Consider the following 72,089-nt stretch of genomic DNA (forward strand, 5'->3'; position numbering starts at 1 on the left):
ATAAAAAAAGTAAAAAAAAAAAATCAATAATTTTACCCCTATTATGTATGTTCAAACTTCGAATGATATATATACCATTCAATAAGAAATTGTCACATCAACATTTTACTTAAAATTCAATATATCATACTACACTTAATAATATCTCAATAAACTCTCAATTGTTTGAATTTATATATGGGTATTAGAATTAATGGGTGTGGTTGTACATATTCTTAAATATATGATAAGATGAAATGACATGTTAGGATTGAATGAGTAAAACATGGGGTTTACACCACATCCTTACAAAATTTAATCTCATATATGAATGCTTATTAACTTCAAATTATCTCAATGGCTCAAGGGTGTTCTAAGGATGAGTAATTGTCCATTGTAGTTATGTACTCTGAAGTGTGAATAGAATCCCAACTAATTTGGCATCTTTAGGATTAAAAAGAAAATAACCTTAGAGCATTCACATCAAGAATACTAATGCTAAAAATGCTAATTTTACAACCAAAACACCAAAATACCTACTACATCAAGCATGCTAAATGTTAAAATTTTTGACACCTAGCAACAGTGAGTTGCCATCTCTAGCAGCTCATTGTAGCTAAGTGCTATAATAAAATAATAGCATTTTAAACCCACTACTCACATGTGCCTCTTTCTTTTCTATTAGGTTTGCGTCTCTCTCTTTCTCATCTTCTCCCTCTCTCCCTCTCATCTTTTCTCTCTTTTCTCTGTATCATGCTTTCCATCGTCCTTCCCTTTCTTCTATCTTCTTCTTCTTCTTTTTTTTTTTTTTAATTTTATTTTTGCTATGGCCAAAAGGTTTGAAAAGTTGGATTTTGGATTTTGAGTTTGGGTTTGAAAGGTTGGATTTTGTAGTGGTTATTGGTTTGATTTAGGCTTATGGGCTATGGTGGTTCGCAAGTATGGGTTTGGGCTATAGTAGTTCCGGTTGTGATTGTGGGTCTTGGTGGTTTCAATTATGGCTAATGGGTCTCTGGTTGTGATGTGGGTTTGGGTTTGGCTAATGGGTTTCCAGTTGATAAATTGCATGATGAGCAGCATGTTTGTTTGCAAAATGAGCAGGTGAATTCGTCTTCAAAACCACTGTATACATATAGTTAGATTGTTGAAGATGAATTGGAAAAATTTAGAATGTATAAAGAGTTTTTTTTGGCAATATTAGTGTACATAACACCACTAAGGCATGAGAGAATGTGTAAGTGGTTGAATCTTGACTCTACACGTGAAGTAGCTTTGAGGAAAGGGAGAGAAGGTGTTGGCTAAGAGTTTTTGTCTTGGTTTGTGCTAAAGGTGTGACTGCATTGGGAAGGAAGTGAAATTTACACTTGACACGGTACTCAATCACTCACCAAAAAGGGACATAACTTTTCAAGGTTTGAGGCTATGAGGACACCCTTTATTGGTTGAATGCACAATGAGTCACCCTAGAGACACATGTACCAATAACAGTATTCCTCATCTCCCTCTTGATGACCAAGACTTGTCTCCCAAGCAATGGCAAAGCTACCTACCTACGGGTCCCAATGCCACATTGGCGCATATCTTATCTTTTAGTGAGCAAATAATATCACAACTGTGAAAAGATCTAAAAAAGAATATGATGACTTGACACCTGTCCTTTGTACTTAGAGATATTCCTCAGAGTATAAGAGGAACATGTAGTTGTGTTATTAGGGCAAGAACCCAAGTAGATACTTTGAGATGAAAGTGGAGAGTTGGTAGGAAAGAAAGACAACTTCATTGTAAACTAATCTCTTTTTCATACATAATACAAGCTAAGCCGAGCAAGAATGTTATGTTCTTGCTCAAATCGTGTACATCCTGTGTTGTTTTGATAATCAACTTCTTCTTCTTGTTTAAATGTGTGTCTTTTTCATGTCTTATCATCACTTTCTTTATTTCTTGTTTGAGTGTCATGTCAAAACTTGCATCTTTTCGAGTTTTCTCATGTAGATGTACTGTTAGATAACTTATTTCACTCCCATAAATAAGCTCAAATCTAACTTGCATGTACAATTAGTAACATAAATTCCAATATTTCTAGGGACGCACTTAAGTCAAATTTACAGAGATCTGAGTTGAGACATGTAATTTATTTTGTGGATGATCATGGATTGGCCTGGGTAAAACAAAACTACAAAGACACCTCTATAAAGGATATAGATGTAGCAGGTTCAAACAATCTAACAGCAAGTCAAGGAACTTTTGGCAAGCACATGGAAGAGTTTGTTGAAAGGTGGGCGGGGTTTAAATGGAGTGAGATGGCTAGCAATAACAATATGGCACATGAGTGGTGGGTTGGTTGGCTTTGTTTGGGAGAGCCGGAGAAGAGAGATGCACAGGCAGAGAGAGGAAGAGATGAGAATAAAAAATAATAAAAAATATAAAGAATGATATTTTATTGAAGTGGTAAAAAATAAAAATAAAACCTTTGATGTTGAGTGTATTATAAAGTGGGGTATTAAAATAGATAAAGTAGTGCTTTGAGATTGTGAGAGACTGCAAAATTCAAGTGTTCTCAAAAAAGAGATTTGGGTGCTTGTAAGGGCACCTCTCTTTTGGAATAGTGGTGTGGAGTCGCCACTTATTTTTTATACAAAAAATAAGAAAAAAATATACAAAAATTACATGATCAAAATACTTCATTGTCATTGATTGAATAAAAATAAATACAATCTTGGTAAATTGAACCTTACAAGGCTTTAAGTCCTAGTTACAATCTATGCAAAAAAAAAAAAAAAAAAAAATACAAAGCTTTTGTCCTAGTTACAATCTACCAAAATTAAAAAAGAAAACAAAACACTAGTATACCTATCCACAAAATCTAAGTTCAGGGGCTACGTTACGGAATGGGAAGGTGTTAGGCACCCCATTCCACCTAGACAGAGTCTGGTCTTTTAAACTCTAATGACCAATATACCTTTTTTGCATGATATGAATGATATTTTGAACATACATGACACACTTGACCAAAACTAACTCACATAAATCTATTTATAAATGCATCCGCTTTTTTAGGGGGAAAAAAATCAGATCTGTTTTGTAAATAAAAAATTGATTTGATTCATTAAAAAAGAAACCAGATCTATTTTTATGTAGATAAAAAAAATAGTTTTGTAAAGAAAATCAGATCTTTTTTATTATAAAGAAAGAAAAAAGTTTTTGTTAAAAAAAATATCAGATTTGTTTTTGAGCAAAGTTAAAAATGGTGATTTTAATTAAGAAAATCAAATATGTTTTTATTATAAAGAAAATCTAGATTTGTAGAGAAAAGAAATTAGATATGTTTTTTATGAATAAAATAAGAAAAAGACTTTTTTAGAAGAGGAACTACACTCATGAAAATAGATCTATATTACATGCATCAAACAAAAACCATCTTAACTTTTTACATCCTCTTTTAAATTCCAAAAATTTGCTATTTTGTGACAAAGAAAATTTCTTTTTTTTTTTTTTTTTTTTTTTTTTTTTTGTATTTAATGAAAATACATACTAGTTTTTGAGAGTTAAAAAAATTTAGACCTGTATCTAATGAAAATCCAGATCAGTTTTGATGTATAAAAAAATTCAGATTTGTATTTAATGAAAATACAGATAAGTTTTTATGTGTTAAAAAAATCAGATCTGTATTTAATGAAAATACAGATCAGTTTTTGATGTGTAAAAAAAATCAGATATGTTTTTAAGGAAAATACAGATATGTTTTTGTGTGTTTAAAAATCAGATCAGTTTTAGTTTTAAAAAAAAAATCTTTGTTAATTAGCAGATTTTTGAGACTCAAAAGAGAAATCATAACAACAAAAATATACTAAGAACATGTTTTAAAGAAAATTTTAACTATACATGGCAACAACATCAGAAATCGAAAATAATAAAAACATCCTAACCTACTCATGCATCAACAAGTAGAATTAATAAAAAGGAACAGAAAAAGAAAAGAAAGAAAACTACCTCTTGCATGAGTGTAATCTTCTTAGTGTAGGAATATTTTAGGGTTCAAAGAAATTGATTCAATTCTCTTTGAAACCTAAAATATTTTGCTTACAAAAAAGAAATACCTAAGGTCAAAACCTCCAGAACATCTTTAACGTAATAGAGAAAATAAAAGAAGAGAAGGGTTAGAAAGAGGGGAGTTAGAAAGCGTGAAAAAGTGTGCTGAATTTTGAGACGCAACCTCTATTTATAGAGGCTGGGATGTTCGAAAAATTAGCTAAATGATCATAATACGAACTAGGACGTGTCCTTATCTCTAAAAAATATAAAATGATGTATTTTATCTCAATCCAAGTGCCTTTGGGCCGGGGCCCGCATTTGTGCCAATCGACACTTGGAAAGTGCCGATTGGCACTCCAAAAGTGCCATGGCACTTTTGACCTGTGTTTAAGTTCTAGTCCATTTTGGACTCCTTTTTCGAGGTTTTTTTAGTCGGGAATTGTACTTTGATGCATTTTTAATCCATATTCTAAAATTTAAACCCCTTTTTTGATGATTCAAGTCTTTACAGGAACGATTATCTTGTAGATAAACACTTCAAAAAGTATTGATTATCCACAATTTTATTGTTATTTGATTATCCTCTTTATTCCCATGCAAGTAAGCCTAATTTTGACACTAATTAACCACCAATCAAAAAATTATTTAATTAATTTTAATTGTCTAGCCAATCAGAATTGATTTAAACTAATCATGTGTGGTTAGTTCCACCTAAACAAAATGTATGTAGACCGTGAAAACTTGATCAAGCGATATCTTTCAATCCAACGGTCCAATTTGAAAATCAAGCATTTCGTCGTGACTATTAGAACCCCAAGATAATTTTTATGATATTCAATGAATTAATACATGTAATGCAATCATGAAATTTTGGTATATAAATAGTCATTCTAGCCATCTTCCTTGATTAAATCATGGGTGCAAAATCGAGTATCTACAGAATGCCCTTCGTTGACAAAGCTTGTAAAGCGAATGTCAATGTAAAATAAAGACATTGATTTTGGCAACTATGATTTAATTGAGGTTGATTTTTCAAAGATTACCTAGCCCTAGAACCTAAAATCTTGGAACATAGAACTAGTGCCTTGCTATTTGACAAAAATGAAAACTGTGAATACTTGACCTACTTGATAATTGATAAATTTTGAATCTTGATAATTGGAGTGACTGAGAGGCTTTTCTATCTCTACCTGAATGTCGAAGGTCGACAAAGGAAAAGGGGCTTCTCTACCTCGATGTTACTGAAAGGTTTATCAAAGAGCTTCTCTACCTCGATCTTGTTGAAAGGTCGATCAAAAGGCTTATCTACCTCGATCTTACTGTAAGGTCGATCAAGGGGCTTCTCTACCTTGATCTTCCTGAAAGGTCGATCAAAGGACTTCTCTACCTACATCTTGCTGTAAGGTCAATCAAAGGGCTTCTCTACCTCGATCTTGCTGAAAGGTCGATCAAAGGGGCATCTCTACCTCGATCTTGCTGGATGGTCGATCAAAGGGCTTCTTTACCTCGATTTTACTGGATGGTCAATCAAAGGGCTTCTCTATCTCGATCTTGTTGAAATGTCGATCAAAGAGCTTCTCTACCTCGACCTTGCTAAAAGGTCGATCAAAGGGCTTCTCTGCCTCGATCTTTCGGAAATGTTGATCAAAGGGTTTTTCTACCTTGACCTTACTGTAAGGTCGATCAAAGGGCTTCTCTACCTCGATTTTGGACTATTGCCTACAAAAAGTCAAAATTTAGGATTAGACTTTAAATGATGAGTGCTTTGTTGTCCCATTGTTTTTGAGATTTGTGATTTTCATTTGTTCCTTCTTGATTTTTCCTTTTCCTTAAAAGAAAACAATTTTTTTTGAGAGTTGACTAAGTCAACTTAGTCAAACATGAGTTGACTCAGCAACTCAAGTCATTTAAACAAAGGGGGGCCGAATTTTGGTCCCCATTTCCCTTTGTCTCTTTTCTTTTTTTCTTTCTTCCTCACTTTTCTCTCTTCCTCCATTGTCACTGTTTACTCTTCCCTTCCAATTGCATTTTCTCCTTCACTATACCATTTCTTCTCTAAAAAAATAATTTTCCTAGGCTTCTCAACCTTCCTTCACTCATCTTCCTCAATATCTTTTCAGATCCTTGTGTTCTTGGCCATTTTTGCTTCATAGCCATTTGTGAAACCCATTTTCAAACTTCCTTTTTCTTTGCATTAACAATGGCATCATCTTTCACTAGGCCATCTTTTCTCACTTTTCATGGAAAAAAATATCATCCATCTCTTGAATGGAATGATGAAGAGGGACTCCTTCAAAACCCCAAGACCCATGCTCCACACTCTAAGATGGACTTCAAGGTGAGTTTTTTTTTTTTTGGGAAATTTGTTGATTTCATGCTTTATTGCAAGTTTGGTGTTGAGACATTGTCATTTTGTTATGGTTTGCTTTTGTTGAAATTTTGGACATTGCATGGTTGATCATGTTGTAATCTTGGCTTTGGGGACATTTTGAATTGTGGTTTTTTTTGGCATGGTGTGACTTGGAGAATGTTGATGACTCATGGAATTTTGGCAATGTATGTAATATGTGATGTTGTTGAATGAATTTTGGCTTGAATTTAGGGGGCATAGTTATGAAAACTTTGTTGTATAGGCTTGGTTGAACAAATTCATGATGAGTGTGGAAAATTTATTGATGTGTGTAAGTTTTAATTAATGGTCATGAAATTTTTTTTTGCATATGAGTTTGTATTTTTGTGTTGGACATGAAATTTTGGACATGGAAAATTTTGTTGGGCATGTAATTTTGGTCACGGGTATTTTTGAACATGTGATTTTGGTCATGAGAATTTTTTGAACATGTTATTTTGGTCATGGGAATTTTTTATTAGACATGTGATGACAGGTTATGCTGATGTTAGGTCAAACTTTGTTTTGTAGAACCTTTAGAGCTGAGGTAGCCTTCAAATGTTGAAAGGAATATGGAAAATATTTGTCTCTAGATATTAAGAACATCATCAATGAAGTTGGTTTTCAAAATTTTTTTCCGAGCTTTATTGAATCAGGAAACTCATGAGTACAAGAATATCCAGCTACTTCTTGCTTTCTTAGAACGGTTTTGGGATACCACGTGCATATTCCATTTTCTAGGCATTGGTGAAGTGATGCTAACGCCTTACAACTTCTTCGTCATTACAGGCTTGAGATTGGGCGGTGAAAGAATTAAGATCAATGATTCCTTCACCTCAAAAGAGATTAAGAGTCTTTTAGGCGTAGTGCCTTCAAAATTGAACATAAAAATTGTCTCTTTGATGTGGTTGTATGAAAACATTGAGAACTATAAAACCATAGCAACCGGCACATGCATGTTCATGCTTCTCTTGATTGGGACTTTCTTATGCCCGGACTTAGGTAGTACTGTGAGTTTACGCTACCTGTGGAGTCTGAAGGATATTGACCAAATCAAAAATTATGTTTGGGGTGGCATGGCTTATGCTACCCTATGTCTCACGACCCAAACCTGTACTTCAGAATTTAGAGCATGACTGACATGTTAATATCAAGTTTACCTCAATACTAGCACAAACCAAATTAAGTTGAAGGTGCTTCTCAAAAATCGTTTCTTGAATTCCTTTTTGTTTCCTTGCATAAAAGTCATAATTTACAAAATTCGTAAAACTTTGAAACTTCATTTCATTTCGAACTTTGCAAGATTACAACTTGGTTGAACTTAAGGTATTCGTATAAATATTACATAGCTAAAAGTTTAGCAAAACTTTTATTTATAAACCTAACCCCAAAGACATAAAACTGGGGTTCAGAACAAACTAAGGTTCTGAATTACATCAGTGCTCAAAAGGATCAAGTATATCTTGATTCCTCCTATACAACAAAAGAGCTAAACTACTATACAACAAAAAATATACATTCTAACAAACAAGAATCATAGATTCCTTTCCACCTCTAATACTCTCGTTGCTTCCAAGAAAGAACCTGTGCACTGAAATATAATAATGCATGTAAATCAAATATTTTATGGATACACTCGCTTTGATAAATAGTCTTCATACTATTCTTAAAATATCTTATGAACATAACCTTGTCTTTAAATAGACTATAAAATACTTTATCATAAACTTTCCATAGAACTTATAACACATTCAACATACTTTTCTTATAATTTACAAATAGATTAATTGCTCATTTATAATACCTATTAGTCAGTCCAATTGTAAGTCTGTCATACTTTGGGAGGCTTCCAGCACATAGTACTAGGCATCCAGCATTCCTTACAATGCTTGGAAATCCCAAGATCATATTAGAAGTATCACCCCTTTCGATGTGATCATATCATCAACCATGGGGGTTGGTTGGCATCCTCCACAAGTTGGTCGTTCCCAACGAGGGTGGGTATAGTAGAGTCCTCACCCTTTATAATGGCCAATCAAAATCTCCATGGAAATACCAGTACTATAACCTTTACTGGCTGAGTTCAAATCATAACAATAGAATAACCGAGAACTATATGTTTCAGATAACTATGCTTTTACATAAATATTTCATAACAATAGTATATCCATTTCATTCTTTAAATATTATGTTCGTGATAGAATTAATATCATCAAATGCTAAAAGTATCATATATATAGGATTCATTAAGTCACAAACATAAATCTTTACTTAAATCATGCTTATATGTAATATATCTAATTAAAAAGTTTTGATGCATAATAATTTTCTAAATAGTCCTTATACTTATCAAACGCACTTGTCACATATCCCTTACTTGAAAACAGAAGATGCAAGAGATTTGTATAAGAGGAGCTCAAGTGTTCACGTTCTCATTCTCGTCACCAAAATGAGAGACCAAAACTTATTACTAACAACTCTTCTTAAATATATAAACTTATACATCAATCACAACCTAACTCTCAAACTCAATAAAATCTTAATTCCCATCTTTAAAGGTTCCCCAAATACAAAATACATTCATAAAAACACATTATGTATCAAACCATAGAGAAACCAAGGCATACAAAATTTATCTACGGTTTGGACATATCAAAAGATGAGTACACTAATTTATAGCTCAAAAATTCACCCTAACTTTAGAATTAAATCTGCAAAGTTAGGTGCATTGTTTACTTTTTATTGCTCATTTCAGTAGCATATGCCTCATTTGTAAAATACAAATGGGCTATCCAAACACATCCAATCTTCATACAATTTTACAAAGCCACTCTTTTGGATGTCTAGTAAAAACCATATCAATTTTAAAATCAAAGCATAAAACCATGATTTATTAAAAATCATACAACAACATGCTCAAATCTGTCCTGACAGAATTTCTTGCAATTTAGAAATTAAACCATTATTTTTATATCAATCAAAATGCTGTGAGACCACTTCCATTACAATCATGTGTGTGTTAGCATTCATAAGTACTCCTAGAATCCTAATTCATAGAATATGATTTAATCTAGATTTTTCTTGTTGTAAACACCAAATCTATCACAGTGATAGCTTTAACATATTTTTTTCACAAAATCATCAAATAAATGCAATTGGCCTTCATTTCATTTGGGTATTTTTATACCTATACTATACATATTAAAATACATTAATAAGCATCCAATTGACCATAATATCATCAATCTTTTAAATTACTAACACAGAATCGCAATTTTAGCTTCTACAATCAGATTAGAGAATAAAGAAGGGAAAATAAACAAAAAAATTATACTATCAAAATACCCAAAATAAGATAAGGTTTTATTTATTTTCCCACAAACTTTGAAACTGCAACTTTAGTGTTAATCTTTTAGTTTCTTCTTTAGAGAGAGATATATGGTTTCAGTGTGAGAGGGATGGTTGTTGGTGTGTGAGATGGTGCTGCTGTGTAAGAGCAAAGGAAAATGAACAGAAAAGAGCAAAGAAAGATGAACCAAGAAACTGTTCTGGAGCAGCAAGGAAGACAAGAGAAATTAACTTAGGTGGGGCACGTGTTTGCTAAGGGAAGAGTGAGCTGATGACTCACATTTGCACTTTTTAAAATTTATTTACCAACCCCCTCACAAGCTTATATTCTATAAATGCCCAAACTATAAAATAACTTTGCATATACCCTTACCTTTATAAACTTCTTTCCATAATATTAAAAGAGCATATATGTTTTATAACATCAAAATATTAGAGCCTTATGCACTTAAATTAATTAAGATAATACCAAACCCTTAAAATTAGTAATGCAATTGGATTGGGATGTTACATCATGAATCAACTTTCTTGGCGTAGTCTCTCAAGCTTAAGTGGTGCATTACTTGTTTGGTAGGTGAGGTTTGGAAATTTTATTTTATTTTATTTTTTTTAAGGTTTGGATGTATGAATATTTTAGGGTTGGTTCTCAAGTTCAGGAAGATGTTGATGGCATATATCCAAGGTTTCTCTGTTGGTTGCCCAAATACTGCTTGTCAATGCCTTCCAAGCGTTCTTTGGAAGTTTGGTGTACGGTGATTGACAATTTAATTGTGGCTAATGTGAGTTTCCTTTTTTTGTGTGGATTTTTTGTGTTTGATTGTGGTTTGGCCTTCTTTTCATCCTGGGTTCATTGTGATTTTTAGATGTCTTTGGATCCTTGGAGTGGATGTGAGGAATATGCTGAGTGTGAATGGGCTCTAGAGTTGAATAGTCATCAGGTATTGTTTGAATGTGGCCATGGGAGGTACTGGTATCTTGGTGATCGGGTGTTGCCTCAAGTTCAACATGTGTACCCTCCTACAATAATTCTGGTTCCTTCTTGTCCCTTTATTTGGTTGGCTGACCTTCTAACTAATGAAGAGATTTCTCGTGCTTGAATTGGCCATGTTGTTTCAGGGATACCAGGAAATTATTTTGAGTTTATTCAAACTCAATTACAGGGTAGTCTAGCTAGTAATCATGTGGCATCGGTATTTCCCTTCCCTTTTGAAGTCAAATTGTATTTCTTCTTATATTCTCATCCTCCATATTTTGGCATTTATAAACAAATCTTTGCATTAAGGTTAGCAAGACACAATAATCACAAGCAATAGTTATCCATGGCTAGCAATCAAAATTTTTCTCATTCAACAATTTATGATATCAACACATGGGTTCATAGCTTTGATTTTAGCACCAAGACCAATTTTACAACCTACAAACTAGAGGGAATCAGGGCTTTGAGGAATGTCAAGATCAAGTGGGATTTCCTTCGTGCTGCTGTGAAGTTCTGGGATATTGAAGACCATGTGTTTTGGTTTCAAACTGCTGAACTTTGTCACACCATTGAAGAATTTTCAGCTATCTTGGGTTATGATCCTAGCAAGAAATTTGTAGCGGTTTCTTGTGATCCCAGGCATAGGGAAAATTTATCTGATGCTCTAGGACTTCCTACTTCAATCACTAGTAGCATGATCGAAGGGCACATGGTGAGCCTTCGTGTGGTTCTTTCAAGATTGATCACTAAACATACTCACAAAGTGATTGACAACATGTAGAAGAATTTTGGCTTAGCCTTTTGCTTTGTGGGAAAATTCTTACTTTGCTCAAGAAGGCCTGGTTTTGTGGATGCTCGAGCCATAAGTGTTATGAATCAGATTAAAGATGGTGATAATCCTATTTCTCTGATCTTAGCAAAACTCTTCTGGGATTGGACTCTGTATTCCATGGTGGAGAATCACAGAACTTTCTTAGGAGTCCCTTGGTTTTGCAAACATGGTTAATGGAAAGATTGGACATGATTGCCATGCCTATTGTTGCTGATTATGGTCATGGCAATTTTCATCCAGTCACTCTTAGTAGGATTGTTCTCAAATCCAAGTGTCAAACTGAGAGTGATTGGATGAAACTTCTAAACAAGAAATCCAGTGCCTCTATTTGGTGGAATTGTTATTGGTGGAAGTGTCCACCTCTTCTACTATGGTCTCTAGGTTCATATCACATCTTCATAGTTGGATTAAGGAGGGCCACTTTCTATAAGGTGGATAGACTCTTGAGGCAGTTCCAATATGAGCAAGGAATGCCTCGTGGAAAAGGAAGAAAGCCTTTCACTCCTGTGGACACAAATCCTACTTATATAGGGAACATGTTGTTGGGTTTGGAGATGGCTAATTGAGTGGATCAGTCTTTTGTCAATGTTCGCTTTCACAGGATGACTAAAGAATACTATAACTAGTTGGTGGACAAGATTGCTGGCAAGGAAGCTGATATGGTTGCTATGAGGAAACAATTTCTTAGAGACAATCGAGAAAGACATGATGATGACAACTATGAATTCAAAAGGAGGGACAAAGGTGACAAAGTACCTAGCACAGAGGAAATCAATGATCAACCAAAAGAGAAAAGACTGAAGACAAAGTGACCTTCTTATTTTTGGCTTAGAACATGTTTATTTTAAAAGTTGATGTGAAACTCTTATATTTAGGAATTATTTAGGACTTGCAGGTTAAGGATTCTGTTTAAGGTTTAGGTTTTTAGGGTTTGGTTTTTTATGGTTTGGTTTAGGGTAGGGATTTTTATTTTTATTTTTATTTTTTTGGGTAATGGTTTAGGGTTTGGTTTTTATGTAATGGCATGATTTAATGGAATGGTTGAGTTTTGGGAAAACAAATTTTTTTTAATAGGTAAATGATGGGTTTCGGGATGTGATCGGACCAATGCATGATTGTCGACATACCTCCTTGGTAGAAGGATTAGGTCTAGACATAATTCAAAAAAAAAAAAATTTGAAAAATGAAGTTTTGAAAAATCTTTTTTGAAATGAAGTTTCTTTTTGGGTGATTGTGACCGGGCCTTTGAAAAAACTGCCTACATATCTCTCTCATAAAGGATCAGGTTTAGACATAGTTTGGAAAAAAAAAAGTTTTGAAAAATGAAGTTTTGAAAAATCTTCTTTTGAAATGAAGTTTCTTTTTGGGTGATTATGACCAGACCTTTGAAAAGGATACCTATGTACCTCTCTCATAAAGGATCAAGTCTAGACGTAGTTCGAAATTTTTTTTTTGAAATTTCTTTTGAAAAATGAATTTTTTGAAATGAGTCTCTTTTTTAAAAAAAAAAAAAAAAATCATTTCACTTAGAATGAAATTTTTGAAATTTTATCTTTTTTCAGATGAACAAAAGGTAATCCTTTGAACAACCTCTTTGGCCAATCATAATGCTCAATTGTTAACTTGATCTCATTGGCTAGAAAGGACTTGAAATCATCAAAAACATGTAATCAAATTTGCTTCTACTTTTTGAAAATTTTTTAGATTAAGTCTTCAAAGACAATCAAAGAGATGAAATGCTTGGGAATCACACATGTTGGGAATAAGCAAGAAAGGGAAAAGTCCTAAGTTTGAAGATTTAAAATTTTTTGAGAATTTGGAAATTTGTTTTCTTGAGTGTTATTTTCTGTTGGAAGCAAACAAAGTGAGTGTTTGGAGCTTAGAATTTTTTTTTTTTCTCAATCACTTGAGAATTTGTGAAATTTGTCTTTTAAAGATATCAGCCAGTGGGGCTCGATAATCTTGAGCAGTTTTCCTTCTTAATCCAAGATAAAATATCATCAGAGCTAAATATGTACTTTCAATCAACAGGACTTTAAGGAGAGCTTTATTCAAAGGTTGTAATGTAGGCTGAGTTCAGGTTATTGAAAGGAAGGATATAAAAGGCTTAAAACCCTATGATATTTCCCCAAGTATGCAATACTTTAAATTCAAGTATTGGAAGATTTTTCCACATCTTCATCATTGACTCTTATGCTAAAATCCTTGTCATGTTCATCATCTTCTCATTTGTCTTCGTTGATTCCTTTCATTTGGTTTTGATTTTTTTAGCTTGACGACTTCCTCTTTTTGGTCTTCTTAGCATCCTATCTTTTGGTCAAATCACTCACTCTCATTTTTTTTGTGAAAGATGTTAGGACATATGTGATTCAAAGTTAGGAACATATGTCATTATTTTGTTTAGTTGGTTAATCCTTTGACAAAATGCACTTTACTTGTAATTTGGTAGATCTAGTATGTGTTTAATACTTCAAGAAACAAGGTTTTAAGTTCAAGTGGTAAAACCATGCAAGCCTATCCAAGAATGAAGTGAAGAAGTACTGTTCATTAAATCTCGACAGCTAGTATCTATTGAGATTTAAAATAGCTGTTTCAGCCCGAGGCTCAACAGCCAGGGTATCTGTCGAGATTTATGAAGTTCAGATTTTCAGTTTAAGTTTTCATCCAATCTGTGAATGTATGTTAGGGATTTCTTTTCTCACAACCTTAAACATATATAAAGATTATTTTAAGAGCTATAAAAGGTGACACAGTTGCACAAGAGCAAAATTCCACAAGTGTGAATAATAGTGTAACTGGAAAACTAGTTTGCCCTAATTCTTCAAGAAGTTGTTGTGTTTGTACACCATAGAGTTTTGTAACCAAGCAACTTCATGATCTTCATCGTGTGACGAACTGAAGAACTTTGTAGCTAACATCTTTCTCAAGTTGGTGATCAAGTTGCTTATTGGGATTCACGCAATTGGTTAGTCACGTACTAGGAGCTGTGCATTGAAAAGGAGAGATTGGGGTAAGAGTTTAATTATAGGTTGGTATAAGGTACTGTGATTCCTTTATTTGTAACTGTTTGTTTTGATAATAGTGAATTCTCGGAAGTGGTGACTTTAAAATCACCTGATGAGGTTTTTGCCGTGTAGATTTCTCCATTTGTAAACAAATCATCATGTCAATTTATTTTCTGCTGCATACTTTAGTTAATTGGTGATTTGTTTGTGTTGCCACATACAATTGCATGTTAATTTGATTAATTAATAAACTTGACTAATTAATCAATTAATTCATCACAAGGGGTCAATACGTTTTTGGCTTGTCAAAAGAATTTGTTTTTTTTGCCATAATTTTGCCTAGATCGTCCTTTCAGGTTTTCAACCTAGCAGGCTTTTTTTTTTTTTAGCTCTAATTTTTGGTTAGACCACCCTTTTAGGTTTTCAGCCTAGCGAGCATTTTTTTTTTTTTTTGGGAATTTTATTGACTTTCAGTCAACTGCACTTTTTTTTTTTCTTTCAATTTGATAGACTTCCATCTAACCTGGATGAATTTGTATTTCTCCTTGATACCTTTTTATCCTTTCTAATGCACTTAATGAGTCTTCATTTTTTCTTATTCTTCTCAACTTGAATGATCTTTTATGGAATTTCATGTCTCTCATGTCTTTTGATGAATTAGTATTCTCTCACAACTTGATAAAATTCTTGCATTCACCTCTCTCTCTCTCTCTCTCTCTGAATTATTTTCTAGCTTGATGGCCTACTCTTTTTTCTCACAGTTTGGATCTTTATCTGTACATTTTAGAATTTTTGTTACTAGTCATTCTATTAAGATTGTGTTAATGCTTTGCTCGTTTTGTCTTTCTCTGTTGTTTTGCCTCTTTTCGATATTCCAATAGAAATAAGTTAAGAGTTGTATTATTAAGACAAATTTGTGGGCAGTCAGAAGTTTTTCTTGTTAGAGATACAACTGTTTAACTAATTTCATGCAACAAATTTTGATAACACTACTAGCCGTAGTCAATTTGTGATTAATCATTAATCATAACAGTTCACAGCAGTTGGCAAATCACCTAGTGCTTGCCAGTAGACATTTACATATGGATAGGATCATTTTAAGCAAATTTTAAAGTATTCTTCGTAGAATGTTCCATAATGTAGACGAATGCATTTTACAAGTAGATGAAACATTATATCTCAATGGTAGAACTAATTAATTTCCCTGTGTGAGGCAATTTTTTGTAGGATAATGATGGATAGCCACCCACAGTTATTGACCAGCTTCATTAATGCAGTTGTAATCTGTGGCAAAATTTGACAAGGTATTAATAGGATTAGTAATAATAGGATGCATCAATACTCATGAAGTAGTTTATAGTATGCCATAAGATTGAAGAGATACCCCAATTTCATTGCTTTTGTTTGTGCTTCATTGTTTTGAGCCTGAGTTGTGCTTAGCTGGAGATGGATAGGTGCTTGAAAGCCATATCCATTGTGGACGGTGTCTGGAGCATTTGTAGTTGTGTTTGCTTCATTTACATCTTTTTCTCCGTAAACCTGGGAGCCAAAGCTTCTGTTTAACCTTTGTTGGAGAAGAATCTATCTACTTTCAAGATGATTACCACTACTTTATTGCATATAAAAGGAGGGAGAGACAGAGAGAGATTACAATTTAATATATTCACGGGTTTCTTTCAAATACCTTCTTTTTCAACTCCTCATTTTCTTTACGGAACAGGTCTAACTCATTATGCAGTTCTGTGTTTTGTTGATGAACAAGATGTCCCTGCAATGAAACCTATGACTGTCAGCTGATGAATATGGAATTAGACCTAAATGAAAATTGAGGTAATTGAGTCAATCCTCTTTTTAAACCTTCCGATTTACTTCTTTTATTTCTTCAGTGTAAATTTGCTCCTGCAAGGAAAAAAAAAATGTAAGGATTCATGTGAATGCTGTACATAGGTAGGATCATGAATGTTACTGGATGAAATTTCAACTAGGGATAAATTAAGGACTTCATACCTTTTTTATGCGGATACCCTTCAAACTCATTTCCAGTGTGTTTTCCAAATTTTGTAGATCTTTGATGTTCAAATTAGCAAGTTCATGTCCCAGTAATTGCCTGCACCATCCATCACGCATTGAATTAATTGCATCTTTCAAGTGGACTGACATAATTTGGCAGTAATGACCTCTGCAAATATGCCTTATGAGAACTAAAAAGGATATTGGTTTTAGCTGGACTGAAGTATCAGAAGCCACTTTTAGCCTTATTGTAAGCTACAAAAGTTTTACATGAGTTGACCTCTTTTCACAATTCAAAATTTCAAATTACTCAAGTTCTCATTCTAACTGTAACTTTTATTATGTCAAGTTTTTGGTGATTCAAGGTTTAGATATTAGGCCTTGTAATATAAGTTTGCAGGCACATAAAAGCCTGCACATGACAGATACAGTAGTTAACTAATCTTCATGATAATATTTAACCATAATCAACAAGAAGTTAGGAGCTATCACATACTTAGAATGAGTTATGAGTGAAGTTGCAGGAAGGCCAAAGTGAGTGTCGGGTTGAGATTGTAAAAGGCAAGGCATGATGTCGACTGTCCATATTTTTCGGATATGGTCCCAAATAGAATAGAATACATAAAAGGTTCAGTGAAAATGGTGTGAAATCGATGTCAAGCTTTCAAAAGTTGAGTTGAATGAACCATAGTCATCATGGCAGGATATGTATATGATAAACCTGACTAATTAGCAACATGGTAGAGTCTTTGGCTTTTGAGTAATGCGTTTCTGAACTTTCAATTCCAAGCATCTATATATATGGTATTATTTAACTCATTATCAAATGATTCTACCTGTTGCATTCTTGCACGTACAGCAGTTGTTGCCTCAAACTCGCTGCTTCCCTTTGCCAAAACTGGAAAGTTAAAGACAAAGGATTATTATTATTATTATTATTAGTTATTATCTTTAACAAATGGACTATGATGTAAGTTATGAAGGAATAAAATGACTAATTTGAATTTGATGGCACACAATACTGCGCACTTTTAGCAGTGTGACATCAAGGTTGCAAAACAAATTTCAAAGTATTAAAAATGATTCATTGCAATTAGCAGTGAAATCTATAAATATCTAAATTAAGGATTAACATTGGGAAATTTCATTGCAGATTAAGTTACGAGCTACAGTTTTGTATTATCTTTTGACTCATAAACCTCTGTATTTTAGCGAATCAAAGATCTGATATAGCAACTTTTGTATGTTCATTTTGCATGTATCCTGAATCTGGATGCAATTTGATATTACTAAGCAAGAATGCTCCTAATTCTGACATAAAATAAAAGTAACGTGAAGAGATTCAGTAAATGAAATGAATTGTTGGAGAAAATGGGCCATTTTACATTGATACAATTACAAGAATATATGTGGTAATGAACATTGATATATTTGTCACTGAGACAATGACATTGCGGTTACTAATTAATGCATATTGGCGAAAATAGTCACAAACTGATACATGTTTTAATGATCACTAGACTTTTGGTATTAGATATGGTGTAGGAAGAAAGATGGCTGCAGGTTTACTATGGGATGGATGTGTATATATTGCCTAGAGAATTTGACATGCTAAAAACGAATTTTCCCAACAGAAATTTCGATACCTCTATACATCTTGATATTTTCTTTCAACTTTATTTTCGTATCAGAGTTGCTAATCAATGCTCCTACTTAATGACATTTCCACAAGTTTCTAAGCAACTTCTATGGTTGAGGTCCTATCTTGCATGGATTCAGGTATTCTAGTACATGAACGTGTCAAGTACTGTAAGGAATGTTCGAAACTGATGTAGCTATATTCTTTCCGATGTGCTATAGGGTGAAACCTAGGGTCAAGGTAACATAGGTAATGGGAATACCTCTATACATCTTGATATTTTCTTTCAACTTTATTTTCGTATCAGAGTTGCTAATCAATGCTCCTACTTAATGACATTTCCACAAGTTTCTAAGCAACTTCTATGGTTGAGGTCCTATCTTGCATGGATTCAGGTATTCTAGTACATGAACGTGTCAAGTACTGTAAGGAATGTTCGAAACTGATGTAGCTATATTCTTTCCGATGTGCTATAGGGTGAAACCTAGGGTCAAGGTAACATAGGTAATGGGTAAGAGTAATTAATATTTACATCTATATTATTTTCTCAACAATTTCATAACAGTATTATTGTATATACTTCATATTATATATTTCATTTATTATATAATAAAATTTGTGTGTTACAGTTATATATAGTTTTGTTAAGTAGATGTCCTCACTTTTTATTCTTATATTTCTTTTTCATTTTTTCACTTGTTTTTTCATAGAGTACAATCTTAGTACATTAAATTTATGAACATGATTTACCAAAATATATGTTTTCTATTATCAAAATGTTTTAAAAATTTTAAAAAATATTAGTTTGATTAAGATTCTATTAATAAAATTTAAAGGAAATTTCATTGTTTATTTTAAATTATTTAATCAACACCTTTTTTTTAATAAATAAATGTTAGGTCTCATATGTCATGCTTGTGCTATGTGGTTCAACAGAAGTACTCCATGTCATTTAACATGCTTTCTTTATGTGGTGAACTATAACTATATTAAAAATTATAAATTTAAAGGTTCAAGGGACTTAAAATGTTTCATTATTTATTTTAAAATATTTTAATAAATTTATTATCATTTTTTTTTGGGTTAAAAACTTGATCTTACATGATCTACTTTGGCTGCACAATTTAAATAAATATTGGTTCTTTTAATTTTCCTATCAAAGACAAAATTTATTTACAAAATTAGTTGTAACTTGAGGCTACAACCTTACTCAATAAAATAAATATTACTACATATTTTGAAAATCTAACCGTTGAATTGTATATTCTTTATGCCTTTAATACACATGTAAAATTTTGTGTCAATCATATTATTTACTGTATGATCCATAAGTTTATATTTTATGCATAATTGAAAATTACAAAAACTTACAGTTTAAATAATTTATTGATGATATAACTATTGATCTTTAATTTTCTATAAATTTTGTAAACATGAAAGATATAAGAAGAAGATATAATCCAATAGTAGATTTGTCAAAATTCACATCGATTAAAAAAATATTGAATAACATTATAGCCTTAGGTTACAATAAATTTTATAGTTAAACTTTGTCATTTTAGTTTTCAATATTAATTATATTGTCGAAATATTTTCTTTAGTTTGTGCATATATATTTTATTAGGTCTCGACTATGTTTAGAGTACTATAAGCCAAGAATAGAAGAATAGCCTACTCAATTACAGTTAGGCTATAAATTTGGAGTCATGAAAATCAAAATACCAATACAGATCTTAAAATTTTACAGTTTTTTGGTCTCAAGAAGCCAAAGCTTTTATGATCCTACTTAAATCTTGAATTATGAAGATACCTAGCTATAAACGTCCAATTTAGGTTTGGAATCTAATAAAAGCTAATCTAATTTCTTATGATCTTAACAGTCCAAAGATTGAATGGTTTGTCATTTGAGAGAGAGAGAAGATTTGAAGGTATAATGGTTATTTAAATGGTTTATAACTTTTGGGTGAGCCAAAATTAGTTGGAAGAGTTAGAGAGTAACTATCTTCAGCAATATTGGGGGGAGAGTACAAGCCCCAATATTAATTGGAAGAGTTATAGTTGATGCATAATGTTGTAAAACTTAATAAGTAGTTTTAAGTATTCTATAGAGTTAGCTACATTGCAATAGTTTATAAATTTATACGAACCATATGATTGTCTTATGATATAAATTTAAAGAACCTCACATGCACCTGATCTCAGATAGGATCTCATTTTGACACTTTGATTTAAGTGAGGAAAAAAAAGTAAGCATAAGAATCAGTACTGTGCAACCAAGATAAATAAAAAAATAAAATAAAATAAAAATTTGCAAAATGAGCAAGTTGAGGAGACTTTGGCGAATAAAGATTTTAATTTTCAAGTCTTACTTTTCTAAGTATTTGGCTATTGGAGAAATCATTGGCACATAATTAATATAAATAGACGAACAGTCAGATGAGAAAGACTTTAAACACCGGAAGCAGTTGGTAGCTAGTGACAATTTTAATAATTTAATATATATTTATTATAACAATTTCATAGGTGTTTTGAGAATAAGAGGAATTCCAGAAAAAGTTTACTTCAAATAGTTATGAACTTGCATGGTTGCTACGTTGTCAAGCCATGCATATCACACTGATTAATCTAGTACGTAACTTTGGCACATAGAGCATGCAATCGATGGATAGGCATGTTGATGCCACAATATAGTAATTTATACCTCAGTCGTTACGCTTGATACCATCACAAAGAGTAATGCTATATATACAAAAAAAAAAAAATTACAATATTCTTCACAATATTTTTAAGTTGGCAAGTTTTTGTTAGTTTTCATTTAAGTTCATTATCAACATCACATTTTTACTTACTATTAATGATCTACCACATTAGTAGTTGTGAAAAATTCTATCAAAAATTTTGAGTCTATAGCCTCCAATCACAAACAACCGTATCAATTTAAAATTGGATGATAGTAGAATTTATAGTACCTCCTAGTATCAATCAGTGAAATAAATTATCAAATATCGATTGCATATGCCTCTATTGATACAGGAAAATTTTAGAGAAGATTAGTGAGTGGTTCATGAATGTTTACCTTTACTTCGGAAGCAGGATTCATCAGCTGATGATGTTCCTCTTTTAGTTTCTTGTATCTTTCAATAACAGACTTCATGCTGATGAAATATTTAGTCATTAGATGATCATCATCATCATCATCATCATCAACTTACTCAGCACAGAAAAATCTCATTGCTGTTTATTACAGAAGTGATTTTAAAGAACACGGTAGCAAATGAAAGCTTACAAAATATAATTTCTTTTAATTTTTTTTTAAAGATAAAGCTGTGTTGCGAAATTATTAATGGAGAGAGAGAGAGAGAGAGAGAATATTAGAAAGAGAAATAAGGCGTGTTTTTCCATCACTTTAGCTTTTGTTTGTATCTCAGTGCAACACCATCACCATCACCATCATTATAATTTTATTTATTTTTATTACAATTTAAAAATAAAAATAAAAAGAGATAAAAGGTGTACATGAGCTAAACAATCATAAATTCAAACCAATTCCATCTAGTTTCCATATATTAAAAAAACAATTATTGGATTACGCCTAAAGACATCGCAATTGAGCAAAAATTATCGATGGTGATATGAAGAGTTAAAAAGGAATTCTAGAGATGTGTAATATAAGCATTTACCGTGGGGTGCACAAAATAAAGTGCAAACATTGCATTGATAAAATCAATAAACCTCAAATGAGAAATCACGAAAATGTTACAATTAATCAACCAGTACTGGCCGTAAATCATAATCTAATAGTCAATCAAAATAGATATTGGAAGAAATGACTCAAAATCTGAAACTCATAAAAATCTTTACAGAAAAGTGGTAATATTTTGCATAAAAGACATTTAACATACTAATAACATGATTAATATTTCATAATTTTAACATTATCATAGTGTTTAATCGAGACTAAAGTTGTTAAAAAAATACAAATATTAAATAAATAACTTTGCAAAGAAGCGTTTAACAAGTACTGCCATTAGAATATTTGAAGAAACTAATTTAAATTATCGCCATAGGCTACAAGATATATTGGGCCAGCCTTGATTACATTGGTTACGTGGTGGCTCATCACCATAACCATATACCAAATACAATTACGTAAAATTTTCATAAAAGTTCATAACCATATGTAGACATAATTACACAAAAATTTTATAAAGGTTCCCGAACACATTCATTCACCTCACGTGGGTAGATGCATTGCTCAAACCACAGGTCAAATAGCTTATGACAATGTTGTTCACAACTGATACAACAATACAAGTTTTCAATGCACCGATACATATTTTAATGAGTAGCTACACTTTCATCTACTAATGGATTTTTCAACAATTGATGTCAGCAATCATCACTAACCATTGTCGTCTACTATTACTAACATCTTGTGTGTTGTAGCTTGTTTATGTTTTACATTCAAAATTTGGAGGATGTTAAAGATTTTACGACCTAAGAGGACTAAATTCGATATAAGCTCATACAGTTGTAGAGCAAGTAAAGTAATTATAATCTTACTTATAATGTATGAACAACAGTCCAAAGTTATCTTAGGGTAGCTACTGTATGCACTCTATTTTGTTGTGGACGATAGTTTCATTATAACACAACAATTCACGTGGGAAAGATGTACCCACCGATTTTTTTTTTACCATGAACATATATAGACCATCAAACTGAACTATGATAGCTCTATTTTTTTTCCTTCTCTTTTTCTTTTTCTCTTTTTATTTTTCTTTCTATTACTATGTATTACAACAACAATTCTATCAGGATATGAGAGACAAGTATCAGCTTTCTTTTTTAACAAAGTATTTCCACTTGAATATGGAAACAATAATTCTTCCCTCCTTTTTTCTGTTCCATTAACATACGGTGGTTGAGTTCACTTTTGCATTTTTACTATTTTTTTCTAACTCCATTTTGTATCAAATATGTACTACTAGATAATAATATCACAACTTAAATTTTGTTTCCTACCATATCCCAGAATTTTACTCTACCAAGGTTCACAATCTATTAAAACTACTTTTTTTTTTCTTTTTTTGGTATCGCACTATGTCTTATAAATGTTAGAAGGCCTAGCAAAAAGATAATTAATATTCATCTCCAAAATTAAAATATGTACCATTGGTTAAAATCCTAACGTTGGATAATTACAAAACCCAAAGGAATTACACTCACAAAGTTGGTTAGGCATCACGCCCCATAAAGAGAAGGTCACTAATTCAAATGTATCATTTTCTCTTTGTAAAATCAAAATGAAACGAGTTCAAAATGATCAGTTCAAAATAGACACATGCATGTTTTGTTAGGTTTTAATGGGATGGTGTTTGTGTCACACTACTGAAAATGATACCCAGGAATTCTAGCAATTCCGACGTAAATCTGTCTAGCCTTGACTGAAAGACCATGCTTACCCTACTGTTAGGTTCTAAGGTCTTAGGAGTTTTTGTATTTAGAACTCTAATTTGTAATGTTGGCAAACCATGATCAAAACAGTGTATTTAGTCTTGTTTAGAATTGCTCAAAGTTGGTTTAATATTGTAAAGTTGGAATCGAGTGGCTGCAGAAGTACTTGAGACTTTCGGCCTGGCTCGATCGATTGAAGAATAGACTCGATCGATCGAAAATCGCACAGGTTGAATTTTCTGCAGATTTTCCAACTCAGCCCTACTTCATTAAACGTTTAGGGTTTTGTGTTTTTACCAGGGTAGATGCATTGCTCAAACCACAGGTCAAATAGCTTATGACAATGTTGTTCACAACTGATACAACAATACAAGTTTTCAATGCACCGATACATATTTTAATGAGTAGCTACACTTTCATCTACTAATGGATTTTTCAACAATTGATGTCAGCAATCATCACTAACCATTGTCGTCTACTATTACTAACATCTTGTGTATTGTAGCTTGTTTATGTTTTACATTCAAAATTTGGAGGATGTTAAAGATATTACGACCTAAGAGGACTAAATTCGATATAAGCTCATACAGTTGTAGAGCAAGTAAAGTAATTATAATCTTACATATAATGTATGAACAACAGTCCAAAGTTATCTTAGGGTAGCTACTGTATGCACTCTATATTGTTGTGGACGATAGTTTCATTATAACACAACAATTCACGTGGGAAAGATGTACCCACCGATTTTTTTTTTTTACCATGAACATATATAGACCATCAAACTGAACTATGATAGCTCTATTTTTTTTCCTTCTCTTTTTCTTTTTCTCTTTTTATTTTTCTTTCTATTACTATGTATTACAACAACAATTCTATCAGGATATTAGAGACAAGTATCAGCTTTCTTTTTTAACAAAGTATTTCCACTTGAATATGGAAACAATAATTCTTCCCTCCTTTTTTCTGTTCCATTAACATACGGTGGTTGAGTTCACTTTTGCATTTTTACTATTTTTTTCTAACTCCATTTTGTATCAAATATGTACTACTAGATAATAATATCACAACTTAAATTTTGTTTCCTACCATATCCCAGAATTTTACTCTACCAAGGTTCACAATCTATTAAAACTACTTTTTTTTTTCTTTTTTTGGTATCGCACTATGTCTTATAAATGTTAGAAGGCCTAGCAAAAAGATAATTAATATTCATCTCCAAAATTAAAATATGTACCATTGGTTAAAATCCTAACGTTGGATAATTACAAAACCCAAAGGAATTACACTCACAAAGTTGGTTAGGCATCACGCCTCATAAAGAGAAGGTCACTAATTCAAATGTATCATTTTCTCTTTGTAAAATCAAAATGAAGCGAGTTCAAAATGATCAGTTCAAAATAGACACATGCATGTTTTGTTAGGTTTTAATGGGATGGTGTTTGTGTCACACTACTGAAAATGATACCCAGGAATTCTAGCAAATCCGACGTAAATCTGTCTAGCCTTGACTGAAAGACCATGCTTACCCTACGTTTAGCTAGCGCTGCAAAACGACCAAAATGAATCTTTTAGTTGACGTGAGGGCATCAGTAATATGAAATAGTTTGTGTGCATGCAGTGTTATTCGGTAAGCAAACACACCATTGAGAGCTATCCTTATCCCTGTTATGGCGATCCAAACAATATTTTAAAACTTCCATACATGTATCAATGGACCATCAATATAAGTCGAATTATGTATCTTCAACTGTTACTACTGATAATTACTTCCTTAATCAGTAGAATGAATGAAACTTCTAACCATGCATGTTGATGCTATTTGCCAAACAACTAATTAGATATTCCATGCGTGAGTGAAAGGTAGTGAGAACTTTAAAAATCTACCTTTACACATGATAGTTGATCATGCTTACTATAACTAGTTATTTTGGTTTCCACTAGCAATTTTAACCATAATCTCAGCTCTATTTATCGGATTGAACAAGATACGACTTATTTGAAATTAATTAAACAAACAATTCACAAAACCAATAAATATATATAATATATATATATATTCCACGCAACAAAAGAGAGAGAGGGATTTGAACCTTGATAGTTCTTTGTTTCGAACTATACCAATTTTCAAGACTGGAGCTATCAACCACTCTGCCACCTCTTACAATTAAATTAAATTATCTTTACAAGTTTACCACTATCCTCTGTACTCATTGCTGACAGGCATTGCTTCGTCTCTTTTTCATGGTCAGACTAATACTGTTCTCCCTCCCAACTTTTATATCCTTATAAATATTAATAATAATAAAAATTATATTTTTTGAAATTTAATATATTATGTATGATGTCGAGGGATCATATTATAACAAAAGAATATGTGACTTATTTAGGAAGGGACAACAAATATGACTGGATTTAACATTCCTCATCAAAATTGTTCTTCCAAATGGATACTAGAGAAAATATTCTATCGTTTGTTTGAAACTAATGGAAATTTGGATGAGGAAAATGAAACAAAATTGATGTAAGACAAATATATATGAATTATTGATATATATCTCTAGGGTTTTTGTCAAGTTTTTCTATGTAAATTTATGGTTGTAGTCCCTAGACATGAAGACTACTTATTTTCAGATAGGATTTATCAAAAAAAGAAATTTATTGATTTTAGTGTTCACATTATATATATTCTAGAATTTTCTTTAGGGATTTAAAGAATTCTCTTAAAGAATTTAGGGTTTTTTAGACGTGTTCTATTTCATGTAACCATCCCATTGCATCACTTGGTAGAGCCTTGTCCTTTTTCTAATATGATGGTTAACGGATGAGACAGTAGCATTTCTAATTATAGCAAACTCGTACAAGAAGATTTTACAATGGGCAAATCCTTCATTTTCAATGTGACGCCAACAATTCAAATATGACACCCAGCAAGCCATGCATACGTGACGTGTGCCAACCACTCACCAATCTCTTTGTAAGGAACAGAACATCAGAGATAGGCTAGAATTGTGAAAGAAATTATCAATACTATTCACAAATGCATTTCTAAATACAACAAAATTTTAATCTTAGATAGAATAATGTATAAGTGGGATTTCATTTATTGGATTCTTGATTTGGATGATTATTTTAATTTTTGAGAAATCATTATTGAAGTAAACTAGTGAGTCAATTTGGCACTGGAGGCCAATTTGGTACCAGTTTATACAAATATGAATTTGATAAATTTTATGTACAAGCTGTTATAACTTGATTTTTCTACAACACATTTTAGAAGAATATCAGTACTGGTTTAATGGCTAGCATGTTATATTTCTCCGATATAGCCGATACTAGTATGGTGTTAACTTTCCTAAACCAAACCATTTCTCTCTCTTGCGCAAAAGAGAAAAAAAATTGAACCCACAAATCCTGGCTCTAGTTGTCTAGCAAGGCTGCGATCAGTTTGATTGGAGGTTGGACCATGAACTCCAGCTTTGGTGAGACCACGAATGGTGCCATCTAGTCCGTTTTTCTCTCCCCTAGTTCTCTCTTCCTCTCTCCTCTAAAATGTTTGCAATTGTCTTTAGCAATTGTTTTGGCCCATGTCACATGACTATAACATTATTTCAACAAATAGCTAACTAACAGAAGTACCAATTTGGCACACGTGTAAATTTTAGGTACTGAATTGGCTAAAATAAACTTTTAAGAGGTGTTATAGCCACTGCCTCAAAGCTCAAAGGATGTAAAAGTATTTTTCTCAAGAAAAATATTTTGATGAGATTGGGAGACCACTAAGGAAGATCAATTCAATTAGAAGGTTCCTGACCCACAATCCATATAATGCAATTTATGATTCTTTACAAGAATGGGAAGTGTGGAAAGATGAATTTAAGATCTTATAGAGAAGGAAAATTCCCATAAAATGAATTTATAGAATTTTGTGAAACAAATAAGAGTCTTCGCTCTCTAGAACAATCCCTAGGTCACACACACAAACAAAAAAAAAAAAAAAAAAAAAAGAAAAAGAAAAAGAAAAAGAAATTGTTGCTCCAAAAAAAAAAAAAAAAAAAAAAAAAAAGACATAACAAAAAGAAAGTGTTGCTCCATTCTTAACATGTCTAGAAGCATGCATGTTAAAGTGCAAGGAAATGCCTAACGAACTTTGGGCTAAAGTTGTTGACTATGCAATCCATTTGTCCAACTATTGTCTCAAAACGAGTAGTGTACAAAGAAAAACCACACAACAACTTTGGAGCAAAAAGAAGCTCACAATTTCCCACTTATGTGTATTTGGAAGTATTATATATATACATGAACTAGATAAAGAGAGGTCCAAACTAATGAACGAAAGTGTGAAGTATGTGTTCATTGGATATAATTCAATCTCTAAGGGCTAAAAGCTCTATAATCTCTATGACCCAAGCACTGTGTAAATAATATACAGTGTACAATAGAGAGCCTTATATAGGCTAGGTATGTGTGAAGTACAAGTAATATGAGTAAACTACAAGTACAGTATACTGGGTTAAGCCCAATTGGCTAATCTAGTCTAAGCTATATAGTAACATCCCCCCTCAAACTCGAGGTGGCAAGGAGGAAGCCAACTGGAGTTTGGATATAAGATCTCGAAAATGGCCAGGCAAGTGAGTCTTGGTGAAGAGATCAGCAGGCTGGTCAGCAGAGGAGATGGAGAACATCTTGAGATTGCCTTTCTTGAGATGCTGGCGAGTGATGTGGCAATCAATCTCAATGTGTTTGGTGCATTCATGGAAGACATCATTATGAGCAAATGTAGATAGCACTACGATTGTCACAATAAAGAGGAGTGGCAGTGGGCTGTAGAGCATCCATGTCAACCAAAAGCCAACAAAGCCAGACAAGCTTGCAGGTGGTGTCGGCAAAGGCACGATACTTTACCTCAATACTGGAACGGGAAACCACATCCTGCTTCTTGCTATGCCACGAGACAAGAGAAGTACCTAACAAGAAACAGAAACCTATGATAGAGCATCGATCAGTCGGATCACCTACCTAGTCCGCATCTGAATAAGCATAAAAGCTCAAGAGAAGACCGAGAGGAGTAGTGGAGACTATGATAAAGTGTGCCCTTGACATGTTGGAGAATCTGAAGAACAGCAGCATAGTGGACAGAACAAGGGGCATCCATGAACTTACTAACCATACCCACGGCATGTGAAATATCTGAACGAGTAACAGTGAGATAGATCAGACTACCAACCAACTGACAATAGCGAGTAGCATCAGATATAGGTTCACCATCCAAGGGTGTAAGCTTTGCATTGTATTCCAAGGGAGTGGAAACTGTTAGGATATATGTGTTTTCTCTTGTTAAAAACATATGTCACTTATTTATGTAAATTGGCTAATCCTTTGACAAAACGCACTCTACTTGTAATTGAGTAGTTCTAAGTGTTTTTAATACTTCAAGAAACAAGGTTTCAAGATCAAGTGTTGAAGTCATCAAGTCTGTCCAAGAAAAACAAGCTGAAGTGAAAATTCATTAAACCTCAACACCTGCTCGATAGCTCCTCGACACCTACTATTTGTCGAGATTTATAAAATCAGATTTTCTGATATGATTTCTTGGGATCCGTGAATATGTTTTTGGGCATTCTTTTCTCCTAACCCTAAACATATAAAAGGATTGTTTTAAGAGCCGTCAAACTGTACACAAGTTGTAAAAGCATTGAGCAAACTCTGTTCAAGCAATTTGTGATCAAAGACGAAGTTCTTGACCTAGTTCATCTTCTTAGAAGAAGTTGCTGTGTATTTGCACCAAAGGGTTTTTGTGACCAAGCATCTTCCTGATCTTCATTGTGTAGGATGAACTGAAGAACTTTGCAGCCAACCTCTCCTTCTAAGTTAGTGTTTGAAGTCGTGTACTGGAATTCGCGCATTGGTTAGTCACGTACTTGGGAGCCGTGCACCGAAAGAGGGAACTGTCACTACAGATCAAGTCCAATTGGGTATTGGGGTAAAAATTCAATTGTAGGTTGGTAAAGTACTTGGGATTCCTTTACTTGTAACCGCTTGATTTGATAATAGTGGAGTTTCGAGAGTGGTGACCTGAAAATCACCCGGTGGGGTTTTTGCTGCAAGGGTTTTCCCTATTCGTAAACAAATCACCGTGTCTTTTAATTTCTGCTACATATTTAGTTTTTGGTGATTTGTTTGTGCTTCCACGCGTTTGTATGATAAATTGATTAATTAATAACTTGGCTAATAAATTAATTGGTTTAATCACAAGGGGTTATTCAGTTTGTGGCCTATTAGAAACAATCTTGTTGTCAATGATACCGGCTTTGGAGAGAAGAACAGAAGCATATTTAGCTTGGGAAAGATAATATACATCATAGGATGAGGTAACCTCAAGCTCAAGAAAATAGTTAAGAATGCCCAAATCTTTCATCTCAAAATGCCCACTAAGGAAGTGCTGAAGAAAGCGGATACCTGCAGAATCATCTCTAGTAATAATCATATCATTAACATAGAGAAGAATAAGAGTGATACCAGTAGAGGATCTTTGGACGGAGAGAGCAGTGTCATGAGGACTTGAAGTGAAACCCTATTGAGCAACAATTGAGCTAAAATTTTCAAATCAAGCTCGAGGAGCCTGCTTGAGGCCATAAAGAGCACGACGATGGCGACAAACTTAACTGCCTGAGTGTGGATAGCCAGGAGGTGGTTGCATATACACTTCTTCTTGGAGGTCTCCATTGAGGAAAGTATTCTTCACATCCATTTGATAAAGAGGCTAAGGGCGAATAGCAGCCACATCAATGAGACATCTGACAGATGTAAGGCGAGCAATAGGAGCAAATGTTTCCTCATAGTCAATGCCATACTCCTGGGTAAAGCCCTTGGCTATGAGGCGAGCCTTGTATTGTTCAACAGATTCATCAGCCTTGGTCTTGATCTTGTAAACCCACCTATAACCTACTACAGACTGACAAGGAGGCAAATCAACCATATCCTAAGTGTGATTCTTATGAAGGACATTTAGTTTTTCATTCATAGCTTGCTGCCAAAGAGGGTCAGTATGGGCCTCACGATAGGTGTGAGGTTCATAGAGGGTGACAAGAGTAAAAAAGCAGTGATAATCAAAGAGATAAGGGGGAGGAATGCTTACTCGAGTAGAATGACGAAGTTTAGGACCAACAGGAGACTCAAAAGAGGGTGGTGCCACAGGATCCAAGACAGACGAGTCATATGCCGGGGATAGAACTGGAGATGAGTCGTCTGGAGAGGCAGCCGATGTTAAAGAATCCTCCACAAGTTCAGGATAGAGAGGGAGAAAAAGATCAGTAAAAATAGGAGACTCGGAGGAAAAGGACCCAGGAAACTGCTGAAGACTCGTGAAAGGACGATGTTTCCAAAACTCAACATAACGGGAGACACGAAGACGATGAGAAATGGGATCATAGCAGCGAAACCCCTTTTGAGATACACCATAACTAAGGAAACAACAGAGACGAGCATGAGGTTGGAGCTTTGTTCGTTCATGAGGAGGAAGAGAGATAAAGTAAGCACAACCAAAAACCTGAAGAGAGGAGTAGTCGGGGTTTTGACCATAGAAAAGCTCAAATGGTGATTTGTTGTGTGTAGTTAGTGAAGGAATACAATTAATGGTGTATACAGCAGCGAGTGCGGCCTCACCCCAAAAGCGCTCAGAAAGAAAGACAGAAATAAGAAAGGTGCAGACAACATCAAGAATGTGACGATGTTTTCGTTCAACACAACCATTTTGTTGAGAGGTGTAAGGACAAGACCGCTGAGTAAGGGTACCATGACTCTCTAAAAAGGATAGAAAAGATTCATCATTATATACTTGAGCATTATCTGATTGAAAAAACTTTGACGGTGCGATTAAACTGTGTTTCAATCATTTTATGAAATTTTTGGTAAATAGACACAAGCTCAGACCTATGGTGAAGTAGATAAATCCAAGTATATCGAAAAAAATCATCCACAAATATGACAAAATATCTAGATCCCCCCTCAGTGGGAACATGTACAGGACCTCAAATATCAGAATGTATAAGATCAAAAGGTGCAGAAGAAAAGGAGTCACTATTATTAAAAGGCAATTTTGTTTGTTTGCCAAAATGACAGAAAGTACAATCAAAATTTTGAAAGTGAACTGAACCTAAATGACCTTGAGAAACTAACAACTGAAGACGAGATAAGCATGGATGACCAAGACGAGCATGTCGTAGATTAGGTGAGGGGGTAGCAGTAGTAGCAGCAATAGAAACAACTTGTGAAGAGATTGTTCCTCTATGATTAACAGGCATAGGAGTTCCATCAGCAATATAAATGGTGATGGGGTGTTCTAAGGGTGTCTTATCAGAAAATTGGGATTCATCAGAAGTCATATGGTTACAACATGCAGTATCAAAAAACTAAGGTCGTTTACCTGAGGTGACCGAAAAGGCAGTGGAAGTTCGGGATAAAACCTATTGAATTACTGCCTCAATATCAGCTGTAGTAAGTGAGGAAGCCAAAGATGGACCTTTAGGAATCGATGGATCTGAAGGATACATAGCAGCTACCTGAGGAAGAGAAGCTTTATTTTGCTCTTGTATAAATTTCTACAGTTTGCGACAAACTGAGATGTCATGGCTTTTGGCACGGCAAAACTCACAGCGAGTACCTTTGGAAGACTGAGAGGTGGGATGCCCAAAGTTTATTTATGGAGGAGCAGTGAATGCAGCAATGGGAGGCTGCGGAGATGGTGTAGCCAATACATGATTAGATGATGACATGTGATGAGTAGGCCGACAGTTCTCCTTAGAAATGAGCTCCTTGACTGCAGCATCAAGAGAATGAGTAGGAGACCAGCTAAGCATAGAAGCCCTAATAGGCTAAAAATCCTCACGTAAACCTATCATGAAGTGCATAAATTTACAGCAATCTCAATATTTGACAAAGAGCTCAATGTCCTTAGAACACACTAGTGGAGGATCTGCAGTAGAGAGTTGTTCCCACATAGTAGAAGTCTGAGAATAAAAATAAAAAATAGACTGACCTGGCTCTTGGCGCATTTGATAAAATTGTGATTCAATGTGGAACTCCAAGCTTGAATCATTAGTGCAATCATAGCAATTGGCCAAAAATTTCCAAGCAGCCTCAGCAATCTCAAGACGAGGAAGAAGATTATAAAGGAAGGGAATAGAGGTATTGATAAAGCAAGACAAGATCTTACTTCGAATACTCTCCCATTCCTCTAGGCGTTCTTCATAATCATCCACTGTAACAGCAATCTTGGAGGCATCTTCAGCAGCTGTGGCTTTGGACTGAGGTTTTGGTACTGGCTTAGGAATTGAACCAGTCACATATCTCCATAGTTTACGACCCTTGAGAAAGATAGTCATATTCTGAGACCATGCATGATAGCTAGTAGGACCATCCAACATAATGGTGATAAGACATATGATATCTCATTCGTTTTGTTGAGCCATAATGAAGAAAATGACCAAAAAGTGGGATTTAGAGACCTCAAATGCAGAAACGGAGAACAAAATCAAAATCTACATGAAAAACTGAGCAAAACAGGCCCTGTTGAAATTTTTTTCCTTTGGTCAAAGTCAACGGCTTGGTCAACGGCTCATGTGCTGACGTGGCAGTATGACGTCGCCCTAAGGTTGATGTGGTAGGACGTGAAACAGAGCAGATGCATGTGTCGCATGGAAGCACATGACAACGCTATCCTAGCGTGTGAGGCGCATGTGAGAGGCTTACAGAGCATGGTGGCACATGGAGCTCGTGCTCGTGAGGCAGAAACTTGAGATGGCATGTAGGGGTGCGTGTAAGGTGGTTTCTGGCAGCTCTTTGTTGGGTTTTGCTCAAGATCGAAAGATTTTTCAATATGTGACTTAACTTTGGTAGTTGATCAACAAAACTGATGAAATCCGAGTGTTTTTGGGGCTGTTGGTGTGACAGTGGTGACTCGCTTTTGACAGTGACTACTAGATGAAGGCGAAAGTAGCAGAAGAATGCTGGAGATGTCCACAAGAACTAGAAAGTTAGAAGAATGGCTCTGATACCATGTAAATAATATAAAGTGTATAATAGAGAGCATTATATAAGCTAGGTATGTGTGCAGTACAAGTAATATGAGTAAACTACAAGTACAGTATACAAGGCTAAGCCCAATGGGCTAATATAGTCTAAGCTATACACTAACACACTGGAATAGTCATTTTTAGTTGCAATGTGAGAATTGGTGAAAAAAATTATATCAAATTGGAGAACCTAAGAAGAAGATAAGTATGAATTCTTTCTTCCACTTGTAAGGGGGAATGGGCAGACTAACAGTGAATTGGACAAGTATGTAGTAAGTTAGGCAACGGTTTAAAGTTTTAAGAAAAATAGCATCTCGAGTTTTAGAAACTCGAGATCCATATTAAAACTCGAGTCCCAAAGACTCGCTTAGCGAGCGTTTTGGGACTGAAAATGCCATAAAGATCACGAGTTTTAGAAACTCGAATTCCTATAGTGGCGTTTTTAAATCCTATAGTGACGTTTTAAAGCCCTATAGCAGCGTTTTTCGGCAAAAAAATTTTTATAAGTCTGTTCAGGGAGCCCTATAGTGGCGTTTTTGAGCCCCATAATGACGTTTTAAAGTCCTATAGCGACATATTATAGAACTCGAGTCTTTAAAACTCAATTTTTATGTTGATTTTTTCTTCACATTTTACCCATTCACTTACAAATCGAGACTTAAAAACTCGAGTTTTATCTTAGAACTCGAGTTTTAGACACTCGAGATGCTACTTTTCAACATTCTTTTCCACCGTGACAACTAACTAAATTTTTTAATATTTATTGTTATTTAGAAATAAAATCCCCACTTGTAAAAGAAGAACATGTGGAGAAAGTTTCAAAAATAGTTTGTCACACCACCTTCATGACCAACACCTCCCGTTCAAGAAAGCACATCCTAATAATCATCACTAGATGGTGTTCTAGTGAAAGACAATAAGGATTAAGAAGTCTCCAATATCTCTTTGATTCAACAGAGAATATAGATAATCTAGTCCTCTCCTATCTGGCAACAGAGAATATACGATTAAAGAAGCAATGCAAAACAAGAAATAGAGAAAAGTTATGGACGAGTAGGTCAAGATAATAAGGAAGGATGAAGGTTGAGATCTAGAAACTCTTCTATATGGAAAACTGGCAATTGCAATGAAATGTGTGTACAAGATGAAGAAGAATAAAACAAAAGAGGCGAATATATAGAATAAGATTGGTAGTTGAAGGATATAACTGGATCTAAATTGTTGACTATGATGAGGTATTCACTCCAGTTACTCGTTAGGAAACTATACAAACAATAATTTGTGGGCTATAGCGATAGCGATTGGGCTGCAGATATAGACGAAAGAAAGAGTACAATTAGCTTCGTATTCTACATAAACAAAATTGACAATTTTCACTAGCAAAGTTGGGTGTGTTTCAACTAATTCTCATGTTTGACGTGTTATTTGACTTAGAATTTTATTAAAGGAGATGCATATACTGCAAGTAGAAGCTATAAAAATATTTGTGGACAATAAAAATCACTAACTCTTGGAAAGAATCCTATTTTTCCTGAACAAAGCAAACACTTTGATGCGGGCTATCATTTTGTTCGAGAGTGCATCACTGGGATGGAAGTTCAACTTGAGTTCATAAAGTCACATAATCATCCATAAGAGAGAAGCTCAACTAGAATTCGTTAAGTCTCATAATCAAGTGTCAAATATATTCACCAATCCACTCAAGTACAATGCTTTTTAGAAGTTACGAGCCTTAGAGTGATAAAATAAAATGAAAAAAGTTTAAGGAGGATGTTAGAAGTTAACTTATTTTATTTAAACTTTCATTTATTGCATGAGTTTTGTATATTAAATAAAATTTTAATGAAAGAACTTTATTGAAGTTATGTGAATTACAAAGTGACATGTTTATATAATAAATGTAGTTGAAGTTAAAGATTGCATGTATATATACCAATACATTCGTTCATTTAAAACCAAGAAAAAAAAAAGAGAGAGAAAGAGAAATATAAGAGAGTTCTCTTCCTCTTCCCACTCCTCTCTTTTAAGTGTGTGAATCTCATTCGCAACAAAAAGTGTGAGTCTCTTCCACTGTGAGTGGTGTATGAGTGTTTGAGAGTGTACAAGTGTGTGAAGGTCCACAAACTTTCAACATGCAATTTTAATTATAGTGCAGTCACTAAGCTGGAATCTGATCCAAAGTTGTATGGTTTCTTGTTCCAACTTCCAACAACTGAAAATTTAGCATCATACTACATGATGAACCCGAACTCAAACCTAAGATACTCATCAATGCCAATAAGGGTCTGAATAGGGTTTTATATACAGGGGATTAGTCATTTCCATCTATAGCCAAAAGTAGTGAAGCCGCTCAAATGAGGAAAAACAAAATTGGTTTTAAAAGGTAGAAGAAGACCATGGATGCTTTAACGAGTAACCTACGCAATAAACTAAATACAATAAGAGCATCTCCATCAAATTTGTGTATTGTTTGGAGAATGAATAGTGACTTTTACCTTTATCTACCAATTTTTTCAAATACACTTTCCAACAGATTATCTATCTCATTTAAATATTATTTCTTTATTCATTCTTTATTTTTTTTTTAACAAATATACATCTTCCAACATTTTTTTATTCAATACCTGATTATTATAATAGAAAAAATACATTTGATGAATGAACAGTAGCCCATCAGACTTGATGAGCTACTGTTTATGAGTCAAAAAAAATTCTAAATATAGAGAATCCATTGGAGTGGCTTTTTTTGGTCTCATTCTCTATAGAGAATATTTTACCTTTACATACACAATTGGAGATGCTCTAAGCATGCACGTTCCCAAATACGCGTGCATGGCTGCACTAGCAAACCTTGGTCCGGCGACTCCGGTGTGTATATATATAAAGATGTCAAGTTATGGCCCGCAAAAATTTTAAATCTCCTAAATTTTTAAATACGTGAGACTTATCGTACAGATATAAAGAATCAGAGACATTTTCAAATGAAATATTCAACTAATAATAGATTTTGGTATGACTATATTTTTTTTCCTGAGATGGAATCCACTTAATGTTCTAGCAAGTGTAACGTATATATAAATATATGATAACTATTAAATAAGAGATAGCGAGGAATGAATGGGAGGAGAAAAGGTATTGAGAATTTAGTCAAATGAATAATTGTCTATGCTAATATGGCAAGGAGTAAAAGGAATTTCTTAAAAAGATTCTATACTTAGTTTCTAAACAATGTTAATTGAATCTAGAAATTCATAATACATATTTAAAAATAAGTGTAATATTTTATTCTCATGATTCGTATTCTTAAGAACATATTGTGAATATTCTTATTATGGGGTATCAAAATTATTGTTTATATGACGTGAAATAGACTTCATTTATCGGAAAATGATTAACTAAGACTTAAAAAAAAAAAAATAGTGTCAATTATAAGGTCATACATAATAATACTAGTAAACATGGAACCTCTTCTCTGCACTTGATTCCTTTCTTCCTTCTTTTTTATTTTTGGGTAAAAATTGAACTCTTTTTTTTAGGGGAATCCATCATGTTTTGGAGGAATATTTATGTAGTATTTTCATTGACCAAAAAGTTAAGAAACTTGAGTACCATCTTCTTTGGCTAGCTAGGAACTTTATACCTGAAACAGTACATTTTTCACCAAATCAACGGCTCATGAAATCTAATCATAAGTTTCTTCACCAAAAAAGATGTAAACATGTGTAATTTCATTGACGAGCACTTTAGTCACATCCACTCCAATAGACGGTGACATATTAGTACTGCTAAACAGTACACCACCCCCCATCATTAGCAATCATTGCCAATAGTACTGAAGCGATTTGTGTAGGTTACAAAGAGCCTAAAACATGCCGGGTTGACTAAGACTTTGAGACTAGGAGGGAGGTCAATAATGTTAGAGGGATCAGGGTCTCGTATCATAAATGAGTCAATGACTTGAATCTTCAAAAACAAAGTCATTTCTCGAAATTTGTTCATCACATAGAACGATTTTCTTATATTTTTTTGGCCAAACGCAGAAGAACTCGAAACATATTTCAGGTTTTCTTCAAGATTTAAATGGCCACAAACACATTACATATGATTCAAAGTGGTTTTCCAGAAAATGCTAGCATAGATACGTGGTCTTTTTACGACGTGTAAGGAGTTAGGCAGGCAACAATATTTTATGTCAGCATAGTGCAATACAGATTGTAATCGATGTCCTTGTTCAGATATATATATATATATATACACACATATATAAGTAAATAAGAAATTCACCTAGTACTGAAATTCATCCAAAAGCTATAGAGAACAGCACATATAATCCAATAGAAAATATATTTTCAATGAGGGAGAGATAATTAAGAGAGATTATCAAACCTAGTATTTGAATAATCATAGAGCCTGCCGGTGCTGGAGAAGATGATAAGTCCAACTTCAGCTTCGCAAAGGATAGAGAGCTCCTTGGCCTTCTTGAGCAAACCATTTCTTCTCTTGGAGAAAGTCACTTGCCTGCTAGTCGAATTGTCGATCCTTTTAATGACAATCTTTCCTCTCCCCATTATCTCTTTGATTATCCCTTGCTCCCTTTCTGCTAACTAGATTGACAAACACAGTTACTCGTAAAATCATTGTGAAATTACTCAAAGCTAGCTAGATCCACCACAAATTCAATTACTAAACAATTTTTTTTTCTTTTCTAATTTACTTTTTGTTGTTTAAAACAAGAGAAAAAAAGGGTACTTCGTAATTACACCTAGAAGAAGTATAAGATCAATAACAATATCCAACGGAGGGAAAAAAAGGCAAAAAAGGTACAACCAAATATAGAAGAACAACGTGGAACAAATTAGATCAAATTAAAATCCTATAGTATTCTCCAAAAAAAAAAAAAAAAAGAGGTTAAAATCCTATAAAAAGTAAGTGTGTAGAAATGGAAAGAGCTAGCAAAGAGAATTGCAAGTAAATCAAATTAAAGCATGAATGCAGGTAGGAAAAAGCTTACTTGATTGAGGTATATGCTATAGTGATAAAGAGGGAGAAAGTAGAGAGGTTTGGGATGAAGAAACAGGTAGATAGATAGATAGATAGATAGATGGTTTCTGTTTAGAGTGATAGATAGCTTTTTTCTAGGGGAATGCCAAACCAATGTTATTTTTTGGATTGAAATGGCAAGCACGGGGCTGATACTATGACAAAGAAAAGAGTTATTTAAAGCAGACTCATTGTGTGGTCCTGTACGTGGTGTGCAATGTGCAGCACAACCCAAAACCGCCTTAGTGGGTTCCAAGGTGTGGGGCCATATTTCCCCCCCAAGCCCCAGGACCACTGACCTCATTACCATAATTAACCCCAAAAATGTTTACCCGCTCCGTGTCCCTCATCATGGTCCCTGTTTTTTTGTAAGTGCTACCCATCCGTTGTGGGTGGGGGTGTCCTTTAACCATCATAGTCACTGTTAATCCAACTTATATTTATGAGAAAGCTTCTAAAATTTTGTATCCTTTTTACTAAGAGACAATGATGTTAATTTCTTTAAAGATTTGAATTTTTGTTAAAGTTTTCTGTTAACGACAAGTAGAGATGGTGTATTTGAGTAAATGAGAATTTGGAAAGCAATAGAAACAAATAAACAAATACTCCTCTTAACTAATTCTTGCACGGCTCTTCAAAAAAAAGTCTAATTGATTTTAATAAAAGATTCGTCCTAAACCACTGCCAATGGTGACTTTAATTTTTTTTTTCTAGGGTAGTTATTAATAAGCTTAAATTATACAAAATCTATTTATAGTAGAATTTGAAATCATTGACATCATTGTTAAAAAAAAAAAAAAAAATGCAAATACATGAAGTTACTAATAAAAATAGGGTAGTTATTAATAAGCTTAAATTATACAAAATCTATTTATAGTAGAATTTGAAATCATTGACATCATTGTTAAAAAAAAAAAAAAAAATGCAAATACATGAAGTTACTAATAAAATGAAAAAGTAAAAAGGGATCGTTGAGAAATAAAGTGACAATTAAGAATGTTGATGTGAGTGCAATAAAGTGAAAGAGAGTCTGGACCATTGATAAATAAATATATATATATATATATATGGAGAAAGAGAGAGAGAGAGAGAGGGGTAGAGAGCAATGGATGATTCATGTTGCAACTGCAAGCCAAGTTGTCAAGGAGAGTAGAATTGTTACGATTGCAAAGCTAAGGAAAGCAAAGCTGCTGACGTTGTTAAGGAGAACTCAAAATTACCATATCTCTTTTGATACTTTTTTTTCCCCTTTGGCAAAAAGAAAATAGAGATTATTTTAATATAATGGGTTGAACAAGTTATGAATTTGAATTATTAGGGTAGTTATTTTTTTATTTTTTGAACGGAATTTTTGTTTTTGGTAATTTCTTTTTAAGGAAAATGAAATTAGAGATTATTTTAATGTAATGGATTGAACAAGTTACTAATTGAATTATTAAGGGTTTTTATTTTTTGTTTTTGAATGAACTTTTTGTTGAATATTTTGTTCGTTTGTTGTTGTTTGGCCTATATTGATTGTTATTTGAGTTGATTTTTACTACTGATATTTAAATTTTAAATTTTTTTTATTGTTTAAGGGGTTAAGGGTTATATTGGGGGCCAAGCTTATTTTTGTAAAAAGTGTTACTTCCACAATAATTTCACAACAAAACCTTGATAGCAAGTGGTTGTTAATGGATAAAAAATTAAAATCAGTGGTCACCCCAATTTAAATCCAATAATAATTTACCACATAAGATTTGTTATAAATTTATAGTGAAAATGTTATGGACATAACATTACTCTACTTTTTCTTAGGAATGTAAGATGATAATGTTTGGTTTATTCCTAGGAATCTCAAATAAATTCCTTTTCACACCTTATAAGGGATGAGCAAGTGAATGAAGAGTACCAATAATTTGGTACTCTTCATCCACTTGCTCATCCCTTATAAGGTGTGAAGAGGAAGCATTTCTTTCCCGTATGGAACAACAAAATTGCCTAGGTTACAACATGGTCTAGCCTTTGACCTTGAAGCAAAAGTTGTCCCCACACAATTGGTGGCGTTTGGTATGAGGGAATCCACATTACTCCTGGCATCTAGATTCCTAGAAATCGCATTCCTAAGAATGTAGTTATTCCTATGTTTGGTTTTATTGGGAATCTCTTAAGATTCTTAGGAATGTGAGATGATAATGTTTGGTTTATTCCTAAGAATCTTAAATAAATTATTTATTTTTCCCATTCTATCCTTAGATTTGAATGTGAACTACCAAGTCATTTTAAAAAAATGGTTAAAATATGGGAGGTATTAATTAAGAATTTAAGACCCTTCATTTGTAACTTAGAGTTTTAAGTTTGAGTCATATTAGGTACACAATAGTTTTTACAATAATTAAATTACCGTTCCCCATCAAAAAAAAAAAAAAAAACAATTAAATTAAATTACAGTTATATTCATGTTGGTTTTAAAATGAACCTATCATTAACAGGTTTATCATCACTTTATCATCTACCATTAATGATTTATCATTTAAAAATTTATGGAAATTTTTTGTAAAATTTGTAGTGTGAGTCATTGTGTGAGAGATTCAGATTAGGGAGAGCGAGTGTCCAAACAAAAAGGAAGAAAGCGAATGGGGGAGAGTTGATTCCTCTTACTTTTCATGGGCGCGTGCTTGTTGCGTGTCACTATCCAATAAATTGTCCACAGGTTTGTTTCGATGAATTGGAGGGCTTTCTCTTCCTGTTTTGGGGGGACTTTCTTTTAGTTCTGTATCTTTTTTTCGTTTTGGCTCAGTAGTTTTAAGACCTAGCCTTTCTATAATTAGCAATTTGACAAAAATATATGCAACCTAGCTATGAGCCTAATTGAGCTAAACAAAAAAAAAAAAAAAAAAGGGAAAAAAGGAAGCAGCTAACCAAAGACAGCTATGAGCCTTAGGTAACTAAGCTTAGGTCCTTTGCTCATAATTATGGTCTAACTTTCAAGCTTGAAATTAACGAGTCTAAAAGTTTGTTTCTACTCAACTTGGCTTAATAATTTGTTTTCATTCAATTTAGTTTGTTTACTAAATAAAATCAACTTGAGTTATATTATTTGTTTTTATCAATTTGTTTTGGTCTACTACTAAACCCAAAAATAGGCTAGGTAGCTTAGATTTATTTAGGTGTTACATTCTTTTTTCTTTTTCTCTCTAAAAATAATAATTTTTTCTCAATTCAAAACAAAAATAAGTGGTCTAAGATGGGGCCCATTTACAAAAGGACAATGATAGTAAATTTATTAAATAATCAGATTCTCACAACTTGTATAAATTTACATTTTAAGCACTTATGAACTGTTTATCTAATGTCCCTCATATGTGACACATTTTAAATTAAAGAAATATATATATTTGTTAGGCCAAAATCTTGCACATCTTTTTAGAAAAGGATATTCTTTTCCTAATGCCCTCATAAAGTTTTCATTTCCAATCAATTAGGAAACACTTTGTTAATCAAATCTTTATCTCTTGTAAGCCTTTCCTTTTTCTCCTTTAAATCCATTCTGCTTGGTCGAATTTAAAGATGCTAAACTATTTTTAATTGATCTAGGCAACTTTGAGCAATCAATGCTTTTTTCTCTTGCAATCTTAATCGATGGGTTTTGGTTTGGTTGCTAGTCAAAAAATTTGGTTGCCTTGCAAGTTGCAACCAAGAACACTCACAGATGCACCATTGAATGAGTCCACTACTTAGTCGAAGATCCTGCTGGTAGGGGCTATCGTGATTAAAACATTATGAGAACAAAAGTTTAATTCTTAATTATAAGGAGAACTTGTTTCATTAATAATAGTAATAAAGTAGAGCATGATAGGAAGGTCTTGTTCATAGTACATAATAATAAATATAAATCAAAGATGTGATGGCCTGAAGTGCTAATTTTTCTCAACTCAGTGGAGGGCAAAACTGAATGAGATAATCGTATAGGATGTCTGCTTTCTAACAGAATTAATAATTATGATAAAAAAAATTTTAATGGAAAAACTTCAGTTAATTATAGAAAGAAAAGCTTGGGCAATTTGCAAGTATATCACGATTCAAACTATAAGATTTATGGTGAGCATAACTGTATAAAATGACTTTCTTTACCATGAACATGGTTCGTTAAGTTGACTTTCTTCCTACATCCCCCTTTTTTTTTTTTTTTTTTATTAATCGATGGGTTTTGGTTTGGTTGCTAGTCAAAAAATTTGGTTGCCTTGCAAGTTGCAACCAAGAACACTCACAGATGCACCATTGAATGAGTCCACTACTTAGTCGAAGATCCTGCTGGTAGGGGCTATCGTGATTAAAACATTATGAGAACAAAAGTTTAATTCTTAATTATAAGGAGAACTTGTTTCATTAATAATAGTAATAAAGTAGAGCATGATAGGAAGGTCTTGTTCATAGTACATAATAATAAATATAAATCAAAGATGTGATGGCCTGAAGTGCTAATTTTTCTCAACTCAGTGGAGGGCAAAACTGAATGAGATAATCGTATAGGATGTCTGCTTTCTAACAGAATTAATAATTATGATAAAAAAAATTTTAATGGAAAAACTTCAGTTAATTATAGAAAGAAAAGCTTGGGCAATTTGCAAGTATATCACGATTCAAACTATAAGATTTATGGTGAGCATAACTGTATAAAATGACTTTCTTTACCATGAACATGGTTCGTTAAGTTGACTTTCTTCCTACATCCCCCTTTTTTTTTTTTTTTTTTTGAGAGGAAGGAAAGAAATTTTTATTAATACTGAATAAGGTCATTTTGGAATACATACTTCAAATTATGTGGAAGAGATTCCATCAATACATCTAAATCAGCAGATAGAACTACTCTTCTAGCAAGAGAACTGGCAAGATGCTATATATTTACTAATGTACTATATCATTTTGGTAGAGATGCTTTTGCTTTCCTAGAACAATGCAAATGAAGAAACACTATCTTAAGATGAAAGTATTTGAGAAAGCACAATAATCATTACTGTATCTTAAGATAATCTAAGTTAAATTATTCCTTTGATTCAATATTAGACTAAAGTATACTTTTAATCGTTAAAATTTGGGGTTGTTTTCATCTTTTTTTTGTTTACTTTTCAAATCTTTTATTTTGACCATTTATATTTGATTTTGTTTCATATATTAGCCCTTACCGTAAACTTTTTTAGTAATTTGACCATTAAATGCCCTTTATAGTTAACATTTCATAAAATATTAGTTTTAAAATGCTATAAAATGCGCACACACACACACAAAACAAAAAAAAAACATTATTGTGGTAAAAAAAAACATACTAAAATCGGTCAAATTAGTAAAGGAAGTGAATAACATGGCTTATTTATATAAGGAAATGAACAACATGGCTATTTATCTGAGAAAATGGATCGATAAAATGTAAACGATCAAAATGAAAGTTTTAAAAAATAACTGGTAAAAATGAAAATAACCACAAATTTTAAGGATTTAAGGACAAAAAACGTACTTTAGTCTCAATATTGCAATTGTGATAACCCACTAGGTTTGAATTGGCCATCATTTTGTTCCATTGTAGCCAATTGTAGGTTGTTACTTGTAAGCATATAAGGACTGCATGAAAATGGTGGTCAACTTCAGATACGCAAATATCTCAGACAAAAGCTACATGTCAAGAAAGAAAGCAAAGAATCAAGCACTTCTGTTTCCCTCAATTTAATAAAAAAAAAAAAAAAAAAAAAAAAAAAAAAAAAACATTATTGTGGTAAAAAAAACATACTAAAATCGGTCAAATTAGTAAAGGAAGTGAATAACATGGCTTATTTATATAAGGAAATGAACAACATGGCTATTTATCTGAGAAAATGGATCGATCAAATGTAAACGATCAAAATGAAAGTTTTAAAATATAACTGGTAAAAATGAAAATAACCACAAATTTTAAGGATTTAAGGACAAAAAACGTACTTTAGTCTCAATATTGCAATTGTGATAACCCACTAGGTTTGAATTGGCCATCATTTTGTTCCATTGTAGCCAATTGTAGGTTGTTACTTGTAAGCATATAAGGACTGCATGAAAATGGTGGCCAACTTCAGATACGCAAATATCTCAGACAAAAGCTACATGTCAAGAAAGAAAGCAAAGAATCAAACACTTCTGTTTCCCTCAATTTAATGGAGTCTATGAATTCTCTCCTTTTGACAGAGAAAGTAATATGCGGGAAAGCCTGTTGCGTCATTGTCGTTGAATAATCAATGAACTGCATAACATATATCACTGCCCTCATTGTTTATTTTATTAATATGCTGGAGCTGAAAAAACCTACTGTGCCCATATAATTTTATTGAAAGAAATGTAAAAATAAAAAGCTTCTGATCGTGCTTCCACTAGACAAACTGTTCTATATATAATATACCATTTGTAGGATGTGGGTTGTTGAAGAAACACATATGAAGCAGAAGGATTCCATGGTTGATGGTCCCCTAGTTTTTGTGAACATTTTAGAGATGTAAAAAGATGGTTGGTTTTTGAATTTATTGGCAATTCCTCTTCTCTAGAGTGGGAACTTGGATTTTAGTGCAAAAGGGACAAAACTAGTTAAGAAATTTGAAAATAAAACTAAATAAGAATATATATCAAATCGTAACGAGTAAAACCTAAACAAACAAGTAAAGAAAGACATAGTTGTCAAAAAGAAAACAATGTAAATGTAAATTACAATTTATTTATTCCTAGTATAAATTTATTCAATTGCCTTTAACCATTTTTCCATATTTTTTGAAACAGTACGTAGTATATATATATTTTAAAAACCAGTAGATATACTCTATGAAAAATTATACTGAACAAGCTGATGATATGTCTATTGATATACTCTTTGACTTTAATCTGTCATTCGGATGACAGTAGAAAGCTTACTTCTTAAGCTTACTTCTTAATATGAGATTTTACCTATTATTCTCTTGAAACTCAATATAATCATTATTATGTTCAATTTATTTTTACAATCTCAACTCATAAACTTGAAAGATATGATCGAAAACGGTCAATGTATATAATAACTAACAAAAAGTATGATACTTATTTGAAATCTTAGCTTTTGCTTCCCGTTACTCAAAATCTTGCTTTATCACTAAAAGAATTAATAATAATTATTATTATTATGGTTAATATTTATAAGTTCCTTAATTATGTTTGTAATTATCCTTCAATTAGGTTAATTACACACTAATTTGCTGGTTTTGAGGCACAAGCAAGTCTTAATTGAGCTAAAAATCGTAAAATTTAAAGTATTTATATGAAAATCAAGCCAAAAATAAATAAATAAATAAAATTGAGAGATCTCAGTTGGACCTAGATCCAAGTGTTGATCAGCGCTTGGACCTAGTCTTCATTTGCCAATCAGCAGACAGAGAGGCAATCCAATTGTTCTTCTTCCTAGTCAGATCATGCGAGGCAAAACACCAATCTTCCTAGTCTCAAGTTTGTAAGATCTAAGCATGTTGTTTGAATGCTCTTCATGTGTTCATACTTATGTTCTTCCCATGTCAAAACATATTTGTTTTCAGTTTTTGTCACTTCATACAAAACCATGCTTTAGCTTTAGCTTTCAATCCATCTAATATGATCACATGCAAGAATTACGGTTTACACCAATCATGCACAAACACCTATTTCAATCTTTTTCAAAGAATAATGATATGCTCAAGTGGTTATAACATGTTGGTTGTTTGGATGATGTGACATAACTATTGATTACTATAGTCTAGAAAGTTGGTTTCATTAAGTAAGGAAGGTGTCTAACCCCTTCCTACCGTGTAATTTAGCTTCCGAATTTAGATCAAGAGTTTGTAGATTTGTACATATCCATGTACTTTTCAATTTTTAGAATGTCACTAGGACCAAAATCCATTGTTCTTAAATTGTATCATGGTCTAAAGCCATGTCATGCCCTAGTTATATTGATGTACACTTTTTTTTTTTTTTTTTTTTTATCAAATCAATAAAATAAAGTACCTTTTTCTTTAGTTTTTTTCATTTAATAAAATAAGTGACATCTCTATGAAAAACATTCAGCCTAGGAGGAAATATAATAAGTTGAATCCCCATGCTTGAATTTATTATAAAAAATTAAAAATAAAAATAAAAAGACAAGTTGGGGTCATGATCTCTCACATGCTTGAATTTTCATGTCAATAAGCGCTTGATTAATTTTCTTAGGACCATACATCATTTTGCTTTAACTTTTTCCCTATCTTGCCCTTGAAGATTCCAAACCTAGTGAGCATTCTTCTTCCTTTTTTTTTTTTTTTTTTTTTCTACTGGCTCTAACTTGCCTAAGTTCACTTTTTAGGTTTCAACCTAGAGAGCAATTTTTTCTTTCTACTCCAAGGGAGAATATTTTTCTTTCTACTCCAAGGGAGAATATTGCAACAGCTGAATGTATGCTTCAAACAATAATAACCTCAAGGAGGACTTTGTTTATGATTTATAATGCATGCTGGGTTTAGGTTAAGAAACGAATAAGTATATAGAAGGAAAAAATTTTCTAGTTAGTATTTCCCATGTGTGCACCAAATTTGAAAATGAAACACTGATCCCACTTTTTTTGCCCTCATTCCATTTATTTTGTTGTTGGCAATTTAATGGTGTTAACAGTTTCTTGTCGTTTGGCATGCGAGTACCAACACTGGAAGCGGTAGTAGAGTCATCCTCTATAAAGTAGGATATAGTAATATAATAAATTACAAGCTATAAATTATAGGAACTTGATTGAGAAAAAATAATCTAAGCACATTATTTATCAGTGATCCTAAGGCATATGCTTCCTTTTTATGAGGTTTAGACATCCAAAATCGATTCTTCTTATCAACACTTACCAAAAATTAAACAAAAGGTCTAATCACTTTAGTTCCAAATTGTTGGCCACATAACAACAGTGGTTTGAGATATTTTGCAGAACTTTAATAAGAGAAATACTTTTGGAAAGAGATCAAATCTATTAGAAGATTTCTTCAGCCACAAATCTGTCTAAATGTGTAATGTTTGTCCTGGTATGCAAGTAGTAGCTGGATAACTTTGGAATATCAGCTTCTTTAGTAAATGAATAGAAAAATTCAAGTGTTATCTATCCAGTTTTTGGATTTGACTTAGAAAGGTGATGTTCTTTTTTCTATTAACAATGTGAAGATAACTGAAAAATACATGCTGAATTTGGTGTGATATAATTAAAATGGCTTTATTTCGTTGCCTACTAAAAGATTAAGCACATCAGTTCAAGGATTTCAATGTGAAGCTCGTCCAAATTTCTCATTGGAGAGTCCAAATTTATAGCTAAGAGAGAAAGAGAAAATTAAACAGACTTGTTTGTTTTTAGACCCCTTAAAATACTACATTAACCTAGTTAATAAGCCAAATTATTACTTAGTTCAAATTCCAGATCTAGGTTAACACAATCATATAATCATATTAATGTAAAGTGCGGAATATAAAGAACACAAAGATATGATGACCCAGGAAAACCAAACCGGTAAAAAACCTGGGGATGATTTAACCTAGCTATTCTCAAGGTAAACCTGAATCCACTATGAAAGAATCGAAGTTTTACAATAGCGACTTAGACCACTAACATCTTATTACTATCCACTAGTAGAAAACTTATTGACACGACCACGTGTAAGTTCTGAGACCACGGACTCCTTTTTTCTTAAATTCTCTAGCAAGTACAAGCAATCCTGCTTGCGTATCTTTAAGCTTCTTAGTGCAGCAACTGAATGATCATCAAGCTCTCAATTAAATCTCATTCTTGATAATTCTAAGCATGTGTGAAGGTAACCACCTCTCAGATCTCACAAGAGATTCACACACACAGCAAATAGAGCAACCTCTAAAACGTGGCTAGGGTTTGCCTTTTATACCTAGGGCAAAATATAAAACCCTACACGTCATATGGGCTTAGGGCTGAGTTGAAAAATTCTACAAAAAAACAATCTGCACAACTTTCGATCAATCAAGTCAGTCAGAATTGCACACTCAATTCTACAGTTAACTCGATTCCAACTTTACATAAGAGACATATTTTAAGCAAGACTAAAACATGACAAACACCTTATTTTGATCATGGTTTGCCAACAATACAAATTAGAGTTCTAATACATTAGTTCCTAAGTACTTAGAACCCAACAAGACCAAAAAAAATAAAAAATAAAAAGAGATCAAAGGAGACTTCGAGATATATCGAATTATAAAATACCAGCGATCTTAAACATTGAAACCTTAAAAGGTTGCTTGTTAATCGTATCATTGATTTTGAGTTTAAGTTAATAAATATTACAATTGAATATAGCATTAACAATGCAGGTAAGATCCCCTAAAAAAAAAAAAAAAAATGCAGGTAAGAAGAATTGAAGATGTATACAAAAGGCACAGTCTTTCTTAAAACCTAGTCTACAGAATTCTTTAATAGAAAATTCCGTGTTATAACCTACAAATATTTTATATTATACTTTTAGTATGATCAACTGCGTCCTCTAAAATTAGGATCATTTTATTTTATCCTTTTATATTTAAAATTTTAGACTATTGACCATGACATATAGCGCTTTGAATCTCCTCCGTCCGTCCATGTATATTAATAAATAATAATAATGTGTATTAAATGTGGTGTAAACCTACCGCATGTGCTAGTTGGTTCAATCAAATCATGTCATGTCAAGTCCATATATATTATGCCAAGTCCATTAAATAGCTTTAGAAATCTTTAGAAATATTTAAAAAAATCTATAAAATCCAAAAATAAACAAAACAATATCTTTATTTCTATCATTTTCTTGGCATCTAAACAAAAAACCAAAAGCTCCTATCCTCAAACAAATCAATCTCCAAAATCTTTTTCATCATCATCATCAAGCATCCCTAATTCCCAAAACAACCATTATTCATCATTATTGCTTTATGTAGAAACTCCATTTTGTAACCTGCATTTAACTTTATTTAGGGATCAAAGGATAATTTTAGATCTCAAAAATAAAATCATAATTTTGACTATTGGATTTTCAATTACTTATGATTTAGTTTTCAAACTTAGATCAAGGGCACATAGATTAACGCTTATCCATGTACTTTCATTTTTTAGAATGTAATTAATTAAGACCAAAAACCAAGTAACTTTTTCTTAGATTGTATCTAGGAACAAAATCATGTAATGTTCTAGTTATATTTAAAATTTTAATTTTAATCATTAACGCTATATAACTCTCTGTCTGTCTCTCTCTCTCTCTCTCTCTCTCTCTCATCAATTCCTTGTTTAGTTCCATCATTAATCATACTTTGCTAACACCTAAACACTCAACCCTAAACACTACCTTGATCCTTTCAAACGGCCATCTATTTATGGGTATGGATGGAAAGATTAAAATCAAAATTTTAAATATAACAAATAAAATCAAAATGACTTTATACATAGAGGGTGTAATTTAAAATTTCACCTTTTAATTCTTCAAAAAAAAAAAAAAAACACACACACACACATATTTACCTTTTTGACTTGAGCCTGTAAGATACAAAGTAACAAACACCATCAACCCCCCCACCCCCCACAAAGCCCAATTCTAAAACTCAACATATGAACCAAACCTTTTAAATGTAATAACCAAGTAATTATTGAGACATTTTCTTTCAATAAAAAGGGGATTGATTTAGATTTTAATTTCATACAAAAAAGTATATCATGAATAATATATATAGTGGATGATAATTTAAGTGAAGTTGTAACTTAAGATTATGACATGGTGACATGTTTAGTTCATTTGTTCATTTTTATACTTTCGTCTTGACTAGTGAGCTAGAGAGTTGAGTATTTGAAAATAAATTTTAAGGAGTTTTCGTGCAACACTATAAAATATACTTTCCTAGCTGAAAATTTTTATTAAAAAAAATCCCCTTTGAGTATTGTTGTGGGCCTTATGGCGTGGTCCGTAATTTGCAAAGAGTGCTATTAAGTTATAGCCTATGGGTGTAATTCACTAATGACATTCTCCTTTTGGTCTTCCACTTGCAAATGTCTACTTGGTGTCCACTCTTTTTCACTGCAACAGGGTTTTTTCTATCTTTTTTTATATATAAGATGTAATGTAGCCCAATCCCACCTTACTTTTATCATCTTAATTTAAACCTAGTCCATTTACATATGCATTATGCATGAATAAATGTTTCCTGCTTATATTCAATTGGGAACAATCTTCCCTTCCAGTAGATAGACCTACAAGCATGTACATTTTTCAACGTGTTGAAGTAGGTTGGGTAAAGACAGCTAGATGTAGACGTAGCTAGGTTTATGCAATATGTAAGTCAAGCCCACTACTGTACTTTCACCACTATAACACCATGTTTAAAAAGCTTATCCAGGCTTCAAGCCTCGTATGCCTATTGCATGGATTAAAATTTCTTGCTTATCTTTAATGGGAAACCCTAATACAGGAAATAAAGTCACAACATGGAATTGTACATTTTTGCTAGGTATAGATAAGTTAAAGTTAGAACTAGGTTTATACTTGTTTGGGAGAGATATAGCGCTTGAAGAAACTCTAATTGAACGATTAATATAACTTATAAGAACAATCCACTAAACCCAAAAGTTTAAATTTATAAGTTTAGGTATTGCTTTTTTGTGAGTTTTGAGATCTTTTAGTAAGCCATGAACAAGTCCTAATATCTCCCCCTTACCTATAAGGTTTTTTGGCAATACTCATTTGTTGAGTCTTTCTCCTAGATTATCTTTGTATGTGCTTTATGGATAATATGTCCCACTCTAACTATGAAAGGAACCCTAAACATCGTGCCACAATATCGTACACCACCATGAGCATATAACATATAAAGACACAACTTAACTCATAAGTTTAAGTTTATGATTTTGGACCCAACTATGTTATATTGATCACACATTATTGTTTTTATTATTCAATATGAAACCTGACTTACACATATATATACCCAAAAATACCGTAAAGAAGAACATACAATTGGTAACCTAATCCCACCTCACTTTTACCACTTAAACTAAAGGTATCCAGTATTTCTCAGAAAAAAGGGGGTATTATCCAGTTACGCATGGCTTATGCATGAATTAAGTATTCTTGCTTATCTAAGATGGAAACCAATCATACAATGCATAGAGCCAAAACTCACCGCTAGCAAGTTCTTTTTTGCAACAATTTGAGGTAGGCCTAGATTGCTAAAGTTGGATACATCTAGGTTTTAAGTAATATGATATTAGTAACTAATCTCTTAACTATATCTAATGTATACGGCGTTGGAGGAACGTTCTGTACACCACCAAATTTGTTAAGTTTACATGGGATCTAGTGTCTTTTTGACTGCCGTAGTTTTTTACGTAAGATCGTGGTGATAACTTTTTTTGGGGGGCCAAAATCATGGCTATAACTTACAACTATAGATATGTCGCTTTAAGATCGTGGTTCTATTGATAAAAATGTCACTTTCATTAGCAAAAAGAAAATAAAAAAGAAATATCACTTTCAATTTGCTAAGTGCTCCGCAAATCTTGTAATTTCTAATGCCAATCATGTTGTTTTGCTGTCACCACAATGCTACTTTTTATTTCGATTCTACAAAACAATACTACAATGTACAGAACAAACCATCCTCCCACCTAATTTTATGATTTATCGAGTTGCGATTGTAAGTAGTTGACAAAAAGTATTTGATCACATAAATTAACAAAGGGCAAAAAAAGTTCACTACTCCCAATCACACAAATCAACAAAATTACAAAATTAAATGGTAATTGAATATGTCTCCAAATAAATTAATTGCCAATATGGCAAAAAAAAAAAAAAAATGCTTCGGCATTAGAGTTTAGGCTATAGGAGTATTAAATTACGTGAGGTCGATGTCCACACGGTTAAATGCTATTGGGTCAGCCAATCATCTACCATATATGTCGCAATCGAATCTCTTGTGTCACGCTTCATTTTCATGTCAAGAAAATGAAAGAAAACAGACCTCATGAAATGGACCGTTATAAAAATTTATGTTGCTTTAGTCATCAAGGAACAAGGGGTATAACTAAGTTGTGCTCCCTGTTCACACTTGGATTTCAATATAAAATTTAAAAGGAGTAATGGTGGAATTATAATTTGATTTCTTAATTACTTAATCATTCAAATAGGCTATAAGTGTTACTGTTGGACTTCCACATAATGCTAATAGTTTTTATCATCATATGCAGACGAGTCTCCGAATTTCAGGAATATTACTAAATAATTTCCTCCTAGATTTGATTACATTGTTTATATAACATGATATTTTTATTTTACATGAGCAGATTCAAACTACTTTTTAAGTCGATATAAAATTGGTAAACCTGTATGCCATGCCCAGCGAAACGAAGGAAAGTGAAATTTTTTTTGTTTTTTTGTTTTTGTAAGTTTGTGTCAGAATATAAACGAAGGAAAGTGAATTTTTTTTTTTGGTAAGTTTGTCTCAGAATATTAAGATATGGTCGTCATCACTATTTTCTGTGGATTTGAGTTTACCATTATAAATTTTACAGTACTATATTTATACATTGCTAAATTTACATTGCATATACATCATGTGTTTTATTATTGACCATGTGAGCAAGTAACAATTTAGACCCTTTTAATTACGGCTTAGTCAATTTTAAGCTAATTGAACAAACTAAAGCCGAATTTGTTTAAGTGATTAGCCAATCTGTGAGTGTTTTTTTGTAAGAGTTTGTGATTTTTATTTGTGAGGTTTGACTGAGAATAGTTGTAATCCATATCATTAATAGAAGAATTTGTTTAGCATTATCTGTCTACATAGGCTTGGAGTTGGCCAAACCATATATATTGTCTTGTGTGGATTTTGTTTTCTTGTTCATATGAATACATATCCATTAGCCCCACAATATTACACAAGACAATCTGAATCTAACTAATAATTGTGTGAAATTCCAATTTCTCGTTCTTAACTTGTGAAGGAAAAGACTGAGCAAAAAGTTTTGTTCTTCATAACAACATTAATGACAATGCAGTGTTAATACTTACCTAGAGGTGTTTTAAACCCTCCCCCCTCCTCTCCCCACCCAAAAAAAAAAAAAAAAAAAAAAAAAAAAACCCCCCCCCCCCCCTCTCCCCACCCAAAAAAAAAAAAAAAAAACTCTTACTTGATTACAAATACAACTTCAATTGAATTGGATATTTGTAGACAGTGATGGAGATTAAAAACAATTTTCCAATGGGAGTTAAGCTAATACAACAAAATTCTTAAGTAAAACCAAAAATAAAAAAAAATAAAAAAAAATTATAACTCAAAATGAATACATTATTGACTAAACACCACTTTTGACCTTAAAGTTCAAGCTTGTTTTTATTAGTCATTCTATGTTTCTTTTCATGTTTAGTTCATTTTCATATTGCCCTTTATATTTCAAATTTTCATTATTTTATCCATTCATATTTTATTCAACTTTCTGGTTGGCTTTTTATGTTTCAAGATCTTTTATTTTTCAAAATTTTTATTTTCAAAATGAAATTTTGAAATGTAAATGGCTAAATAAAATACTAAATAAAAAATAAATGGTCAAAATGAAAATTTAAAATGTAAATTTACCAATATGAAAATAATATGCGGAGGGTTCTAAGCAAAAGAACATAGCCTTTTCAAAGCACCTTATGTTGTTTGGGGAGTGATAAGCAATCAACATAGTATCTTCAAGTATGATAGAATTTTAATCTATAATATTTATTTCATAATGATTGTTATTTATCATCATGTCAAGATACAAATTATTTTTTGACATAGATAGGATTTAAATCCCTAATCTCTTATTTGGTAACAAGTGATTTTACTAATTTAACTGGAATCTACAACAACCAACATAGTATTATTTCACTAATTCCCCCCTTGCCACTATTAAACGCAAAAGAAAAACATCTTAATATTAGAAAATGGATTGGACCACTAATTTGAACTATATTTGCTCAAGAGTAATCTATTAGGGAAAAAAAGTTGCTAGGCCAATATTGAGAAGAAAAAAAATGTAGGTTGATTATACTCTTTTGATATGGTATATTCGGTAATTTAGTTTCTTCCATTTTATGTGCTTTTATGTTCATTTCATACGTTGGACTAAGTTTATTTGTTTCCCTAAATCTCATTAATTATATTTTTTGTTTCGTTGGAAAGAAATTTGAGGAAGACAATCGTGTCGGAAAAATGCTTGATAATCAATCTGTACAAATGAAAGATAACTGGCTCCTCTTAATTCATGACAAGTTGATTGGTTCCAAGTTATATTTCCTTTTGTTCTTACACGAGAACAAGAAAACAGAGAGTGATCTCTGCGGAGTTCAGCACTAAAAAGTAGCTAGCTTTTTTCTTTTTCTTTTTTTTTTTCCTTTTTTTAATAGGAAAAAGTAGCTAGCCCTTTTTTTTTCTTATATATATTTGCTTCTTTTTTTCCCTAATTAACGGTTGGTAAGGCTCTCTTTTGTGGAGACGGATTAATAATAAAAAGAAACCTACAGATACAGTCATACAGACATGCTATTGAAGCTGCAATATATTATTTGTTATACAATCTACGAACTAGGTATTACTGACTATCTCCTTAAAGCATTCATCCAGAATTTTTATTTTTATATTTTTAAAGCAACTTGAAATTGAAATATTGAAAGCAAATAATTCTGCTAAACCCCTCGTAAATACTAATGGATGCTATATTATATGATTGATATGTGCTTGGTAATTAGCAGTTGGCACTAGGGTTTGAGTGCTTTTTGAAAATCCCGTATGAACAGTAATGGTTGTCCTATCATATTATTGGTAGCATTAGAGTTTGTGAAACCCAAAAAGAATGGAGCTTTTATGATTCTGTGGTCCTGTCATGGGAGTGAAAGAGTTGCCGAGCTGACTTCAAAAATAGAAAAGCAATATTTGCTTTTGGAAATAGTGACCATGTCTCTGGTTTGTTCAAGAGCTTGCTGGACCAGAAATCCTATAGGTCAAGATTTCTGCTTCAAAGTTCAAGATTTATTTTCTTTCCCGTTTTCGATGTTTTCATATGTTGTTTCAGACATTCTAGATACAGTTGACTTGAGGTCAAAAGATTAACCTATTACATAAAGCTAGTATAGATGACTAAATTTCTTAGTTTGAAATAAATTATACAAGGAAAATAGTTTCACAAATGCAAATTGTATTTAATATGTGGTGATGATGCTAAAATCGTCAGTTGGGTCCCTCGTTCAATCCGAAGCATTAGACGACCTTATAGAACCTGTAAGATAAATGAGAGATAGATCGAAAAGACCACCGGGTTGTGCCCGGTGGGGGAGCCTCCGATGCTTCAATTAGTACCAACCCATATATTTCATATATAGATAGTGTTTTGAGTAGTTTTTTGACGTACCTTAGCAAATGGACAGATTGTCCCTTTTATAGGTGACTTAGGTAGCTGTTGGACATAAATGAGGGTGATTATTACCCTAATTGTAACGTTCTTTGTCTTGATGAAAGGGTTTAAGGCCTTTGATGATCGTTATTGAATGTGTTGGGCGGTTACTCATAAATCGCAATGACCGTCCATTAAGATGGACGACCTTAATAGTTTTTATGGACTCATCAGTTGCCCCCCATTCCCAAGTCTAATTTTGCTTTGTGCTAGTCAGACTTTGGGAATATTCTTGACTTGTTTAGATTCAAACTTCTTTATCTTCAACTACTTTTTTCTTCAAGAATGATAGTATTTTTGCGATGACTTCTGCCTTTTGAAAGTCTTTCTGGGCATTCGAGGGATCATAGCTTGACCTTGAAAATGAGCTAATTTCTTTGGACGATTATTTTTTATCTCTGCTGAAGAGTAAGATAATTTCTTTGGACGACCATTTTTTATCACTGCTGAGGAGCGAAATGATTTCTTTGGACGACCATTTTTTATCATTTCGATGCTTCTTCTTTCCTTCATTTTCTGGTTGTCATGTTTTGATATTCTTGATTTGTGTGTGACTTTTGTTTGTGTGAGAATCCTTGTCTGCTTACACTCGTCTAAGGGTATTTAGTCACTTAACCACTTTTAGGTGACTTAAATCCAGTTACAGAGCTTCATCATTTAGACTTCGTCAGCGATTTACATCAGTCTAGAGGAATCTTGTCCATTTTTTTTTTTTTTTTTGGTGACTTACATCCATTTAAGGAATCTTGTCACTTAGCCATTTTTTGGTGACTTACATCCATTTAAGGAATCTTGTCACTTAGGCTTTGTCAATAATTTACATCCGTCTTTGCGGAATCTTATCACTTAGCCATTTTTTGGTGACTTACATCCATTTAAGGAATCTTGTCACTTAGGTTTCGTCAGTGATTTACATCCGTCTTGACAGAATCTTATCACTTAAACTTTTTTTTGGTGACTTACATCCATTTAAGGAATCTTGTCACTTAGGCATCGTTAGTGATTTACATCCGTCTTGGCGGAATCTTATCACTTAACCCTTTTTTTGGTGACTTACATCCATTTAAGGAATCTCGTCACTTATTGCTAGAAAGATTCCTTGACGCTATGTCGTTTTGGACCTTCTTGAGGCCATGTTGATATCTGCATTAAGTTGCACATGCACTTGCCAAGACTTGGTTAAACAAGAATTTTAGAACAATATTCATATATAAATAATAAGTTACCAATACCCTAGGTGGACCTTTTTCTTATTTCCTTGTAATCCTAAAGTTTTACCTCTTTTGTGATCTATCTAGTAATGCATACATTTTTGCGTGAAACTTTACTAGGTGTAAATTTTTATTGAAATATAAAAGAGACAAAAATAAATGTGTTACCTTAAATGACGACATTATTTTTTCACATACCTCGATCTTTTTATTGTTGGGACCTTCTTGACAAACTCTTCTCTTTTCAAGATGACGAGCTCCTCTTTTCAAGATTTTTTAAGCTTAACGTGATACTTCATGTCTAAGGCCTAGATCTCTTTTGCCTTCAATTTTTCGAAGGCGTAAAAACTAGGCCATGTTGTTGCCTCCATTCAAACATGAAGAATGTAATTCTCGTTTATTGACGACTAGAGGAATGCTCTATCATGATTAGATTTTTTTTTTTTTTTGGACGACTATGGTCATTGCTGTTTGTAATAGCAATTTCCTCTTCCTTCTTCTTTAGTTGTATGCTTAAGTCACTTCAATAGTGCTAGCTACATTTTGTTAGGAATGACAATGTACAAATATGCAACTGTATGCTATACAATTATGGATGTCATTTGATGAAGTGCATTCTATATGAATCATAGAGAAGTATTCTATGATATATAAAAAGTAAAGCTTCTTGACTATATGCTTCTTTAAACTGATCTTTGTTAGGTGCTTGCATAGTAAATAATTTTAAAAGCAATTTAAAAAGATTTTTGTGAGTTGACGAAGATATTGGAAATTTATTGAGACCTTAACTCATGACTATATTGTGAACACGATCATCTTATCATTTTGAGTCTAGGAGACTTAATAGATCTTCTCAGATTCATGACGATGAAACATATGCTACTAATAATATAGTTACACTAATTGTGATATTTGTAACAATTTCATAGCAATATTTTCAACATTTTCCACATACACATTTGTAATAATCATGCAAGCTTGATATCCACTTAGTTCTAACAAGATCATATCTAGCATGGTTAATTAGAAAGAGATAAATAAATGAGTTACCTTAACAAGAGACCCTAAATCACGATACTATTTTGTATGTACTTCGATCTTCTCATTGTTGTATTCTTCTTGACAAGTTCCCTTGCCTTTAAGATCTCTTTTGTTAAGCTTAACATGATATTCCATGTTTAAGGCTTAGATCTCTTTTGCTTCATTCTTTTCAAGGTGTAAGGACAAGGGTATGTTGACCATTCAAGGTTATATTTCCTTCCTTTAGGGACGAAAAGAATCCCACGGGCTTCTATTATTACTTCCTTTATTGTTTGATCACAACCAGTGAAATGACCCTTTGCTTTTTGTCTCTTTGTTGAGACAGTGGCCTAGTTGGCCAAATTCTTCTTGGGCTATTCACTTGACTATTATGATCAATTGTTTAAAGTCCTGTCATTCTACAATTTATACATGTACTTGCAAAGTGTTTCATTAAACACATGTTATATGAATAAAGAGACCACTAGTAAGATTTTATAGGGCGTTTAGCCTTTGTTTCAGTTTGTTTTAAGGGCTGATCCCATTAAGGTCAAGATTGGCATGTGCATAGGATAAGATTTTTCCGAACACATGCCTAATTGGTTACGCATATAATACAATTTAAAAAGAGTATTTATACTTGATACATGATCTATCATCATACTTTCACATTCAATATATATTCAAGCTAAGGTTTAACACCATGTCTCTTACATATCATTGTGTGAGCCATTATGTATTAGACATATAGCGTACTGATATAGCATATATATTTTTTTTTTTAAAGAAAGAAATATTCATGATGCTATGGAACATTTATAGAATTAAGGAACATTCATAGTTGACTTGTTGCTCTAAGGAACATTGATAGAATTAACTTTCATTAGGAAAGTAATTGTAGAAAGTAGAAACATATATTTACTAACTTTCTTTATCCAAAAATTCTTTGAAATTCTTAAACTTAATTTCAAAATTCTAAAATGGCAACCCAATAACTTCTAGTTTTAATTCTTTCTAAATCTTGAAAGACATTAAGGTTTGACTTCACATATTTAATGTCTAAAATTACGATATATAATTTTGGTAAGATGGTATATTTTTGGCTTCATTTTTCTTTAATATTCAAAATTAGTTTCTTTAAATTTGGTAAAGCCTTTACCTTAAGTGGTCCTTAATTGCAAAACTTAAGCACCATAAACTTATTCACCGTGTAAGGAAGATAATCTAGGGGTTTTAATTCATAACCGAAATAATATCCCCTAATTATTTCTTTGTTTGGTTTCAGCCTATAATTAGTTATTCAAAGGCTTGTTTAATGATTCATTTCAAATGACATAAGAAACAGTAACATGAAATTGGTGAATATGATAAACATGAAAGGCGCATGATGACACATGCTACTAGTGGATAACAAAAGGGTTGGCCTCGTGGGTAGACAGTTAAGCTGAATAAAAGGTGGTTTACACCTATCTCATCTTATTACCCATCTAGCCTCATGACTTTTAACTTATGAGTCATGACTCATGACACACAGGCTTTAGGGTTCCCCATCTTCTAGCAGATGGACGGCCTAGACTTGTTCATCATAAACAATATATTGAGTTAAAATTATCAGATAACATACCTGGCATCATGTTGGTTTGATCTTTGAAGAGAAAATTCCCATCTTTCATAGAAAACAAATTGCTTCTTAGTTACCTTCCCTGAAATAAGGGCTCTCCAGCTTAAACACATATAATCACAAAAGTTGATCTCTTTTGCCTCCTCTTGTATTTGGCCCTTAACATAGAAATTATCTGCTAGGAAAACATCTGCAATGTTCTCAACAATTATTGCAAGTCCATGTCCATGACCTTTTTCAGCTGGATGATTTATTTCATGTCAAGCCTTTTTTTTTTTTGAGCTTTACTAGCTTCATTTTGCTCCAAAAAATATTAACAAATTAATAATCTTGATTGCTCTCAAATAATGACTTTAATAAGTGTATACCCTTCAGGTCATACGTTTGAGTACTGACTAATTTCCATTGAGAAACTAGAGGTGTAAAAAGATGTACATACTTATTGTCTTTTATTTTTTTTTAAACATCTTTGAAGTCCTTAAAAATAATTCTAAATTCTAAAAAGACAATAGAATGAATTCTGGTTTTAATGCTTGAAATGGGTTTTTATTTTTATAACTTGAAACGGCAATAAAATTTGACCTTGCCATTTAATGTCCAAAATTATAATTTTGGTAAGATAATAAATATTTTCTAATATTCAAGCGTTGAGTTTTATTACCTATTGCAAGGCAATAACATGTTTACTCCATCTTTCCTATTTAAGCTAGATACATTTAGGAAAGAAAAGGGGTGATAAACTAGTAAGTGGCACCATACGTGTCAATACCAACATTGGTGAATTATGTGCCAAACAAGTATGTCTAACATCAAACATGCAACTGAATAGTACATGTGAAATTGTGAATGATCAAAATGGGATTTGCTCCACATTGGGCTGATTGTATTTATCTTAAAAAGCATGTATTGATGTATATATTTATATATATATATATATATATGCACAATAAGTCTCATCAATTGTAGCTTAATTTTTTTTTTCTTGTTCCTCAATTTCAATACCCCCACTATTTGACAAAATTCAAATGAAAAACATGGCACATAAAATTCTCAGTTATTTAAAGGCACATGAACTCTTCTCAATATAAGGTTCTTCAAAATAGAAACACCATAATTTATGGGGTTCATAAAAATTCATGATATATATTTTTTTTTAATACTCATAAATCCCATCAAATTTTTTTTCTTGTATGAAACATGAGCATTTTCAATTATTTCAAATTTCACATGGAATTCAAGACATAGCTGTAGAAACTAGAAACGTATAACTATTTATACATGTATATCGACACATTTGTCAATAAGAGTCAGCAAGGAAAATGTTTTTTTTACAGTAGGCATCATAATGCAGCAATTGATTAATAGTTTTTAAGATTCCATTAATCTTATGTTTATATTCAACCAAATACTAGGCGTTAAAGAAAATTCCAAATTTAGCCAACACTACAAACTGAAATTGGTAAGAAACTACTGACATTAAAACAAAAGTTTTAATGGGAAATTTGGACATTACAACAGGTTTAAAATTTTCCATTAAACCACATAGCAAACTGTAATGGAAATTGCAAGTATATAGCTGACCAATTACTTCCCATATTTCTTTAACACCAGATTAGGAATTTCACATATGCATATTCATTGTATTTCCAAATCTCACGTAGATGTTAAATTATATACCACCTTTTTTTTTTTATTGTTATTTATAAAGCCTTTAGCCGAAGCTATGATTCCCATTCCTTCCATTTATATATCACCATATATAGCAACTTTGGTATGATTAAATTGAGATCTAAAACAAATATAGAAAGACAAAGCTGTGATTTTGGACTACCATTATTATGGTTGACTTATTTGGAGTAATCTAGGAATTTAAAATCTTATGCAAAACGTAATAGTATCAGGTAGAAAAATAACTTTTGGGAGAATAAACACATAGACATACCTGAGCAATGATACTCATAAAATGGCTCAGTGGGGTAGGCTATGTATCTTTGGGGCAATTTTATCTTTGCTCTTGCTTCTTATTTATTTATTTATTTTTTTTGAATAAAGGTATAAGAGTTACCTTGGGTTCTTGATGCGAACCATCTCGTTTGTGCCCAGGATCATCGACCCACAGTAACACGATGACATTTTTTGCGAAATCACATCGAGGTGATTTGATTTGGCCTCCAAATTTCGTGTGCTCATCCCTTTGGGTTGGAAGACTACAAGACTGCTTTGTCATGGGTAGATCTGCTTCTATCAGATGATCTTTACACCACATTCCATCTAGTTAACCGAGACTGACTACGGTATCATGGTGTTCATATCTTTCGAATGAACTAAGTGACCCTCTGTCATGGGAAGAGAACAATGACTTGTCTTCCCCACAGACGGCGCCAAACTGATGATGCCAAAATCGTCAGTTGGGTCCCTCGTTCAATCCGAAGCATTAGACGACCTTATAGAACCTGTAAGATAAATGAGAGATAGATCGAAAAGACCACCGGGTTGTGCCCGGTGGGGGAGCCTCCGATGCTTCAATTAGTACCAACCCATATATTTCATATATAGATAGTGTTTTGAGTAGTTTTTTGACGTACCTTAGCAAATGGACAGATTATCCCTTTTATAGGTGACTTAAGTAGCTGTTGGACATAAATGAGGGTGATTATTACCCTAATTGTAACGTTCTTTGTCTTGATGAAAGGGTTTAAGGCCTTTGATGATCGTTATTGAATGTGTTGGGCGGTTACTCATAAATCGCAATGACCGTCCATTAAGATTGACGACCTTAATAGTTTTTATGGACTCATCATGTGGTACAATTCTCTGTGGTTACAAAACAGTGATCCTCTGATTCAATCTCCTTAAAAGACTTGTTAATTGGAATTGTAATAATGTAATTTTGACTCGAACACAAAATATTTTTCAATTTGGCTGAAGGATGGATCAAAGACCCTTGAAACAGAATCACAATGAATCTCTGGCTATAAGCTTGTTAGAAATTCTTTGTTCTTCGTGTTCTTGGTGCGTTTTTCGTTTTTGAAGGTTTGCGGTGGAAGCTCTTCGATGCTTTAGAGGCTTGAATCCATAGAGCTTCGTTGATTTATGGTTTGTTGAGGTTTCTGGAGGCTTTTAAGCTCGATTCCGGTGAACTTTGAGATCTAGGCAGATAGTTTAGATGATTCTACTTCGAATGTTCTTCAATTTTGAGTTTGTAGTTCTTGAAGGCTTTGAGGCTTAATTCCTGCAGAGCTTCTGTACTTCTAAGTGCTTCTGAATCTTCTCTGATGCTACTTGTGCTTCATATGGGTTGGTGTCCTCTTAAATGCCTTAGAAAGGCTTCTATTTATAGGAATGCTTCTATTTATAGGAATTTTGGTGTGGATGAGTGACACGTAGCAGAGTTTGATTGATGACACATGTCACAGCCTGATTGGTCCGCTTATGTCATCGCTTACATGTGCAAAGCTGATTATGTCATCGCTTACACGTGCAAGGCTACTTATGTTATCGCTTACATGCGTTGATAGTGATTGGTTTTTGCATGACACTTGGCAAATTTCTGTTGGTTTCTGAGTAGTGATAGCAAAACCTAGTAACAATACGTGGAGTTTTGTAATTGGTTATATTTTGTGGACTTGGTAATATGATGTGTCAGCTTGTGATAGGTCGAAAATTTTACCTCTCTACAAATGCCCCCTCGAGACTCGTTCATGCACATAGTTTCACAGTGTGGTGTGGGAATGAGTTTCGAAAATGGATTTTTACACTTGACTCTTCAAGCAAAGTAGTTGAAGGTGGTGGAGCTTTCAACGAGATGAGATAATTTCCGAGTAGACCCACCCATATGAAAGGCTTTGATGAGACCGAAAAGGGGTCTGTGAGTATTTGAATGTACTCATGTGACTGAGCTTTCTCAGCAGAGGTGAAGTTGAAGTAGTTTCAAAAGAGTGTTCTATGGTACTTGGAGTGGGTTGGTAAGGCTGAAAGTTATTTGCAAGAAGTTGGATGTACTTGCAAGATTGAATCATTTCAGCAGAGGTTAAGCTGGGGTAATTTAATAAGAGCATTTTGGATTGTTGGTAACGATAACAGGGTGTAGAAGATGGGGAAGATGCGAGGATGGTGGCTGGGTACAGCATGCAGAGTCACGGGGCTACCCTCGTGTTTTTAAGAAGTCCAGGCGAAGTAATTTCCAAAGAATATACTTTGGATTACAGCGAGGACATGTGGGAAAGTGGTTGAATGCGCATGTGTCATTATTTCACTCAGGTTAAGTTGAGGTAATTTCAGAAGCCTATGGATTTTGGGTATGTTGATGGTGGTGTGAAGAAGATGGAAATGAAGCAAACTAAATGGGTGAAACATTCGCCACCATGGCGCTGGCCCTGTACATTAGGGACCCTCTAGTGTAGATGTTTCTGGGAAGTACGCCTTGGGAGACAGGACTGACTGCATGCTGAATGAGGTCCGACAGCAAGTCGTAGAATGTGCATGCGCGATAGGACTATGCTGATGGATGTTAAGTTAAAGTAATTTTAGAAGAGTATTTTCTGAAATTCTTCAAGTTGATTTTAAGTTGGAGTAATTCTAGAAAGTGTGTTTTGAGGCACTAGCAACGATGACCTTTGGGTCCCACATTGGTGGGAACATGGAATAAGGCTTTGGTGACCATTTACCGGCACCAAAGGCTAATTTCTGATGAGCTGGTGCCTTGGAGGTTGTTTCAAGTGTTGGTTGGGAGACAATTTGTAGAATACCCTAATACTTTTTACCATCTTCACCTACTGGCACTTGTTGGAAAAGCACGGAAAAATAAAAGATGGAGCTAACTTGTGATTATGGTCTTAGAAACCAGCCAAGTTGCTGTTTGTTCCGAACCGCTGCTTCTACTAGAAAACCAAGCAATTGGAGAGAGACTACGAGAGCCCTGAGCTTAGGAACAGGTGTCTTTGCTGGACTTAGATTTCCTGGCCAACCAAGTCTGAGGAAGCATGGAATGACAATACTAGCCTTGTTATGAGTAATTTTATGGACAAATGTGGTCGTTAAGGGGAGAAACAAAATTTGTTTGGATTTCAAAACTACAATGATGTTGTGAAGAGTGTTTCTACTAAACCATGAGAGGGTTGATTTCAAACTGATTATGAAACAATATTGGTTGCTAAGTATTGAGAATGATGAGGCCATAGTGAGAAGTGGCTGTAAGAAGGAGGACTCAAAAATTTGAAATAAACAAATCTTCATTTCATGATTCAGTATGTTTTTTTTAACGAGTTTTCAATAAATCCGACCCTTCTATTTATAGCAGAGAGATGAAGAACAGTAGATGAGTAGTTGAGAATGGCAGGTGAGAATTTTTTTGTGAGAATGGTGGATGAGAACGGTAGGCATCGAACGGGAATATTAGGTTGGAGACTAGTAGGGAACGAGAATGGTAGGTAGGAGACCCAATGTAATTTCAAGTTTAAGACACACTTGTGAGAGTTTATCTGTTCTTTAAAAGAAAAGCCCTAATGAAGTCTGAAGGATAACCTTGAGGGGATCCAAATTAAATGGATGAATCTCAAATTTTGATCTTGGGAGCTTAAGTTTTGGACACTATCAGTACTTCGAAGATGCGGGTTAGATTGGTGATTTCTAAGTCGCGAAAAACTGAGCATGACAAGTTTGGCTTGAAAATCTTGACTTTGGATCGACTTCAATACAAAAATCAACTATCTTGGAATTGAATCATTTCTGTAATTTTCGAGTCTCAAATGACATAATGGACTCCAAAAATGGAATGTACACGAAAAATTGAGCAAGATAGGTCATTCTTAAAAATTTTGACTTTTGGTCAACATTTATGCAAAAGTCAACTTTTTGGAAATTAGACGTTTGCGCACTTTCCGAGTTTCGAATGAAGAAAAAAAATCCCAAAATCGGAATGTACTCGAAAAACTGAGTAGGATAGGTCTATTTTGAAAATTTTGACTTTTTGATCAAAGTCAAAGATCCAACTTAGTCAAAGCTTTTTCTTTCTTTTTTTTCTTTTTCTTTTTCTTTTTCTTTTTTTTTAATTAATTTTTGTTGGCGGTTCAGACCAGGTCAAATTTTCAGGTCGGTCTGGGTTGGCCTGCACAAACGGGTCAAGTCAATGGAGGATGACGTCATTGGTGATGTCACAACTATTTGGCACGTGTAAGCACATGCAGAAGCTATTAGTGCATGAATGGTAAGGTGGAGCGTGGGAGCGCGTGAAATTAAGGCTATGACTACCAAATTTTTGGAGGCGTGTGGCACCGTCTTTGGTCCCGAAATTTTTGGGTTTTGTAGATCGAAGGCCATAGAATCTCCTGGTATGGTCTGTTTTCTGAAATTGTGGGCAAATTTGCACAAATTTGAAGGACTAGGCCGCGGGTCGTTTGAAAGATTATGGCTTCGTGTGAGGGCGTGTGCAGCCATTTTTGGTCTTGAAATTTTTTTGTTTTTTAGATTGTGGGCAATGGATCTAGTGGTGGCACCGGTTTTGTAAAACTTTTCTCAAATTTGTGCAGATTTGAATAAGAAACTCGTAGGACGTTGGGAATTTGTGGCCGCGTGTGGTTGGGCATCTAGGGCCTAGAATTTTCAGGTTTAGTGGATCGAAGGTCGTAGAAGACTCCCATGGTGTTGGTTTTATGGATTTATGGTCTTCGACGGCTCTAACAATGTTTGACATTGGTAAATCAACAAGTGTCTCTGCTTTCAAGGTCGGCAGCACATTCTCTTTGAACAATATTTGTGCTAGAACTTCATCCCAGGTCTAGTGTAGTAGTTTTTTAGATGACATGTGTACTTTTGCAGGCCTATAAGCGCTTTTTTCTGAGGTCTAGTGCAGTATTTTCTTTCTGACACTATGATTCATTTATTGGCTCTTAGTGCAGTATTTTTTTGATCTTAAGTGTATTTGAGTTGCAAAGTCTAACTTCAAACAATATCTATTTGGTGGCAGCATTTAATGGCTAGCCAGCTCTCCTTTTTCTTTTTGTCTATTTTCTAAGAAGTTTTTTATATAAAGACACCCGAGACATGCACTAATCTGTACAAGCAATCTCCAATGGGTAGCATGAAACTGGAGAAATTATGCTTTTTTTTAATTTATTTTTTTTTTATGCTTTGTTTGTACTACTTTTTTTTTTTTTAATGACAGGCTAGAGATTAAAATTGAAGTTCTCTCTCTTTATTGATTTTTTTTCTTTCTTTTTTTGTTTAGACGTGTCATGAGATTTTCTTCTAACAAATTCATTGTTGCTGATTGTTTTTGTTATGCAACATGCTTTCCTTGTTCTTTAGGCTTTAGCGTCAAGTTTTACATGAACATTCTTAGCCTGACGTCTATCTTTATTTGGCGACTTCACATTCCATTGAACACAGCGCTCTTACAGTGTTATTTGTCTCCATATTATCAAATTATTTTCTTGCAACAACAATCTCTTAGCGATATCCATCCTTGATGTTCTCATAGTGGCAATCATCTAGGCAATAATGTTATCAACAGTATTCCTAATACAATGATGCTATTACTAGTACTTTGACCTTGAAGTTGTACTAGCCTTTATCTTGGCAATTAAGCTACACCAACACTTGTCTTTTCAACGCAGCCATCTCAACAGTCTTTACAATGTAGCCACATCAAGAGTCTTTACCATGAAGTCGTGCCAGCATTTATCCTTGTACTCCATCATGCCTATTATGCGCCGTGTGCTATAGAATCAGCTGAGAAACTCCCTTTCAAGTTGTTCCCAACTATCGATTGACTCGAGTTCTAAGTCTGTATACTAATCAAAGGCATTCCCCTTCAGTGAACAGACAAACTGCTTTACAAAGAGGCCTCCTTGAGTCTCTGCATTCTCACAAGTTTCTATAAAGTGAGCAACGTGTTGCTTAGGGTTTCCTTTGCCATCAAATTGCAAGAACTTAGAGGGTTGATACCCATTTGGCATCCTCATGTCATCAATGCGCTTTGTATAGGGTTTCAAATATATAAGAGAACTTGTAGAAGAACCTCCATATTGTGCTTGAATGGGAAACGTTATCATGTCCTGCCATTGTTGGACAGATATCGAGGCCATTAAGGTGGAATGTCCGTGTTGAGAAGTGTCTTCCCCTCCTTTTCCTTTATCAACCATTGGGTTTTCTCCTTTCAAGTTAAAGCCAGGTGGGTGCTCAGGGCTAAGACTTGATTCACTTGAATCTTGTACCTCTAGCTTGTTCATTAGGGTTGCAATTTTGACGTCCTTTTCTTCAAGTCCTTTTGTGAGAAGGATGACCCTTTGTTCCATTTTAGCCATCTTTTCTTCCATGGTAGAGGTGTTAGTCATCATCACTGGCATGACCTCTAGATATGATGGAGAAAATGATGAAACAGGATGAGTCAAAGGTACTTCATTCCTTAAGTTTCTCATCACAGGTGAAGAGTTGATAGAAAAGATCTTTGTTGGGGATGATTCATTATTGATCTCCAAATCTTTTGAGACAGATAAATCCTTAGTGATAGCTTTCCTATTTGCAAGAAAGTCTAGAGAGATAGTAGTATGAAGCTTGCCTTCATTGGTTGGTTGGGGTTGAAGTCGATCAAGAGCTTTGGATCGACTACGAGTGATTGGGTCGACATAATCATCAGCACTGGAAGCATCAACTACTGATTTTCAGACATTCTTGCTAGAGGCCATTGAATCTGGTAGCAAAATGATGTCAAATTTCTTTTCTTTTGAGGAAGAAAGAGATGAGAGGCCGAGAAGTCCCACTAGGCATGCCAAAATTTGTAGACGACTAAATTTCTTAGTTTGAAATAAATCATAGAAATAAAATAGTTTCACAAATGCGAATTTGTATTGAATATGTGGTACAATTCTCTGTGATTACAAAACAGTGATCCTCTGATTCGATCTCCTTGAGAGACTTATTGATTGAAATTGTAATAATGTAATTTTGACTCAAACACAAAATATTTTTCAATTTGGCTGAATGATGAATCGAAGACCCTTGAAACAGAATCACAATGAATCTCTGGCTATGAGCTTGTTAGAAATTTTTTGTTCTTTGTGTTCTTTGTATTTTCTTCATATTCTTGGTGCGTTCTTCGTCTTCGAAGGTTTACAGTGGAAGATCTTCGACGCTTTAGAGGCTTGACTCCATAGAGCTTTGTTGATTTATGGTTTGTTGAGATTTCTGGAGGCTTTCGAGCTCAATTCCAGTGAACTTTGAGATCTTGGCATATAATTTAGATGATTCTGCTTTGAATGTTCTTCGATTTTGAGTTTGAAGTTCTTAAAGGCTTTGAGGCTTAATTCCTGCAAAGTTTCTGTACTTCTAAGTGCTTCTGAATCTTCTATGATGCTGCTTGTACTTCAAATGGCTTGGTGTCCTCTTAAATGCCTTAGGAAGGCTTCTATTTATAAGAATTTGGGGGTGGATAAACAACACATGGCGGAGTCTGATTGGTGACACGTGTCACAGCCTGATTGGTCTGCTTATGTCATTGCTTACATGTGTAAGGCTAATTATGTCATCACTTACACGTGCAAGGCTACTTATGTCATTTCTTACATACGCTGATGGTGATTGGTTTTTGTATGACACTTGGTAAATTTCTATTGTTTTCTGAGTAGTGATAGCAAAACCTAGCAACAATACGTGGAGCTTTGTAATTGGTTGTATCTTGTGGACTTGGTAGTATGATGTGTCAGCTTGTGATAGGTCGAGAATTTTCCCTCTCTACAACTAGGTCGAGGTCTCTTACATTGAGGCTCGTTCTAGGCTAAATGTTTGTAATCTCTTGACACAAATAGAAAACAATGTTATTAAACAACCAAAATAATAGAAATTGTTTGTTTGTTTAAACCCCTTAAAGCAGATTGTTTAACCTATTGTATGAGTCAAGTGATTACTTAGGTTAATTATTCAGATCTAGATTAAACAATAATAAATCATATCACACAAAGCAGGGAAAAGTAAATAACACCACGATATGATGACTTAGAAAAACCAATAAACCCAACAGTTTTAAAGTAAAAACCTGAGGAAGATTAAATCTAACAATCCTCAAGGTAAATCAAATCCACTTAAGATAATCGAAATTTTTACAATCAAATTTAACCCTAAATTTATTGCTATCTCCAGTAGTAACTTAGTAACACGACCACGTATAAGTTCCGAATCCATGGACTCCTCTTTTTGGACTTGTTGCAACACAAGCACTCAAGATTGTGACTTTGAGATCCCGCTCAAAGGTTTCAGATCACCTTCAGTTGTTGATCTTTATAGCAGCAACTAGGTTCTACCAATGCTTGATTGTAGATCTTGATCTGGTAGACACTTGTATAGTTAGAAGATACAACACCTCTCAGATCTCATAAGGAGTAACACACAAGTCTTCCAAAGGCCTTCAAAACGTAGCTAGAATTTCCTTTCTATATGTGGACAAGATGGATTGAAATCCTAAACATTTTCGTGGGCTTAGGCGTTGTTTTAAAATTCTATAGAATCTAATTTCTATAATTTTCAATCGGTCGAATCTAATTTTCGATTGATCGAACTTGGCAAATTCTCAACTCTCTTTTCTGCAATTAGCTCAAACTTGAAGCTTAAAACACACATCTTTGAGCAATGTCTAACACATCGACTAGACATATTTTGTTCTCAGTTTGCCAACACATACAAAATAGAATTCTAAACATTTAATCTTAAATATTTAGAACCTAACAAAAATAAAAAATAAAAAGGGTCTTAATCATCATGAAGGCATATGTCCTAACTCAATATGCTCTAGTGATATTTTTGTGTTTTGGACTTTGGAGAATTCTACAACTAGAGAAAGAAAAAAGAAAAAAAAAATCTTGACAACGTTCATATGTAAATTGAGGCAACCTTTCAGTGAGAATATTGATTTCTTATCTCCAAGTCTCAGATCCAACATTTCATGATTGGAGTTCCATGGCTGAAATGGGAAGCAAATACATTTGGAAACAATTCCTACTGGAGTTTCAATTACCAATGACTTAAAACAGCATATTCGTGTTCTTATATGTCCATTTTAAATATGGTACTCAAGCTTTAAAACGGCATTTTTCCCCCCCTTTCATTGCCTCCTTATAATTTGATAGGACTTAAAGTAAACATCAACCACATTTGCACTATATTTCAAAGGAATTAACTTAGTTAAAGTTCATCATAATTACACCGGTTGAGTAAATACCTAATGTAAGTCTCAACATACATCAGCACAACACGAATACTCACTCGTTCAATCCAATCTATACACAACAGTACAGAATATTATAGGAAATGATTGGAGGAAATCCTTCATGCAGTAATGCTGGAATCAATTTGATGCTCATGCTTCACCATCTCAAAAATACTATGTTTGTTTTTTAGACCCCTTAAAACACAAAAGGATTAACCTAGTTAACAAGCCAAGTTATTACTTAGTTCAAATTCAACATCTAGGTTATCACAATCAAACAATCATATCATGTATAGCAGTAGAAATATAAAAAATACAAAGATATGATCACCCAGGAAAACCAAACCAGTAAAAAACTTGGGGAGGATTTAAATTAGCTATTCTCAAGGTAAACTTGAATCCACTATAGAAAGAATTGAAGTTTTACAATAGAATTTAGACCACTAGCATTCTATTGCTACCCACCTGTAGAAACTTACTGATACGACCACGTGCAAGTTCCGAAACCACGAATTCCTTCTTTCTTGGATTCTCTAGCAAGTACAAGCACTCCTGCTTGTGTATCTTTAAGCTCTTATGGCAACAACTGAATAATCATCAAGTTCTTGAAGAAATCTCCTCCTTGATAATCCTAAACTTATGTGAAGGAAAGTTACTCTCAGATCTCACAAGAGATTCACACAACGAGCAATATGAGCCACCTCTAAAATGTGGCTAGGGTTTGCCTTATATACCTAGGGCAAAAATATAAAACCTTAAACATTTTAGGAGTTAGGGCTGAGTTGGAATTATG

The 72,089-nt window shown here is 33.3% G+C and overlaps 1 protein-coding gene across 1 annotated transcript; it reads right to left on the reverse strand.

Moving 5' to 3' along the window:
- Positions 1-16,562: 16,562 nt before the first annotated feature.
- Positions 16,563-38,894, reverse strand: LOC112026517 (MADS-box transcription factor ANR1-like). The gene is made up of 5 exons (XM_024059207.2): positions 38,749-38,894; positions 38,124-38,341; positions 21,287-21,365; positions 17,408-17,469; positions 16,563-16,668 (listed from the first exon to the last, which is right to left on the reverse strand). Exons 2-5 carry the CDS (start codon positions 38,303-38,305, stop codon positions 16,563-16,565), a joined length of 429 nt encoding a protein of 142 aa, XP_023914975.2. The 5' UTR covers positions 38,306-38,341; positions 38,749-38,894.
- Between the last annotated feature and the right edge of the window lie 33,195 nt (positions 38,895-72,089).

The sequence above is a fragment of the Quercus suber genome, unplaced genomic scaffold (genome assembly GCF_002906115.3).
Source record: "Quercus suber isolate HL8 unplaced genomic scaffold, Cork oak 2.0 scaffold_267, whole genome shotgun sequence".
In the NCBI taxonomy this organism is placed as follows: domain Eukaryota; kingdom Viridiplantae; phylum Streptophyta; class Magnoliopsida; order Fagales; family Fagaceae; genus Quercus; species Quercus suber.

Excerpts from the sequence above, each read along its gene's own strand:
- LOC112026517 (XM_024059207.2), bottom strand. The coding sequence starts at position 38,305 with ATGGGGAGAGGAAAGATTGTCATTAAAAGGATCGACAATTCGACTAGC. Across the intron at positions 21,366-38,123 it reads TATGATTATTCAAATACTAG|CATGAAGTCTGTTATTGAAA; the intron begins GTTTGATAATCT and ends ATATTTCATCAG. Across the intron at positions 17,470-21,286 it reads ATCCTGCTTCCGAAGTAAAG|TTTTGGCAAAGGGAAGCAGC; the intron begins GTAAACATTCAT and ends TTAACTTTCCAG.